This window comes from Lissotriton vulgaris, chromosome 12 (genome assembly GCF_964263255.1).
Source record: "Lissotriton vulgaris chromosome 12, aLisVul1.2, whole genome shotgun sequence".
NCBI classification, from domain to species: domain Eukaryota; kingdom Metazoa; phylum Chordata; class Amphibia; order Caudata; family Salamandridae; genus Lissotriton; species Lissotriton vulgaris.
In genome coordinates this window covers 648312396-648384484 of record NC_141700.1, presented here as the reverse complement: position 1 = coordinate 648384484, position 72089 = coordinate 648312396, and positions in this window count along the sequence as shown.

Here is a 72089-nt window from a genome sequence, read left to right as displayed (position 1 = left end):
CAGTAGGAATATAATCAATTCTGCAATACATTTTTAACCTCACTTTCCACACAGGTATTGTTTCCTGTACCTTCCAAAATTAATATGTTTTGTTTTCTTCCTCCATATATTGTGTGCCATGGTACCTTTCTTTTCCAGAACCTCTGTTTATTATTTTCTACCTAAAAACAGACGCAATAATCATAAAGTTACATACTGATCAATAATTGATAACAGTGAAACATCACTATATTCTCTAAACATTTCTACATTTTTCACCCACAATCACATATTTATATGTGGTGCACCACTAACTTGCTATTCCTTTCGCCTGAAAAACTTTACACCCTCAACTAATGCATTTGTTTTTTCCCAATTAAAGTATAACATGACATCAACCCTGGTTCCATAAAAGTTTATAAAGTAACCCACTCCTCTTGACACACCTTTCCTAACAGTGAGCACACTGTTTCATACTTGAAATAGCAATATCACAACTCAAACACTAACACAGGGTTAAAGTATATGTACAGTGAGGTTCATAAAAACACTACGGCTTGTATGAATACATTCCACAATTCTTTGTTTTAAAGTTTGAGAAACACTGCTTCCTTTACTTACAAATACATACAGTTTGAACACTCCATTTTTTAACACAATCTGCAATATTTGCTGTTATCTCTCTACAGTCTAATGTCAACCTCTCAAAAACAATATTGAGAAATCTACACCTCTACAAACAGCTTTTCACTCAGTAAACCTTGTGTAGAATAAGGTTACCAACAGTAGTGCAATTATTGACACTTCTCTACAACCTGCATACAGTATACAATTAAATACCTGAACTTGGAGCTCTTAAATGCAGCTGAAGATACCAGTCCTTTTCGGTTCCAAAAAAAAGCACACCTACTGAGTCAAAGAGACTTCCTTCTCCCCCAAACCACCAAGCAAAACCTGAGCTATCTTTGGTTCTGCACCCAATCACATCACAGCATTTCCTCAACCATTTGATAAGAATGTTAACTAATGGTGGAATCTTGGCCCTTTTTTCTATTTCTCCTAATACGATCTTGTGAGATTCTCTGGCCTCTCATTTCAGACCTCTCTATCAGATGACAGATGTGTGTTATAGTGTGTGGGGATGGACTATAATCTCCTGTCAGACCTCTCTCTCAGATGACAGGTGTGCATAGTAGAGTTGTGGATGGACTGGCCTTTCCTTTCAGACCTCTGTCTCAGATGACAAGTGTGTGTAGTATGGTATATGGATGGACTGGCCTCTCCTTTCAGACCTCTCTCTCAGATGACAAGTGTGCATAATACGGTGTATGGGGAGTGACTAGCCTCTCCTTTCAGAGCCTTCTTTCAGATGATGGGTGGGTGTAGTAATGTGTGTGGAGGGGCTGGCCTCTCCTATCAGACCTGAATTTCAGATGACGGATGTGCACAGTAAGGTGTATGGTGAGAAACATACTTCTCCTGTCTGACCTCTTTCTCAGGGGACAGGTGTGTGCATAGTAGGGCTTCTGCATAGACAGACCTCTCCTTTCAGACCTCTCTGTCAGATGACGGGTGAGCATAGTAGTGAGTGGGGAAGGTCTGGCCTCTCCTTTCAGACCTCTCTCTCAGATGACAGTTATGCGTATTTGGGTGTGTAGATGGATCGGCCTCTCCTTTCAGACCTCTCTCTCAGAATGAGTGTGCATAGTAGCATGTGTGAATGGACTGGTCTATCCTTTCAGATCTCTCTCGCAGATGACAGCTGTGCATGGTAAGGGGAGCAACAGACCTCTCCTAACAGACCTCAATCAATCAATCAGGGTTGGTAAAGCACAGCTGCTCATCCTTGAGGGTCTCAAGGTGTACGGCTCCATTGAGTGCTGGGGTCATCCGAATACAGTACAATAATAGCCGAATAGCCAGATCTTGAGGGCCTTCCTGAACTGGGGCAATGTGGGAACTTGCTGGAGGGGGAGGTAGTTCCAGGCCTTGGCTGTGAGGTAGGAGAAGGACTTTCTTCCCATTCTGGTTTTGTAGGTGCTTGGGGCGGTGGCCAGAGTGAGATCAACTGATCGGAGTGGTCTTTTGGGTGCGTGGAAGGAGAGGCGGTTGTTCAGGTATGTGGGTCCAGTGTTGTGAATGGCCTTGTATGCATGGGTGCGGAGTTTGAAGGTTATTCTCCTTTTGACTGGGAGCCAGTGGAGATCGCTGAGGTGTTGGGTGATGTGACTGTGTCAGGGGATGTCGAGAATCAATCTGGCTGAGCCTTTTGGACGGTCTGGAGTTTGCAAAGGAGTTTCTTGTTGATTCCGGCATAGAGAGCGTTGCCGTAGTCCAGTCTGCTGCTGATCAGAGCATGCATGACAGTTTTCCTGGATTCAGATGGGATCCATCTGAATGTCTTTTGAAGCATGTGGACGGTGTTGAAGCAGGTCAAGGATACAGCGTTAATCTGGCGGTTCATTGTGAGCGATGAGTCAAGTATGATGATGAGGTTTCATGCATGGTCCGTCGAGATGGGGGGATTACTGAGGGCGGAGGGCCACCAAGAGTCGTTCCATGCAGAGGGGTGGAGCCAAGGATGAGGAGTTCTGTTTTCTCAGAGTTGAATTTCAGGCAGTTGTTCTTCATCCAGTTGGCAATGGCTTTCATCCCTTCCTGGTTGCTGTGGTTGGTGGTGTTGGGTGCATTGTTGAGGAAGAGGATAAGCTGGGTGTCATCGGCGTGGAAGACGATGTTGAGCCCCTGGTTCCTGATGATGGTTGTGAGGGGGGCCATGTAGACGTTGAAGAGTGTGGGGCTGAGGGAGGTGCCCTGGAGCACTCCACAGTTGGTCTCTGTTAGTTCCAAGAGGTAGGGAGGGAGTCTGACCCACTGAGTTCTGCCGGTGAGGAAGGAGCATATCCAGTTGAAGGCCTTGCCGCAGACGCCGGTGTTGTGGAGTCTAGTTGCTAGGGTTCAGTGGGAGACGGTGTTGAAGGCACCAACATGTCCAGAAGGATGAAGGCTACCATTTTGCCCTGGTCGAGGAAGGAGAGGATGTCGTAGGTGGCAGCGCTTAGGGTGGTCTCGGTGCTGTGGTTGCTGCGGAATCCGGATTGGGGGATGTCCAGGACGGTGTTAGCTTCGACGAAGTTTGCTAGCTGGGTGTTAGCAGCCTTTTCGATGACCTTGGCTGCGAATGGAAGCAGGGAGATAGGCCTTACATTTTTGAGGTCCGTCGTGTCTGCGGAGGGTTCCTTCAGGAGTGGATTGACTTCATCATGTTTCCGCACAAAAGAAGGGGGTTCCCCGTGGGTTACTTAATGATATAGGCAGGCCAAGGGGGGGGGGAGAAACAACTGTAAATAGAATAAGAGAAAGCACCCTGCCTAGGGATATAATGGCCCTAGCTAGAGGGTCCCAAAATTATATAAGAAGGGGTGATTAACCTGGGAGTTGACACTGCACACAACAAACACAAGGTCAAATCAAATGGACTCAACAGAGCATATTCAGAATATATATTTTTTTATTTCCTTTGAATATATTTTTTTCTTTTTAGAATAAAGATATCAAAAAAGTATAAAAAGTGAACAGTACTTTCAATCTACATGATACAGTGGGAACATCAAAAAGACAGACACTGATATGGGGACAACAGCGAAAAAGGAGAATTATGCTACATTCAAACCTACCCAGTACCAGCCATACTTCAGACACACTATCAGACTAACTTATATACATTCTCTCACTCTACCTTGTATTCTATCATTCAACTTTCATTCTTCCATTCATTCTTCCAAGGAAGGATTGGAAGAATGAATGGAAGAATGAAAGTTGAATGATAGAATACAAGGTAGAGTGAGAGAATGTATATAAGTTAGTCTGATAGTGTGTCTGAAGTATGTCTGGTACTGGGTAGGTTTGAATGTAGCATAATTCTCCTTTTTCGCTGTTGTCCCCATATCAGTGTCTGTCTTTTTGATGTTCCCACTGTATCATGTAGATTGAAAGTACTGTTCACTTTTTATACTTTTTTGATATCTTTATTCTAAAAAGAAAAAAATATATTCAAAGGAAATAAAAAAATATATATTCTGAATATGCTCTGTTGAGTCCATTTGATCTGTTTGTTGTGTGCAGTGTCAACTCCCAGGTTAATCACCCCTTCTTATATAATTTTGGGACCCTCTAGCTAGGGCCATTATATCCCTAGGCAGGGTGCTTTCTCTTATTCTATTTACAGCAGTTTCATCATGTTTCCGGACATCAGGGAAGGTGGCGGTCTCAAAGGAGCAATTGATCATTCAATGTAGTTTGGGTGCGATGGCCGAGGCGGCTTTGTGGAAGCTGTAGGGTGGGCATGGGTCTGAAGGTGCTCCGGAGTGGATGCTTTCCATGGTCTTCAGGGTGTCTTCTGTTGTGAGTGGGGTCCATTTGAGCAGGGAGTGTTGGGCTGTATCGCATGGAGGGGGGCTGGAGCAGTAAGGAGGTCTTGGCTGTCAAAGTTGTCGTAGATCACCTTAATCTTTAGGTGGAAGAAGTTGCTGAGTCTGTTATTGAGGTCTTGGGAGGGTGGGATGTCTGTTGTTTCACTGCAGGGTTTGACAAATCCCTTGATTGTGATGACCAGGACAGATGACGATAGACGCTGGACACTAGGACCCTGTGGGTCACAGGGTGGTGACCAGGTCACCGGACACCACTTCCTGTTGGGGGACAGGAAAGGACATTATGCAGCAGGACGAGGACGAGGACAGACGTGCCATGACAGACTGATGAGCAACCGAAATAAAGAAGCATCTGTGCACCTACCCAAACTGTGTCCCCAGTGATTACTGACCGTCGTGGATACGACATCTGGCGACGAGGGTGGGATCCGGTCCCTGCGTGCAGGAATCCAGAAATCGCGATTTTAAAACCAGGAGCCCACCCTGGATCGCGTTGCGGCCAAGAAGAAGAGGGAAGAGTGAAGCGCCGTCCAGCCATCAGCAGCGACGTGGGAGCCCACCCCGACCGCCGCAAAAGAAAAGAACAGTAAAGCCGGTAAGCGCTAAGCGCTAGCGCGAAGAGCGCGAAGTTTGAAGAGCCCAAAGCCAGCGCGAGCTCTCGCGAGAGTCTCGGCGGCCATATTGGGGCCAGGCGTGGGAGCCAATCAAAACGAAGAATAAGCGCGGCGGCCATCTTGAAGTCAGGCAGCGCCCGGATTGGCCAAGAAGTCTCGCGAGAGTCTCGGCGGCCATCTTAAAGTCAGGCGCGAGAGCCAATAAGGAAGCAGGAAAGGTGGGCGGCCATCTTAAAGTCAGGAAAAGATCGAAAAACGAAGGAAAAGCGCCGATTACAAGGAAAAAGGAAATAAAAGCGCAGACAAAGACAAAGCACAGAAAATAAAGAGTAAACAAAGAGAGAGAATAAAAGAAAGACTGTAAGAAATCAAAAAAAGGGGGACAAAAGTATCACCACACAAAGAAGAATAATAAAGAAAGAATAAAGGAGATATCAAAAGAAATAACCAGAAACAAAAGAGTCTAAAGAAATGCCAGACACAAAATCGCAGAGTGCACAATTCCGCAGACCAGTGCCTTTCGTCGTATCGGAGCCACAAGTGGGCATCCGGTGGGAAAAGTGGACTGAACTAGCGGCAGACTTCTATGGGCCACTGGAGACTGGAAAATACCTGCTGGTAGTCATTGACGAATTTTCAAGATTTCCAGTAGTGAGGGAAGTGGCATCGACATCGGCAAACGCCACCTTACCAGTGCTGGACGACATATTTGCTGCCTGGGGCTCACCACAGACACTGAAAACAGACAACGGCCCTCCATTTTCAGGAGAAGAGTTCCGCAGGTTCATGGACTACCTGGGGATCAAACACAGGAAAATAACCCCACTGTGGCCACAAGCCAACGGAATGGCAGAAAGATTTATGGGGACCATCAAAAGGGCCATCCAGCGAGCAAAATTGACACAGATCTCCATTGGACAAGCGCTGTGTCAAGTACTACGAGACTATAGGAACACCCCTCACAGCACCACGGGCAAATGCCCAGCAGAACTGGTGTTAGGAAGAACAAGCAAGACGAGGCTACCACAGAGAGAAGCCACAGCAGACACCAACAGACAAGAGATCGCAGAAAGAGACAACAAAGAGAAAAAGAAAATGAAAGAATATGCTGACAAAAAGAGACATGCAGCTGAACACCAACTAAAAGAAGGAGACATAGTAATAGTGAAGCAAACACAGCAAAGAAAATCCGACAGCCCTTTTTCAAAGGAGCCACTGGTAGTAACTGGAGTAAAAGGGTCAATGGTGACCGCGGCCTCAGACAATCGGAAGATAACAAGAAACAGCTCACATTTCAAGGAGCTCAAAATGGAAGAAGAAGAAAGAGCAATAACAACAGCGGAAGTGGAGGAAAGAGAGCAAGGAACAAACGGAGAAGTGACAACACACAAAGAAGAAGGTAGAGGACCAGAGCAGAGCGGAGAACAAATACCAAGAAGAGAATGCAAAAAGACAAAGAGACTGCTAGAAGAAATGTAGAGACTCTCTCTCTCTCTCTCTCTCTCTCTCTCTCTCTCTCTCTCTCTCTCTCTCTCTCTCTCTCTCTCTCTCTCTCTCTCTCTCTCTCTCTCTCTCTCTCTCTCTCTCTCTCTCCCTCTCTCTCTCTCTCCCGCACCGCCTCACAGGCGTTCCACAGTGTGGGCAAGGACTTGTGCATGGGGAAAGCATTTGTTGTAACAAGGGGGGAGATGTGATGACCAGGACAGATGACGATAGACGCTGGACACTAGGACCCTGTGGGTCACAGGGTGGTGACCAGGTCACCGGACACCACTTCCTGTCGGGGGACAGGAAAGGACATTATGCAGCAGGACGAGGACGAGGACAGACGTGCCATGACAGACCGATGAGCAACCGAAATAAAGAAGCATCTGTGCACCTACCCAAACTGTGTCCCGAGTGATTACTGACCGTCGTGGATACGACATTGATGATGGAGAATATTTTTTGGGAATTGTGAGCATTGGGGAGGATTCTGTCTTGAAGAGATTCCTTCCTTGTGGATTTGATGAGATGGCGGTGTGCAGTAGAGGCTGCTTTGTAGGCGGCACGTGTTTCCGGGGTTTTGTTATTCCTTCATGTCTTTTTGAAGCGTCTGCAGGAAGAGTCTGGATTCTTGGAGTGCAGGGGTGAACCAGCTTGCTGTGTTGGTGCGTCTTCCTGTGGCTTTCTTGAGGGGACAAGTGTGTTGGTGCAGTTCATGATCCAGCAGAGGAGGTTGCGTGCTTTAGTGATTGCTTTGGCATAGTCGGTGGTGGGGTGCTGACGAGGGTGAAGGTGAGCTGGTCTTCGGTGACTTTGTTCCAGCTTTGCAAACTTTCTGCCTGCCTGCCTGCCTACCCCCTTAGCTGCCCCCTCGTTGCACCTCACAGGGACTGAAGACTTTATTCACCCACACTCTACTGCGATCTGTAGACCTCGCTGTCATTATTGCATTGACTTTGTCTTTCGCTCGTTCCACGGTTCCACCCATGTCTGCCTCTCTCTTTCTGTTCATATCTCGATTTATCTACTGTCTCCCTGTTCCAGCCTTAGATTTACCTATGCCTCTCTTCTCTCTGTTCCCTCCACTTCTCTCCTCTCTATGTTCCATCCACTGTCCCTCGTTCTCACTACCGGCCTCCTCCTATGCCATGCTTTTGTTTACCCCTCCCTTGGTGCTCCCACTCACTTAGCATGCCTCACAAATACATCCACTCACAATGGCTGAAAGAAACCTGTTGCACTGCAGTGCAGGGGGCATCACATGGGAGAGCACACACACTTACTGAAAATGATGGACTTCTGAGGGAGAGAGAGTCTGGGCGTGCTGATAACCAAGAGGCACAAAGCGGAACGAGGAACATTTTCCGTTGAATGGAGATAAGAGTTCTTGCTGCAGTGCTGACAAGAGAAGTGTTTGCTGCAATGCACAAGCATTCTCCTAGTTGCTTGACCTGACTCTTCTACTTTACCACATTACAGTAGTACAGTCTCAAAAATAATTGTTACTCTTTAAACCAGCCTATCTACTTCTCAATGTGCACTCACTTCCCAATCATAAAAGAACAAGTTTTTGCAATGCAATTAGTCTTGCATTAGTGAAAGTTTGGGGTGTTGGCATTACAAATGATAATGTTTGTTAGATTTATTTTTTGGTCAAAACATATCCCAGCAATAGCATAAGTAATTTTATTTATTTATTTATTTATATTTATTTATTTATTTTGATATTTGTAGAGCGCATGCAATGGCCCGTGGGCGTCTCGGCGCTGAGTATCTGAATATTTACCCTGAGGAAACTATGGATGATTTATTGATTAAAGAGCCAGGTCTTAAGTTGTTTATGAAAAGACCATAAAGATGGACTAGCTTTAATCATTGGGGGCAGAGTGTTCCACAACTTGGGGGCTGATACCAGGAATCTTCTATCGCCCCATGAGACCGTTTTTGTACGGGGTATAACAAGATCTCCTGATCAAGATGAACGTAGTGTTCTGGGCGGACGATAAGGGGTCAGGTTGCGGATGAGATGTGCTGGTCCTTGGTTGTGCAACGCTTTATACACAATGCACAGGGTCTTGAACTTTATCCTGTTTTTGATGGATAACCAATGCAGCTCTTTGATGGTTTTAGAGGTAGAGTGATGTTTAGGAATATTTCCCAAGAGCCTCGCAGCAGAGTTTTGTATTGTTTGCAATTTATTCAAGACTCCTTCCTGTGCATTGAGGAACAGGGCATTGCAATAGTCCAAGGTGGACAGCACAAGGGAGGTGACAAGAGTTTTGCCGGCTTTATCAGGCAGAAAAGGGAGTTTTTTTTTGATAAGCTTCAGCTTGTAAAAGGCTGAAGAGGTAATCTGGTTGGCATGTGGGTGGAATGTGAGGCGGTCATCAAAGATGACTCCCAGATTCCTCACTTTACTGACAGGCTCGGGAGGAGAGCCTAAGGAGGAAGGCCACCAGTTGGATGACCACTCGGGTGTTAGTTGTCCAAAGATGACTACCTCTGTTTTATCCGAGTTTAACTTTAAGCAGTTGGAGGTCATCCAACTCCCTATTGCCATCATGCCAGCCCTGAGGTCATCTGCCACTTTATAGCCATTGTTCTTGATGGCTAGAACCAGCTGGGTGTCATCTGCATAGGACGTGAGGCTCATCCCATAAGCCCGAATGACATTGGCTAAGCCCGACACGTAGATGTTAAAAAGTGTCGGGCTTAGGGATGAGCCTTGAGGTACTCCACATGGCAGTGACATGGTGGACGAATGAAATGGTCCCGTTGTAACTACCTGAGTTCTGTCAGCCAAAAAGGAGGCCAGAAGTTTGCTGGCAGTCCCTTGTACACCCAGGCCCTCGACACGGTCAATCAAGGTGGTATGATCGACCGTGTCGAAGGCTGCAGATAGATCAAGTAGTATCAGAACTGCTGTACCCCCAGTGTCACGGATGAGTCTGATGTCATCAGCTGCTTTAATCAGAGCTGTCTCCGTCCCATGACACTGGCGGAACCCAAACTGAGTTTCATCAAGTAGCTGGTGTTGTTCCAAAAAAGCGGAGAGTTGTTTATTCATGGCTTTTTCGGCTATTTTGGCCAGGACCGGTAAGTTGGCTATAGGTCGGTAGCTTTTGGGTTCATCCTTATCCAAATGTGATTTCTTTAACAGAGGTTTTATAATGTTTTTTTTTAAACTTTCAGGGTAGATACCTGTTTTAAACATGGCATTGCATATGGAGGTTATGGCCGGGGTAATCTCATCTAAGACTGGCAATAGGACTTTGAAAGGACAAGGATCAAGTGCTGAACCTGATCTGATGGTAGTAATTATGTCCATAGCTTGAGCTTCTGAAATTTCAGCAAATTGAGTGAGTGTGGGACCAGCAAGTGTATTAAGTATGCTCTCGGAAGAGTTTTTAATTTTGGTGGCAAATGCGGAATATATATCATTAACTTTGCTAAAGAAAAAAATTGGCCAATGTGTCACATAGACGTTGCGATGGGGGTGGGGTCAGGTTGGGGGAGTGACCGGCTAACTGTTTTGCAGTCTCATACAAGATTTTATGAGAGTTTTTTGCAGTTTCTATTTTATGACTAAAAAATGATTTCTTGGCTTCATCAATCATTTGTTTGTATTTGGCTACCGTTTCCTTATATTTGGTTTTAGCCTCTTCGGCATAATCTTTCCGCCAAAGTCTTTCTTTATGCCTGCATTGTTGTTTCTGCTGTCTTAAGGCAGCTGAGTACCAGGGGGCTGAGGGAGTAGATCTATTGCGGGATATTTGCTTAGTGGGAACCAGCGAGGATGCAGCTGCATCAACCCAGTCATAGAATTGAGAGGTAGCTGTGTTTGGGTCTTGAGAAAAAGAAGGCATGGAGGCTACTAAAGAGGTTTTAAAGTTGAAGCTGTCTATATCGTTCCATGCCTTGAAAGTTTGATTTGTATTGATGGGTTTCGGGGGGACAGCCGATTGGTGGGGGTTAAGTGATGCCATGATAACATAATGGTCTGACCAAGTAACCGGAAAGGTTTGTGTTACATGGAGGTCATTGGAATTGGAAAAGATGCCATCCAGAGTATGGCCCCTATCATGCGTAGGAGATTTGACCATAAGAGATAGACCAAAAGTAGTCATATCCCCAAGGAACATAGCAGTATCCTTATCTTCTGGTTTATCAAAATGGAAATTCAAATCTCCAAGGACAGTAAAAGAGCTGTCAAGAGCGCATGATTCCAAGATGGATCTTAGCTCAGTAATGAATCCTGTTCTTGACCCCGGGGGACGGTACACAAGGATCCCTTTGAAATTATCAGAGGGGGTCAATTTGACAGAGAATTGCAGAGCTTCACATGATGGCAAGGGGATAGTATTGGTTCTAACCGTGAAAGAGTCACGTACAACAAAAGCAATCCCCCCACCTCTCCCTTGTGGTCTATCCAATCTGTGGATAGAGAATCCCTTAGGGACCGCAATGACAATATCTGGGTCGGATGAATTGTCATCCATGTTTCTGTCATGAACAGCATGTCTAGGTTGTTATCTTCTATTAGGTCGGATATGTCCTGGCGATGTTTTCCCAGCGAGCGGACATTTATAAGTGCAAATTGAAAAGGTTTGAAGGGACGAGTCTTGGGTTTGTTTGGATAGGATTTGTGAGGGATAGGTATCTGCAGTTGGCAGCATGGGCAGACTTGGGGTGAGGCCACTTCAAGGTGTAACAGGTCTAATATAATACAAGACTGCTGTATTGGAGGTCGTAGACCCCTAAGCATACTGGGCGTGTATGGACCTGGGCGATCTGGGTCACATGGGTCGGAGAGACCAGGGGGACTGGCCCTCGGCCCGGGCCAGGCGCGGACGGGCGCAGACGGGCCCGCCTTTTTTTTTTGCCGCCTCAAGGGTGAAAATTCGGTAAACAGACAAATACCTCGAGGGTAGAGGCAAGCACCCTTTTATATCCGGGGAGGGCGGGACCAGCGAGCAGCTAGACCGCCAGCCTTCCCCAGTCCAAGATGGCGCCTGAAATGCGCCTGGAATCGGCGTCGCGATGTCCAGAAGGCGATGGTAAAGGAGCCTTGGGCGACGCTAATCTCGCGCCAAGGTGGGGGCCAGAGTTCGCTAATTTAGGCTTTAAAAATACTGATTTGTAAAAAGTTCGTTATATTCAACTTCAATAACGAACAGCTCTGCTAAATGATTTAAAAAGCGCGCAGGTAGCGCAGAGAACCCCCGGCTTCCGCCTCAAGGGTGAAAATTCGGTAAACAAACGGTAAAAGAAATTCCACAAATCAAAGAAAGGGTGCAGTACCACAAACTGTTACTGGGCGTCCCTGTGGAGTTGTAAAGGGACCTTCATTAGCTATATAAGGTATTGCACCCTTAGTGCAATATAATGTGCAATGCCAATATTTCAAACTTTCACTAATGCAAGACCTATAGCATTACAAATGCTTGTTTGCTTCATGTCCTCAACACCTTCAATCTTTCACAGTAAACAGTAATGGTGGCCATTTCATTGCTCAAATTCCAACAGCCAGCCAATCAGAGCGCTCACTCTCTTGGGACCTCCTCAAGAGCGTGAAGGCTCACACAGGAATAGAGTCCTCTCAACCAATCACAGAAGCCCATTTTTTATTTTGAGCTCTATCTGGATGCTCATGAGACTCTTGTGAACCCAAATGCTTAAATATACAATTATTTTTTTACTCTTAATATCTCAAAAACTACTGAACAGATTTAACCAAATCACAAAAAGCAGAACCTACAGACCAAGATCTAACTTCCTGCCGAACTTGGTGTAATACTGTTCAGCAGATTTTGCTATAATCTGTTTTAACCACATGGCTGCTGGGCGTTTCCCCCCCCTGTGCTGGAAATTGCCATTTTAGTGGCACCATGACGAGCTCAGCTCGTCATCAGCACACGACACCCGTGGGTGATGACGAGCTGAGCTCGTCATCAGCATCGAAAGGGTTAAAGAATTCTATGGAAAATGCATGGGGGGTTTACATTTTGGGGCCCCCTTTTTTCTCAACCCCTGCTTGACATATCACCCAGAAACTTTCCAGGAAGGAGCTGAGGTGGATGAACCTTTGGTTTGGGAAACTTGTCACGAAGATTCATCAAACAGGACCAAAGTTATTAGCTAACAAAATATATGCTCCATCTATAGAAAAGCAGGCTTGACTATAACTACCTAGTTGTATATATATATATATATATATATATATATATATATATATATATATATATATATATATATATATATATATATATATATATATATATATATATTGTCGTTCTCCACCCAGACCTTTCTCATGCAGTTAGAAAAAGGATGAACACGCGGACCCAAAGTTCTTTGTGACGTTTATTTCAAACACCCTGCATCAAAGCCGCCATGACGCGTTTCGGTCCCACCTGGACCTTGATCACATCAAAGGAGCTGAGGTGGATGAACCTTTGGTTTGGGAAACTTTCACGAAGCTTCATCAAACAGGACCAAAGTTATTAGCGAACAAAATATACGCTCATCTATAGAAAAGCAGGCTTGACTATAACTACCTAGTTGTATATATATATGTATATATTACCTACTGGCGGTCGCCAGTAGGTATATATAGTTAGGATTTATTCCCTATGGGATTTTTGAAAATTCTATGTCTAATAACTTTGGCGTTTGTGGACGGAATCGGCTGAAATTTTCAGGAAAATGGCACATTTTGTTTCTGAGCAGCCCTTGAAAATTTGGGGGGGTTTCGTCGAGGGGGGGCAGAGAAAAAAGGGGGGTCCCAAAACGCGTTTTTCCCATGTTAATTTCCATAGGGCGGTTTTAGCTCGAACGGCTGAATGGATTTGCACGAAACTTGGCAAAATTGTAGGGACTGTTAGCCCGATGTGCCTTTGCTAGGTCTCAAAATATGTGCTCCAGTAGTTTTTGAGAAATTAACGTTCAAAACAAGATATATATCTGTAACAGCGCTCCGGGCTGCGGTCCGGTTCGCTTACTTTTCGCGAAACTGAACTTTGCGCGCAGAAAGCTGATTGGCTCTCCGGTGTCTGTCAACATTCTAAACAGTCCGGAGCGGCCGCCATCTTATCTCTCGGTAGGATCGAGAGAGAAGAAGAGGTGAAAAACGAAGGGGGAATTTAATGAAAGGGGGCAAGGTATACCCCTCTTGACCCCCTAGGAATGTTGTTGGGGTTATTAAAGGGTCCCGTGGGGAAAATAAAAAAAAATGATTTTTCACGGTAGAAGCGCTTCACGGGCCGCGAACTGGGCCGCAAACTGGTAGCGAAACGGGAATTCGCCATTTTGTGCTTCGTTTTAATTGTTTAGAGACAAAAATTATCGCCGCACATCGGCCACAATGCATGAATATCGCTGAAAAGTCAGCGATATTCATGCATTATCCAGCAAATGCTCTTAGCCATGTTATCCACCTTCCATTGGATAAAATGTCTAAAAACTGCTCTGTGCGTGAGCTTTTTTTTTTTTTTTGCTGCGTGACGTTTGTTAACGTTCGATTCGATGGAAATCAGGAAGTGTTGACCACCATTTTGTCACTGCGAGTAAATATTTTGTTATAAATGAATCCTTATTGATAAACATTGTCTGCGCCATCTTGCGTTTTTGTCCAATGCCACAATTTTGTCGTGCACGGCAGCCATTTTAGATGCCTTGACCAGGCCCACTCTCTGCACGCCGCCGATCCTCAGCATGGCTCCCCACCCTCGCAAGCATCTCCCCCACGCACTGGTCACCCCCGCTCTCTCTCTCATGCATGGGCCATATACTTCCCCCCATCTGCGCAAGCTCTTCTCTGAGAATCACACCCTGTGCCCGCCCGACACCTCCCTTTCACCCTATTCACTAACGCACCCTCTGACACTCCTCTTCCTCTGTGTCCGATTGTCCAGGCCGGACCTAGGCTATCACCTAGCCCTGCGGATGTAGTTTATGGCCCCAGCTGTAGAGTATCCAGACATGCCAACCCTCCCGATTCAGGCGTGAGACTACTGATTTCAGTGCTAGTCTTTCGCTTCCCGATTCCTGCAAGGAAAAATCCGGGGGCATATTACCAACAACTAGCGATAATTTTTGTCTCTAACTTGTTTAGAGACAAAAATTATCGCCGCACATCGGCGAATTTTATCGCACATAAACCTTGCTATTAGCAAGGTTTATCGCAAATGCGATAAAAAACGGCCGCAATGCATGAATATCGTTGAAAAGTCAGCGATATTCATGCATTATCCAGCAAATGCTCTTAGCCATGTTATCCACTTCCCATTGGATAACATGGCTAAAAACTGCTCAGGGCAGGTGTTAGGTTTTGGAGATATTCGCGCTTAGCGCGAATATCTCCAAAAGTTGGTAATAGGAGATAGCGATGGTTAGGGACTGTTTCCAGTCGCTAAAATCTTGGCACGCCCACTTTGCATGTCATTAGTGATAAATATCACTGATATGCAAAGCGGGGCCCAAGATGGTCGCTATCTCCTTTTAGCTGTCACTAACTGGTGTTAGCGACAGCTTGGTAATAGGGAGATAATTTTATCTCTTTTTTTTTGGCTTTTAAAGCCAAAAAAGCGGAAATAAACCCCCTTGATAATATGCCCCATGATTTCTCGGGGGTTTCAGCTGACAGGGCTTGGTATTGTGTTACGTGCTAATTCTTCCAGGAAACGTCAGAGGGTCGATGCAGGGGTTCTAGAAGGGGTGATAACCATTTAAGCCTCATGAACAAGCGCATGGTCTTTTAAAGATTTGTGAAGTACTCGGGGCGGCGGTGTGTGTGTGCCCTCTTTCAGGAGCGGGCGGGGGGGCACTGCCAGCAACTTGCCAGGCCAGGCAGTGTTCAACACGTGCATCACCCTTTCTCTGCCTGCTATTGCGCTCCATGCTTCGGAAAGGTAAGAAAAAGAACGTGCATTTGAGTTTGAAATGTCCGATCTTGTAGCAGTACACTTGCAAAGCCCACACATGACAATAACCCGATTCAAGGCCCCATTCACCCGATTTTTTAAACATATATAGCACTCCAACAAAGTTAGATTTTAAAACTTTATTAACTTTTAAATATAACGAACGCAACAAAAACTGTAAATATATTTAACCATTTTTTGAAATTAACCAGAACTATAACGATAACAACAACAACAACAATAATATAACTTTTATACCTAAATTACGCAAACATTTAGCTAATCTGCTAAAGGGGGGAGTCGCCATTTCTTTACAATAATCAATAATGAAAAATCCACATCAATAGGGTTGTCCGTTTTCTCGATGCAGCACTATAGTGCAACATACACAGCACCTGGGGTGTCAAGAGTGAACAGGTCTTTCTTTGTTCCTTAAGATGTTATCTGTGTCAACCTCTTCCGAGAATGCTGATGCGTTAGGATTTCCTTGTGTTTCTTAATAGCATTGGTGTCTGCACACTTCTTTGTCAATTCTGTGAAGATGATAACTGCTTCATAAACAGACGATATCTTTGTTTAGTCATTAGTGTTAAGTGTGTCTGAAACTACAGTGCCCTTCTGTTTTTTTTTCTTCAGGCTCTACAGAGTTTTGAGCGACAATTATTCCAGAGGTTTCAGGTTTACTTGTTTTGTCCTGCAGTGAGTTAACAGCTTTAGAGAGTTCATGTTTATTTGCTATGTTCTGCTGTTTGTCAACTGCTTCAGAGACGTCAGCCGCATTTGTTATGTTTCAGTAGATCCTGGACCTGCCCGGCCGCGCCCAAAATGGTGCCGGTGTAAATGGGACTCGTAACTGCTTGTTGTGTACTGGTTGCCCAACCTTGATATCACGAGATACATATGCAGTTTTGAAGCACATGGCGGAGGCTCGTCTGCTGTAGTGGGGCGCCCCTTTATCGTTTCAGTCGCCATTCCGCCCGCTTTTGCTACACTGTGCCTTTTCCGCCATTCAGCTGTTTAGCGCCCGCTCTTACGGCTACAGCGTCTCGCTCACCATGTAGTTGAGTTGCTCCCACTCTTGCGGTGCAGCGATAGGCGGCTTCCACAGGACTCTTAAAATGGCGGCCGGCTCTTCGGATTTGGGCCTGGTCCAGTAAAATGGCCCTGGGACACCTTGGAACTTGGACGCTTGTCTGCCAGGGCTTGAGTTCCATTCTCGAAAGCGTCCCCATAGCCTTGAAGATTGTACAAAAGTCTTGGGGGCCGTCGACTCCCGCAGGCTTCCGGTGGGGAGCGGCTGCCATGATTGCTTGCGGAATGGCCACGACGGAGCTACGAGATGATGGTGCTCTCATGGTGACGCCAGCTTCAGTCTGAAACATCCAGAAACAAGGTGGGGCTTTCATCGTTTGGGAAAAAAAATGTTTTAATCCAATGAAAAGTGTTATTTTTAGGTCACATGACCTAGTCTTACATCATTAGGAAAAGAAAAGTAAAATGAACCAATGAAAAGTTTTATTAACAAGTCACATGACCTGTTATGCTTACGTTACGCGCTGCGCGGCGCGCTCTGGATCGTTTCCGGGAAGCTGCGCCTTGCGCACCGGAGCACTTCCGGGTGCGCTAACGCGTCGCGTCATATGACGCATTACGCGACAATGCAGGTCCAGAATATAGTCAAAATGTCTCCACCAACCAGCGGTCGGAATACAACCGCTTTCAGCAGTCCAAAAAGTTCGGTTAAATCTTAAGAGCGGGAGCAACTCAACTACATGGTGAGCGAGACGTTGTAGTCGCAAGAGCGGGCGGTAAACAGCTGAATGGCGGAAGAGGCACAGAGTACCAAAAGCGGGCGGAATGGCAACTAAAACGGTATAGGGGCGCCCCACGACAGCGTGTCTTCAGGTCAAACGGATTGTGGGACAAGGTCCAGAATGGAAGAGTCATCAAAAGGGAAAAAATTCCGCCGGACCCCGGGAGCCGGCCGCCTATGCCGGGGGCGATCTCAGGCCACACCAGGGCAACACGACTTGGGGAGGGGGCAGGAGCCAAGCGCCCCCTCTCAGTCCGCGCCATCTCACCGCCCCTCGGGGGCCTCCGTCAAGCGGTTTAGGGAGGCACCGTATCACATTGTTTTCCAATGCAGTCAGGTCCACAAATGGACCCCACTTACTTTGAATAGTGAAGCTGCAGCAGGTGCAAATAAGGTTTAAACAGTGTTACAAGAGCTGCTTAGAACTCTGAAGTATGGCACTCAACAACCAGGACTTATGCCATTTGTGTAAGGCAGTGACATGGAAGCAACTCAGGGACAAAAAGCATGAACGAACATTCACGTATGAAAATCTTATTTGGGGAAGGGGTAGAATCCAAACGCCCCGTGCCAGTTCGCGCCACTACACCGTATGTGGAAAATCTGAAGCCATCGTTCTACAAACTCTCAACGCTTGCTATCAGTGCATGAGTTTCATGCTCGATCGATTGAGCTAGCCGGATCGGGCAATAAAAAGTATAAAATAGTTATGTAAATAGTTATTTAATAAAATGTTTTACCCTGTTTCTTTGCTGGTGTGTTGTGTATATTTATAATATTTGCATAGGGTTTGTCGTTATTTTGGGCGGGGTGGGTGGCGGAGTCGAGCTGTCTTGCAGCCCTCATGGTGTGGAGCTCAGTTCATTTCACTATTTTCGTATTTCTCATGAAGGGTTGTTCCTAATGTTTGTATTTTACCGAGGTCAAAAAGAGATCGAATTAGTGGTCTACTGATTTTGCTCGATTACTTTTATTTTTTTACACGATTTTTCACTATCTGCAAAGACTAAACAGAGTATTGCGACTTTGTGCTTGTTTGTAAATAGAGAATGATCCAAAGAGAACCAATTCTAAAACAGTAAATGCTTGGATAATAATCAATCAAATGGAGAGACAAGCAGGTACGACGGATTACAACAGGGGTAAAGGTCTGCGTTAACTACCGTTCACTATCTGCAAAGAGAGAGTACTACTAAGAGAAAAGAGGGGAGTGGGGGGGGGGGGCAGCGTTCAAAGCACATCAGCGTGCATAAACACGAAAACGTTTTTACCTATCACGTACTTGACATTTGACAGCTTTTGATATTTGCTATTAAAAAACCATTGAAATTCACAGAAAAAACCATAGGTTATAGTCGATATATAGTTAGGAATTTGCATTTACAAAACCTTGAAAATTCAATGAAAAAACCATTGGTTTTAGGCCATATATAGTTAGGGATTTGCATTTAGAAAACCTTATTTTACTCGCATAAAACCATTGAAATTCCATATATAGTTAGATGCGCTAACTATATATCGCGCACCCGCAATCCACTGCTGATGATGTCACATATTACATCATTCATGACATGGTTAGTGACATCACTGATGACATCACTGATGACATCTCAAATGACATCACTGATAATATCACTGATAACATCTCATTTGACATGACTGATCACATCACTGATGATATCATTCATGTGATAATACAATGAACCTCTTCAGACTCTAATATAACCTTAGATACAATCAGTGTAAACAGACATTCACAGACTGTCACTCATCCATGGAGTTACTCACACACCTAGTCAGTTATGCCAAAAATCAATCACACCTCCATTTTCTCAACTATACAGTTATACACACCTTACTTATTCAAACATATACTAACACATATTTACTTTACTCTCTTATACAATCCCTGATACATGTTCACAATGATCCATACAGTCACTCACACATTCACTGGGTCTTATGCACAGTTATTTATAGATGTCAACTCTCACATGTACTGTGTTTTACATATGTACTTACTTTGACATGTAGCACTGAGATATCCATTCACTCACTAATACACTCATGCACAGTCAACCGCCCATACAGCTGTTTCCACATGCACTTTTGAATCCATACATATAGTGAATCAACTACTCACACATCTATGTACAGAGTCACACACCTCCCAGCCACCCATACACACACACTCAGTTTCCCATACAAATACTTGGACAACCAATCAATAACCCATACAGTTACTCATATAGCTACTGATCAACATATGCAGCAGTTTGTAGAACAACAGATATAATGATGCACAAATTAAAACAGTTTAGTCACTAACCCATGCACTCAGTGAGACACATTTAATCACTCACTCAATCAGTCAGTCATGCACCTAGTAAATCCTTCATCCAGACACTTATATATCCACTCATTCTTCAATATGTAAAACATATTTTAACTTTACAGAAACATACAGTCACTGGATGTTGTCATCAGTGATGTCATCAGTGATGTCACTAACCATGTCATGAATGATGTAATATGTGACATCATCAGCAGTGGATTGCGGGTGCGCGATATATAGTTAGCGCATCTAACTATATATGGAATTTCAATGGTTTTATGCGAGTAAAATAAGGTTTTCTAAATGCAAATCCCTAACTATATATGGCCTAAAACCAATGGTTTTTTCATTGAATTTTCAAGGTTTTGTAAATGCAAATTTCTAACTATATATCGACTATAACCTATGGTTTTTTCTGTGAATATATATATATATATATTTGTTTCATCATGGTTAATTAGTTAAATTAAAATGTATTTATGCTTTTTGGATTACTTTTCAGGAAGGATTATATATGGCGCTAAGTTTAATTGTGCCTATATTTGAACACTTCTTTGGAACAAAGATTGTGGGTGCAGGCAGCTTGGTGCAAACAGTGCATCCCTGCATCCACCATCTTAGTTGCAAAGGATTATTGGTGTTACATTATATTTTTTCTATCTATCTATCTATCTATCTATCTATCTATCTATCTATCTATCTATCCATGTATATATATATATATATATATATATATATATATATATATATATATATATATATATATATATATATATATATATTTTACACAGCTCCCTCACAGGAAACAAATGGGTCGCACTCCACGGGTACTCTTTTGCAGTTTTTTTATTTTTTAGTTACATTCCACAGGCAGATGTTCCGATCTACGCGTTTCGGTATTACAAATACCTTGCTCACGATCAACCGTTCTCTGGGCTACCCCTTCAAGATATACCGCAGTACATTGTATTCAATACATCACTTCCTGTTAGGGGTAAGTCAGAGCCTCTAAGCTTTATGGGACATGTAGTTTTTTTTACCAAAGTGTTAACATTACTTCATATTGCCCAATTTTCTTACATTTTACATTTCATTGATTACAATTAAAGATGTTGTGACATGCTGGTCCTATAACACGATTCCCAAATATACAATGTCATCCCACTAGAGGGAAAATATCAGGAGTAGATAATGCAGCTGCTTATACATGAATAGAGTTAAATCTGTTACCACACTGCTAACTAATCCCACTAGAGGGATCCCAATATCACCAGCATGTCACAACATCTTTAATTGTAATCAATGAAATGTAAAATGTAAGAAAATTGGGCAATATGAAGTAATGTTAACACTTTGGTAAAAAAAACTACATGTCCCATAAAGCTTAGAGGCTCTGACTTACCCCTAACAGGAAGTGATGTATTGAATACAATGTACTGCGGTATATCTTGAAGGGGTAGCCCAGAGAACGGTTGATCGTGAGCAAGGTATTTGTAATACCGAAACGCGTAGATCGGAACATCTGCCTGTGGAATGTAACTAAAAAATAAAAAAACTGCAAAAGAGTACCCGTGGAGTGCGACCCATTTGTTTCCTGTGAGGGAGCTGTGTAAAATATAGCAGCAGCGTGGTTCAGCTGCAGGGCGCCGCACCCGTATCGAGCGCTGTCGGAGTGGCGAGAGGAACCAGTCATGGAGAATATATATATATATATATATATATATATAATATATATATTCTATTATTGTTTCTTCCGACTTTGGATTTGTAATTAGGAGTGCATGTGATTGGGAACATAGTCCAGAGAGTATAGTGGGGCATGTAAGGAGGGGACTGGACTTGACTTACCAGAATTGGGAGCGGATACCAACTGAGTCATACTGCCCAGTGTTTGGGTTGTTTGGTGTTCCATGGTGAGTGGAGGTCATTTACGAATGCATAATAAGCAGATGGCATGGGGCCAGGTAAGCTTTGGTTTAGGTTGATGGGCAGAAATGAAAGAGGACAATCCAATCGCAAAGGTGGTGGGTCTTCTTTGACTGATCTATTGCTGCAAGGCTCTTCCTCTGTGTGAAGTGCATTTCAAATTTGTTAAATACTAGTCAATAGGTTAATTGTGGCAGAAGCAAACTTACTATGTAGAGGAGCATAATTAATAGTAATTAATCATTTGTAGGACCGGGAACTATATAGGATGGAGGTTCAAAGGTAAATAGTATTGGTTAAAGAAGCTGTACATGTTTCTGTGTAAATAATTAAAGGTACTTTAATATAATACTTTCCACTCCTAGCCATTTTTCCCATTATAACAAATGAGCTTTTTACCATTGAACAGTTCGCTATTGATTTTTAAAATGTTAAAGTTAAACTTTAAAAATTACACTTTGGTGAGAAATGTTTTCAAATTCCTTAGGTGTTCGTTTTTGACTTCTGTGAATACTGTGGTTGGTTGTGTAATATTACTTAGTGTCCTGTTTTTTCCTAGCACCGTCACTGGAGGAGGGCCAGGAGCACCATCCCATCGTGGGGGCAACCCGGCATGAGGCTCCGGGAACACATGATGGTGTTAAGTACATTTCCATGCTCAATAACAGCTATGGTATTTGTTAAATTATTCCTTCCTTGCTTAAACCCGGTACCAAGTCTGTTTTAAATTATCCACCTTCTGATTTGTTTATTTTTCCCTTGGTGCCAATTACATTAATGGGTGGAAGAATAGTTGTATCACCAAAAGCGCACAGCCCGGTTCCTGTCTATATCAACACCACTTTTCAGCCCATATCCTCCTGGCTCCTGCCACGTTTCTCCCACAGCTGCTCCCTAAGTTTGTTTTTAGGTTGAGCCTGGGCAGCGCATGTACTGCTCTACGAGGCATTCTGTATTAGAATATGGGCTTGAAGCCCCATTCACTCTCCGCCCATATTTTTCATTGGCTTGTGTCATTGTCCTTCGTAAACGCTGAGTTTTGATTTGTTAATAGGCTTGTTATTCCCTCCTTAGTACCTCCTTGTCTTCATTTGTAACCTCCCATGAGGACACCCTGTTTTACATGTGTTGTTGCTCGGTAGGCTTTAATTACAACCTCTGAGTACTATTTTGTTTAATGGTTTTCTTCCGCCTGCAGCAAGCAGGAAGCGCTCTTGCAACGCTTTACTATTTTTTTTACATAGCACGACACGCTACGTTGATAGCGGCGGCCGTGCCTTTGTTTACTTGCTGTGCCAAACACGGCTGCATATTTTTTTTTTAAACAATTGAATTCTTTTTTTTTAATTGACCCATGCCATACTTAAACTTTAATGTTGGCCACGCCCCTTTCCTTAGACGAGCCATTGTAAAGAAAGGGGCATGGCCGCCATTAAAGTGAAAGCACGGTATGGGGTGCTTTTACAAAAAAAGCATTAGTTTGTCAACTTGCAAAGCAATTGTTCTCCTTTGCCATTCTTTACCCTGGTCTGTCTTCTACCTTCTATTAATGGTGATGTATGTGAGTCATGTTACGTGACCCAACATGTCCTTAGCCAAACCTAAAACTATCACAAGAACTGATGTTTTAAATAATCAGACCTTACCTCACAATCACTAGAGAGTAATAAGTTACTGAGTTACGCAGTTTAGGGAGCTGGTGTTGTGTGATGTTTATGAGATTCAGGACTGGACTCTGGAGTAGGGATAGTGGAATTCTTATTGACTGATTGAGTTATTTTACATTTAGGCACTGATGTAGGTCTGTGGTTCCTGTTATCAGCAAGTGGGATGCTTGAATTAATCAAAGACACTGGTAATTGTACAGAGTTTATTTTAATATAGCGTGAACTTGACCCGAATCGGGTATCAGAGCACTTTACATAACATCAGTTGAATTACATGAGGACATATTCATTTTTGTTAGACACAGGGAGATTGAGGGGCATATTTATGAGTTCTGGCGCATCTCTGCAAATCAGCAGGGATGCGTCAGAACAAATGCATCACGCAAAACTACCCTTGCGTCACGGCGGATGCGCCGCATTTATAATGCGGCGCGCCGTGGCGCAAGGGTAGGCAGATGCGTGACGCATCTCATGACATAAGGGCGGCGCATCGCTGGAGTCGCTTCGCAAGCGCGACGCGACTCCAGCAATGCCCGGTTGTGCCCTATACTTAAAGTGCTGCGTCAGTCCTAACGCCTGCTTCAAGCAGTCCTAAGGAATTGACGTAGCAGCGTCACACAAGTGCCTGCGTGAAATCTTGTAGATTTCACGCAGGCACTTTTGCGAGGTGCACCTGCCTCGGAACGCCCACCCTGCGCCGGAACGCCCACATGTGGCGCAGGGCTTTTCAACGTAACGCATCTGCCTAGATGCGTCACGTTGTAAATGGGTCATAGGGATGCGCCACCTTTACGCCGCCGTTGCGTCACGCAGCGGCGGCGTAAACGTGGCGCAAGTGCCTTGTAGATCTGCCTCCTAGTGATTTGCCCAGAATGACAGGATGTTCAGCGTCCTTGCCAAGACTCAAACCCAGTTCCCCAAATTCGAGGTCGACCGCCCTAGCCGTTAGGCTAACTCCTCTAATACGGGCCACATTCTAGTCTATTGTTCTTTTACCCACCCCTCATATAGAAACCAGCCATATGCAAATTAGTCTTACTCCTGCTCCAATAGGAGCAGTCAGGCCCAAATAATTAAGCAGGACTCCCTCTAAACAACACAAGTAACCCCAATTTAGTGAAGACCCAAAGACATGTCGACATGTCCTCTTTAAAGAACACAACATGATGACGCTGTCATCAGTCGATTTCTGCTCTCAAAGCGACAAGCTAACCCAACAATTGCTCACTGACTAATTTAGCTTTGACCCTGAGCAGCGCTGACTCCATCATGGTCAGGTTTTGTTACAAATTTCGCATAGATACGTACATACAGGAAAAGACTGAGTCAGGCTGTTGAGGACTGAGTGACCGGCTCTGACCTAGTCTTGCCAGTCTTTCAGCACCACTAAGCTATTGGAGAAGACAGCTGAGGCACGGAAGCTCTTCAAGCGCGAGGTACAGGAAAACGCAATGTCGAGGCACAGGAAGACGCAATGTCCAGGCAGGCAAGAGCGTCAGCAAGAGCACGTCACGCTTGTCCTATTGACGCTGTTTAAGCAAACATGACGCATCACAGGTTAGCATTTAGAAGACGCCCGGTGGGTAGGTAAAAGGCATGTGTGACTGGATTGGATTTAATAAATGCTTCTATCATGGAATAACTGAGATATAACGATGCTTTAATCTTCGAACGGAAAGATAACGCTCAGAACGAGTCATGGGCTCACGCGAAGGTGTTCAACGAACATGCGTGTGAGTCACATATGTTTGAACTATGAATAAAGCTGTGGCAATCTGGTTCATTTCTATTCTGCGAGCGTGAGTCAGGCCTCGGAAGCATCGCTTCTGAGCTGCCCACACGGTGATTAAAAGCACAGCACTGGGAGCTGGCGGCCATCTGAGAACAGAGGTCGGCTGCCCTTGTTTCCAACTCCGACACACGAAAACAGCAATTAACAATTCAACGGGTGAATTATCTTTTTTGTGCACTCTTGAGGCCTGCTGAGATAAACAAGGAACTGGAATAGCAAGGAATGTGATAACACGGTGATCGGGGAAACACGTTTAAAATACTTAATGCTACAAAATACGATAGCTTAACGCAGCACAACATAGCAGAAACATACATGATAGTATGGCGTAACATAACACAATACAACATAGCATAATGCAACATTCTATTAGCCTAAAACAACATAATATAGCACAATCAAGCACCGCATAACATAGCATAGAAAGTGCTTAATAAAAAAAAAAGTGTCCTCGCCAGGAGGCCACCGCCGTTTGCACCACTCATTGCCTCTGCCAGCGCTGCCAATGACAGTACTAGCACTATTACTAACCATCACACTGCTGCAAGTGTGATATTTAAGAATGTTCAAAGCCCCCAAAACTATAAGAATGGCTCGGGTGGCTAGTATTAATTTTTTTTGGTATATCTATATATATATATATATATATATATATATATATATATATATATATATCTTCACACTAGGATGCCTCTGACATGAAGACGCCACTCCGTGTGTGAACAGGTACAACCTTCTTTAATGCAAAACTGCGCCATGCGCCTGTTATTTTCAAGGGGTCCCAACGCGTTTCGAAGCGTCTCGCTTCTTCCTCAGGGGATGGCACTCATTGAGACCGGATGGTAACTGCAGCCCTATTTGTCCATTGCGCATGCGCCCTCCAATGGGTGCATGCTGGGAGCTGTAGTTCGTTAGTACTCCTTCGGTGGAGTCCGTATTCTCAAAACAATTCCGTGCTTTTAGTCCAAGTTTAGCTGCCCTCCAGTGGGCTACAGACACAGTGCCCAGTTCTAATTTGGCAGTTCACTCACGCTGCTTGTCGGCTGTCGGATGGCAGTCCCCGCAGACCCGCACTGACTTTCCAGCGGGCGGTGCATCTTCCGCGGTTGAGGCCACCGCGCACAAATCTTCACACTAGGATGCCTCTGACATGAAGACGCCACTCCGTGTGTGAACAGGTACAACCTTCTTTAATGCAAAACTGCGCCATGCGCCTGTTATTTTCAAGGGGTCCCAACGCGTTTCGAAGCGTCTCGCTTCTTCCTCAGGGGATGGCACTCATTGAGACCGGATGGTAACTGCAGCCCTATTTGTCCATTGCGCATGCGCCCTCCAATGGGTGCATGCTGGGAGCTGTAGTTCGTTAGTACTCCTTCGGTGGAGTCCGTATTCTCAAAACAATTCCGTGCTTTTAGTCCAAGTTTAGCTGCCCTCCAGTGGGCTACAGACACAGTGCCCAGTTCTAATTTGGCAGTTCACTCACGCTGCTTGTCGGCTGTCGGATGGCAGTCCCCGCAGACCCGCACTGACTTTCCAGCGGGCGGTGCATCTTCCGCGGTTGAGGCCACCGCGCACAAATCTTCACACTAGGATGCCTCTGACATGAAGACGCCACTCCGTGTGTGAACAGGTACAACCTTCTTTAATGCAAAACTGCGCCATGCGCCTGTTATTTTCAAGGGGTCCCAACGCGTTTCGAAGCGTCTCGCTTCTTCCTCAGGGGATGGCACTCATTGAGACCGGATGGTAACTGCAGCCCTATTTGTCCATTGCGCATGCGCCCTCCAATGGGTGCATGCTGGGAGCTGTAGTTCGTTAGTACTCCTTCGGTGGAGTCCGTATTCTCAAAACAATTCCGTGCTTTTAGTCCAAGTTTAGCTGCCCTCCAGTGGGCTACAGACACAGTGCCCAGTTCTAATTTGGCAGTTCACTCACGCTGCTTGTCGGCTGTCGGATGGCAGTCCCCGCAGACCCGCACTGACTTTCCAGCGGGCGGTGCATCTTCCGCGGTTGAGGCCACCGCGCACAAATCTTCACACTAGGATGCCTCTGACATGAAGACGCCACTCCGTTGTTTTGAGAATACGGACTCCACCGAAGGAGTACTAACGAACTACAGCTCCCAGCATGCACCCATTGGAGGGTGCATGCGCAATGGACAAATAGGGCTGCAGTTACCATCCGGTCTCAATGAGTGCCATCCCCTGAGGAAGAAGCGAGATGCTTCGAAACGCGTTGGGACCCCTTGAAAATAACAGGCGCATGGCGCAGTTTTGCATTAAAGAAGGTTGTACCTGTTCACACACGGAGTGGCGTCTTCATGTCAGAGGCATCCTAGTGTGAAGATTTGTGCGCGGTGGCCTCAACCGCGGAAGATGCACCGCCCGCTGGAAAGTCAGTGCGGGTCTGCGGGGGCTGCCATCCGACAGCCGACAAGCAGCGTGAGTGAACTGCCAAATTAGAACTGGGCACTGTGTCTGTAGCCCACTGGAGGGCAGCTAAACTTGGACTAAAAGCACGGAATTGTTTTGAGAATACGGACTCCACCGAAGGAGTACTAACGAACTACAGCTCCCAGCATGCACCCATTGGAGGGCGCATGCGCAATGGACAAATAGGGCTGCAGTTACCATCCGGTCTCAATGAGTGCCATCCCCTGAGGAAGAAGCGAGACGCTTCGAAACGCGTTGGGACCCCTTGAAAATAACAGGCGCATGGCGCAGTTTTGCATTAAAGAAGGTTGTACCTGTTCACACACGGAGTGGCGTCTTCATGTCAGAGGCATCCTAGTGTGAAGATTTGTGCGCGGTGGCCTCAACCGCGGAAGATGCACCGCCCGCTGGAAAGTCAGTGCGGGTCTGCGGGGACTGCCATCCGACAGCCGACAAGCAGCGTGAGTGAACTGCCAAATTAGAACTGGGCACTGTGTCTGTAGCCCACTGGAGGGCAGCTAAACTTGGACTAAAAGCACGGAATTGTTTTGAGAATACGGACTCCACCGAAGGAGTACTAACGAACTACAGCTCCCAGCATGCACCCATTGGAGGGCGCATGCGCAATGGACAAATAGGGCTGCAGTTACCATCCGGTCTCAATGAGTGCCATCCCCTGAGGAAGAAGCGAGACGCTTCGAAACGCGTTGGGACCCCTTGAAAATAACAGGCGCATGGCGCAGTTTTGCATTAAAGAAGGTTGTACCTGTTCACACACGGAGTGGCGTCTTCATGTCAGAGGCATCCTAGTGTGAAGATATATATATATATATATATATATATATATATATATATATATATATATATTATTTTAGAGTTTTATATAGTGCGAACTTGACCCAAAGGTATCGGGTGTCAGAGCGCTTTACAAGAGCACCAGTTGCGTTACATGAGAACATATTCATTTTTGTTAGGCACGGGGAGAATAAGTGATTTGCCAAGGATCACAGGATGTTGCACGTCCCTGCCGAGACTCGAACCTGGTTCCCCCGCTCCACGGTCGACCACCCTAGCCGTTAGACCAACTCTTCTCCCCAAGGAAATAATAAACAACTGCTCTGCTCATCTTTTAATTGCAAAAACAGCACCACCATGTGGCACCATCATAAGTGCAGGTGTTTACAATAAGGTGCTGGTGCTGAGCACCGGAAACTACCGGCTCAAATTAAGCACTGGTTACAAAATGACACAGAATGGCATGCTAAAAAGATAACCCAACACAAAACATAACACATGCCATCACATAATAAAATATAATATTATACAATATAACATAACATTTTAGTGCATTTAACTAACCACATAATATACAGCATGATATATATATAATATATTAAATCTAATCCTAAAGTTGCTTATTTATCTATTTAATTAATTTTTTAATTATCAAAGTGCTTTACAAGAACACATTTACAAATGAATCACAGTGCATTAGAGATACAAACTCCCATGGGGAGTAAGTGGAGGAAAGGTTGCGCAGGAGTGCAGATCAAAGCAAGGAGAGCAGGAGTGCAATTGAGACCTAACTTTGGTAACATTAAAGCATACATTCAAGAATGAAAAGAAGCAAAAACCTTTTACCCTAAGAATCTTTCAAGGAGAAGAACGTTGAGATAATTTTTTAGGGTAGCATTGCATGTGATCCTACCAGTGCTCAATTTGAGCCGATGGTTTCTGGTGCTAGGCACTGGCACTTACTTGTAAACACAGGTGAATATGGCAGCCTGCCACATGGTGGCACAGTTTTTCAAATTCATAGATGAGCAAAGCAGCAGTTCTTTATTAATACAATATACATTAAAAATGAAAAATATCTGCCGCCCAAGCCATTCATATAGCTTTGGGGGTCTGTAATAGTCTGAATTGTCACACTTGTAGGAGTGTGATGGTTAGTAGTTGCGTTGGTACTGCCAGTGACGTAGCTAGGCACTTTGCCACCCGTGGGGGTCCCTACCTTTAAGTCACGTGGTAGGGGTTAACAAAGAATTATAAATGCGAGAAGCCGAATGAGAAGAATACAAAAGTGGGGAAAGTGTATTACAAAGGGGAGGTAGATCATGAGAGGGAGGAAGAGATTGGAGATAAAGAAGAAGAGCAGGAAGCAAAAGATCATATTGTTTTTTAGTAGAATTAGGAAGATGAAATTGGGATTGAAGATCAGTAAATGTTAGGGGAACACCATCATGAAGAAGTTGGGAGATCCACATTAAACCTCTCAGCGCCACAACTGGCAGCATGATCTCATTTCACTTTCTCTTAACAAAATCTAGTTCCCTTTCCCTGCTGCTCGGGCCGTTTTTAAAGAAGGAGCTCACAATACACTCCCCTGTTGGAAGTATCTTTATATTGTTTTTTTCACATGTTGGAGGATCCAGGGGGGTGGATTTGTTTTGTTTTTTTGTGATAACAGGGGAGTGTATTGTGGGATTTATAGTGTATTGTATAGGGACATGCCACGGGGGTGTAGTAAATCATGGTTTGATTGGTTACAGGTGGGAGAGCTCCTTCTTTAAAAACGGCCCGAGGGGCAGGGAAAGGGAACTAGATTTTGTGAAGAGAAAGTGAAATGAGGTCATGCTGCCGGTTGTGGCACTGAGAAGGTAAATGGGAGATAAGGAGGGTGGTTTGGAGTTTTGGGGAATTCGTTAGATGGTAGGGAGTTGAGATTCACTATATATGTTGGTAAAACTGGGGATGTTCACTTTGTGAGCTGGAAAGGTTGTGAGCATGATGGGGGTTGCGCTTTTAGTGTTAACAACGGATGGTTTGTAGTGTAATTTGGGTGTGGGTGGAGGCAGAGCAACGAGTGAGGCTTTTTACACATTAGTATTGGTTGAGCAGCGAGTTGAATAGTTTTTTTATTTCATTTTAGTTAACCCCTGACGAAGAATTGTAAAGATTCAAAATGCATTGGGAGAATGCTATTGAAATAGGACCACTTTCAAAACATGTTTGACCTCACATGCCCACGTAAAAGCCTGGATTGGCAACGTTTGGCACTTGAAAATGTTGAATAAAACATCAAAGCGCAAACATGCTGTCTCCGTGGTGGTGAAATATTAAGAAATAAGCGTGACATAAGGTTTTGGACTACGATTGATGAATTGATAAAAATGATGTAAATTTAGAGGAAGTGTCTCATTCAGGAAGGATTTCCTTTTCAACAGTGCGACAGTTGGGTGCAGGAGAAATGTGCCCTTTTTGCATATTTTTTCAAATTGAGCTGTGATTAGGGGCATTTTCACGGCTTCTGTTCGCACGCATTTCATTCAGTGAGTTGGATTACTAGTGCAATGATTAAAGGGAAGGAGTGCAGTCGCTCAATAATGACTCATTTACTTTCTAAAAGTGGCATTTTCAAACACACAATTTAAAAAACATTTTTAGTAAAAGATGTGTTATTCAATTCTGAGTTCAGAGTGCCTAAACGTTACTTTTAGATCTTATCCCTGTGGGAAGATATGCTTGTAAAATGTTACAAAGCATTCCCCATTCTGCCCTATCGGGCAAGATAGCCGTTCAATAGTGAAAAATGAAATTGGCAGTATTTCACTATCAGGACATGTTACACACCTCAGTACAATGTCCTACCTTTCACATACACTGCACCCTGCCCAGGGAGGTACCTTGAGCCTACCATAGGGGTGTCCTATTTGTAAAAAAAGGGAAGATCAGGGCCTTGCAAGTAGGTGCACTTGCCAAGTTGACATGGCAGTTACCAAACTACGTACAGGCACTGCAATGGCAGGCCTGAGACATCCTTTCAGGGAAACTCATGTGGGTGACACAAACCTTTCAATTAAATAGCACTAGTGGGCCACCGGCACTGATTGTGATACCCACTTAAGTAGGCCTTTAAACATATCTCAGGCTTGCTATTGGAAAGCCAGTGTGTGCAGTTTTAAATTACCTTTCCACCTAGCAAGTTAAACCTCTTGCCAGGTCCAAACATTCCTTTTTAAATCATATAAGTCTCCCCTAAGGTAGGCCCTGGACAGTCCAAGGGCAGAGTGCAGTGTATTTAAAAAGTTTGACACTGAAAAAGTTTTATATTTCCTAGTCGTGAAAAACTCTCAAATTATTACATTTTATAAGTATAATTTCCAATTGGGAGGAGATAAGACCGCAAGTTTTGTGTCTCTGGAATCAAAATTTAAAATCACAACTTATGGTGAAGACGGATTTTTAACTGTAATTCTGAAAATACCAGTTTTTGAAAGTTGGCCATTTCTTGCGTTAGCCATTTGGTGCCTGCTGCCTGTCTCTGATCACTTTTCTGAGGTGGATCACAGGTGGGCTTTATGTATTACCCCTAGACAGCCACACACAATGGGAGCTTAGGTGTGACCTGATGGGCGTTCTGGCAGGATGGTAGGGAGGAGCTGGACCCAGCCTAATACCTGAATAGGCTATGTCCTGTCCCAACACAAATCCCTGCGTACCGCCTGTAGTGAATCTGACGCCAGGGCTAAAAGGGCAGGATATCTGTTAAGTTCAAAGGCAACTCTTTGAAGTCTCCCCACTTCAAAAGCACCGCTGGTTATAAAAACGGGACCTTAGACACCACCACTTCAGTACACAGTTTTTAGGAGAAAGAGAGTATGTTTTCCAGTTTTGTATACATGTTGTTTTAAGGTTGAATCCTGTAATAATTGATTCAGATTGCCACTCAAATGATGAGGTCGCTCCAGTTTTTAGAAAAAATAGAATTTTATTGGTGCAGAATTGAACATTGACAGCCGACACGTGTTTCAGGATTTAACCTTAAAACAACACGTATACAAAACTGGAAAACATACTCTCTTGCTCCTAAAAACTGTTCAATTTCAAAACTCTAAAAGGTCCAGAGTTTTGAGTATGTTTCCTCCGCCTTCATAAAAAAACCTTTGTGAAAACAGATATAGCTCTGGAATCCTTGGACCTTCTATCCTTAGCTGTTACCACTTCAGTACATGTCTGGACCTGTGGATACACTGCCAGGAAGAAGGGCTGCTTTGCTGCTGAAAGGACTGCCACTCTGCTGGATTGCTACTGTGCTGGAGTCCTACCTTGCTGTGCCGACTTGCTGCTTGCTGCCTGCTGCCCGCTTGCCTGAGAGTGAGAAAGACTGGACCAGCATCTCTCCAACCCAGAGTGACTCCAAGGGCATGCTGGCTGGCCTCTTGATTTGAAGTCTCAGGGACATAAAAGATGTCCAACTTACCTATTTCTGCATCTGGACTCTGCCAACTGTAAGTCTTCCCTGCCAAGTGGTACCACCCCAGTCCTGGACCCTTGAACTAAAGCCTCAGGTACTTGCTTCAGCAAACCCCATGCATCGTTTCTCACACTGACTCATCAGTGCCGTTGTGTGGATCAGAACCTGTGCAACACTATTGTTGCATGACTAGCACCTGCACATCACCTCTGCTGCTTGGATCAGACCTGACCCATCACCTTCAGAACCACCACTGCATGATGCTCTTCCTGGCACAAGGTTTTTGCAGCTGCATCAACAGTAGCCTCGATGACAATGCTAAGAACTCCACATCGCAGCCCCTGCACTCATTGAAACCAACACATCACTGCTGCTGCCCGGTTTAGGACCCAAGCATCACCGCCATTGTGTGGATCGACACAGACGCATCGCTTCGACTGCACCACACATCCCTCAATGTCGACACATCCAGGATCAAGGTACTTTTGTTGAGCAGGTCTACCCTTTTGTTGAGCAGGCCAACCCTGGTCTCTGTAGCTGGCTTGTGTTCCATCACTCCATCACAGGAGGCAAATACATTGCAGTATTAGAAGTATTGCTTCTAAGTGGTATTTTACAGTTTAATCTTTAAAAATCAATATCTCACTTTCTTCTTATTGGATTTTTGTCATTGTGGTCTTGTTGTGTGCATTAAAATATTCTCCATTTTCTTTAACTAGTATGGGATCTTTTTGTCTGGTGTTTACAGTGTATCGACTGTTTGAAGTGTTGCACAAATACACATTGCTGTCAAGTTAAGCCTGATTGCCTTGTGCCAAGCTACAAGGGGGTGGGCACAGGTTAGTATGGAATTGCTGGTGCCTTACCCTTACTAAGATTGTGGTTTCAGCTTGATCAGGGCTCTCACCACAGTCAACTAGGAACCCAATTTCTAACAGTAAGTATAACATGAAATGCAAACATGAACAACCTTGCTGGTTCCAGGCAAACAGGGAAGTGCCTGTTTTGCTGGAAATGACTGCCGTCTTAGGTAGGGCACAACGGGACCAGGACATTTACAGGTGGAGCACCCTGTGGTAAATAAAATTATTACCCTGTCGGAATTTCTATACATTAACAAGGATCACGCATATAATGAGAGGCAGAGTCCGTGGTGTCCGATTCAGAAGGGCTTTATTCAGTAACTCGAGTTAAGGGAGAATCGGGTTCCATCACCTCTAAGGATCAGGAAGGATCGTCATCTGAACTTTATTCACAGAGTACATTATTTATACTTTAAACATACATTAACTTGCATAGAGAAGGCGGAGCAAACGAAGGAGAGTGATAAGAGCACATGGGCGTGCAAAAGGGCGTGTAAGAAGGCGTACACGTGGGCGTTCACTTGAGGAGTCATAGGTGTGTCATAGGTGGGTGGATACATGGAGGGGGTCTGCATGGGTAGCCGGAACCTTTACCCTACTTGTGTGCGCAACTTGGTCATGACGTGGAATTGACGCGGAACTGGGGGAAGCTGGGGGGAGCTGACTTTCGTGCTAGTAGAGAAGCCTTGAATGTCAGGACGACCTGCGCTTCTGGTATTATCTGATATCTTGAGTTTGGAGGATGTATTATCTGACTTAAAGGTCGCTCGAGCAAAGGCTGCTCATCACTAAATGCTAGTGTGTGCATATATTTCTTTGTGCATTGCGTGGGGCCATGGGCCTTCTATGGATGCGAGTTCAGTAAAACACTTGAATGGAGACAGAAAGGCTAGGCCCTATCTTCTGCAGGCGGATTATGTTTACCTTTTTCATTAAGCAGGAATGTGTTTCTGTGGAGCAGAGCAGATAACCGTAAGCAAAATACTGTCTTGGCAGGCCGGGCACCTCTCGGCTGAGCAGGAAGTATGTGAGAGGTCAGGGATACATAGCTAAACTGCAGCTTTCAGAGTGTCAGGAGGCATGGAGCCTGAATTCGGGTCCTGGCTCGGCTGAGCCACAAAACGGGTTCATCTCGACTTTTAAACGTGCATCATGTAAATACATTGGCAACATAGGCCTCAGTGCAGAATTAACGTTTCTTTCATGGAGGGCTTGGTAACTGACATGCTAACATTGGACGGAAATGCAGAGGCATTAATATTACAGGCATGATAGAGGAAGTGCATGGTGACATGGACATACATAGGGTACATGTAGGGGACACATTGGCCACATAAAATTTCTATTTCCTCATTCCCTCCTTGTCCCTTACTGTGCCCTTTAGGACACATCTATATTCATGATACCATATATCTGATCATACAGCATCATTTGTTTGTCTTTTTTCTTTTGTATACGTGGATGGGGAATACAGGCAGTGGCACACAAGCCGCAAATCGCTGGGCCACATTGCAGACAGAGACAGCAACTAAATATAACAAGCAGTATCATTCCTAGGAAAGACAGCACTTTCCATCCCCATGCTGATATTACACTCCAGTGCCAATGTGCCTGGGTTTTGATGTATCTCGTGAGCTATCTTGTGGAGTCTTGTTATTGCTGCATACACGGATGGCGCGTTATTAGGAATAAACACGCAACAACTGGAGCGATCACTCTACAAGCTCCGCCCCTATCTGCCAGGATGACGTCAAGAACAAGGCGGTTCTGAAGAACAACAAGTCTCATGGCAGACTGCTCCTCCGTCAAGTTTGCCAGAGCAGATGCAGTCTCATTTACTACTGCTTCTAGAGTTCTTGTTAACCTGCGTATTAGTTTACTGTTTTGGATGGGACCTATGAAGAAAAAGAATCCTCTATTGAAATCTGTATATTGCTCCCAAGCTGTCTCAGTCTGATCAATCACTGGGGAATCGGTCTCCCTCTTGTTTCTAACATGCACTAATCGGGAATCTCGATGATAATGGGATGGGGCTAGAAAGACGGGTGGCAGCAGGAACGCTATATAACACGTCCCACCCCAGTCTAAGGGCAGACGTGCATAGGCTGTCTGACCGCAAATGAAATAGGAATGGCGGGAAGCTTTGAAAGTAGACTTTCCTTTATCATTGAACTCGACCACAGTATTACAATCACTGTGTCCTAAATACACTGATCCTTTCTTTCTAACGCACAATTCACCTTTTACAGGTAAGACTGATATGAACGGTGGACCTGTATTTTTCTCGGACTGGACATTCAGAATCATAAAGTTAAGGGAAGCATTTCCTTGTTTGTACACTTCATTTTCTAGATCGGTCCCTTTTCTCTGGGGAAGACCGTCTTCGTCTGGGAAACATGCCTTATTCATTACTGTGTTCAAATCTCCCCAAATCCAATCTCCCTGGGAAACTGTGAACTTTCTGTCTTGTGATGACATTAAAGTAAACCATGCTCCGCACGAACCATTGTGCGAGAACGGGAAAGGAAAAAGGGGCAGAACTCCCTTCGTTTTCTGATAAGGTGGGAGTCGGCCACATACCCAGCAATTCGTTACATTGCTGGGCTGATGAGAATGGTGCAACATCCGAATAAAAGTATTGTTGCGCAGTGCTAGACAATATGATAGTTCATGGGGTGGCAGATCACTGAATGTGTGCTCTACAGTGTCATTAAAGGATGAGTGTATATGTGATGCAATAGGAGGAAAGAAAACATGTAGTGTCAAGCTGATATATATAATCGTTATACTTAGAAGAAACATAATAATCAGAGTTACTATACATCTAGGGCCCGATGTAGGTAAATCCCATTTACCGATTTTGAAATACCGAATTTTACCGATTCGGTATTTCAAAATCGGTAAATGGGATGTAGGTCCCAACATCTGGATTCTTTTCCGAATCCTTAAAATTCGGTATTTACCGATTCGGTAAATACCGAATCGGTATTTGCTATTGAATCCTATGGGCCTTTGAAGCCCATAGGATTCAATTCAAATACCGAATCGGTATTCAACGATTCGGTAAATACCGATTTTGTCAAGGGTGCAGGGGGTGTCACTTTGACACCCTCTAGCACCCCCAAAACGGGCATGTGTGCAATGTGGCACACAGACATGCCCTAAGGGCACGTCTGTCTGTCACATGGCACATGTGTACATGCACAGATGTGCATGTACACAGGAATCGGTATTTTACCATGGATTTGTATTCCATGGTAAAATACCGATTCTGTAAGCCATTTGCCAATGTAAAATTGGCTACCCACATAGCATATTCGGTAATTTTACCGAATCGGTAAATATTACCGAATCGGTAATAATTATACCGATTCGTTAAATATTACCGAATCGGTAAATTTACCGATTCGGTAATATTAACGATTCGGTAAAATTACCGAATATGTGCACCTACATCTCCCTAGCCCTTTACCGATCGGAAACGGCCGAAAATCGGTATTTTCGGCCGTTTCCGATCGGTAAAGGGCTACCTACATCTGGCCCCTACTGTGTAAAATCTTGCAGTATTTCTCTCTCATCTTGCTCTTTTTGCTATTCTGATCTACGATCTTATACATGTCAGGAACCTGTCTAACCGATTCACCACAGAGTGGACTTAAACAATTAAACGCTGTCTGACTTACTAGACCGTAACTTAGACCTATACTCCTGTTGCGGAGTCTTTTCTAGCAAAGGGGGCTTTGAGTCATTATTGCCGGGGCAGTCTTTAGTTTTGATCAAAGTTTCGGAATTTCCGAGGAATTTTTTAATATGCTGGGCGTGGATCCAGCCTTTTCTTCCTTCGACCTTGACGGCAGTCCTCGTGGTAAGCAGTACCAGCTTCAGTGTTTTCCAGCGCGGCTCAAGAGGGCTTGAACGATCAAAGTTCCGGACCACTACCATATCCCCCGGAACCATGGTGTGTTCTTTGACTTGGGTGTTATCGGGGAAGGCGGCGGCAACCTGTGAACGACAAGAGAGTAGTGCAGACATCAAGGAAGCCAGGTAATCTGTCAGCATATTACTGTCAACATCAGTAATTTTCTTTGGCATAGGAGTACCCCACATATTCGGTGGTCTACCAAAAACCACTTCGTAAGGGGACAGGCCTGTTCTGGAATGAGCTACCAAACGCATGTAAAAGAGCGCAACCGGCAAGGCTACCATCCAATCCACGCCTTTTTCTGCACAGACTTTTGCTAATTTCGTCTTAAGTGTCTGGTTGTGACGCTCGACAAGTCCGGCTGCCTCTGGGTGTCGTACACAATGAAATTTCCACTGGTATCCTAACAGAAAGGACACTTGTTTAATTAATTCTGAGGAGAATGGCTGTCCATTATCTGAGTACACGACACGGGGCAATCCGTACCGTGGGAAAAACTCTCGTACCAATTGCCTGGCAGTGGTCACAGCAGTATAATCTGGGACTGGGTACGCTTCTGTCCATCTAGATAGTGCACATACAACTACTAGGACATATTTGTATCCTCTACATCTGTCCATCTGGATATAATCCATCTGAAGGACTTCAAAAGGATGGTCAGGGGGATGAAATCCACCTTGTTCCACCGGAATGCCTTTGCCTGGATTGAACTGGCAACAGATCATACAGGTGCGTACTTTCTGTTTCGCTGCTGCACGCAGGTGCTTGTTAAACCAGATATTCTGTAAACTGTCTAGCATTGCCTTTTCTCCTAAGTGTGTTGGACTATGTGCTGTGTTTATGATGACTTGTACCATAGAGTCTGGAAGAAACTATGTAGCTTTGCCTTTTGTCATCCAACCCTGGTCGGTCTGGACCCCTCCTTGTTCGGTCCATTTCTTTATTTCGTCTGGAGTGGCATGTGTCTGTATATCGAGTACATCTTGTGAGGGATCCCTGACTGTCATGCTGTTTGTCAGTGATGGTACCTTTGTCTTTGTCGTGTCTGTTGGTGTCTGGGCTGTAAGTTTAGCGGTTCGGTCTGCCAGGTCGTTGCCCTGGGAAATGGTGTCTGTAACTTTCGTGTGTGCTTTGCATTTCAGGATGGCTATGGCTGTAGGCAAGTGTATTGCTTCTAACAGGGCCTGAATAAGGGGACCATGCTGAATTTTGGCCCCATGAGAGGTCAGGAAACCTCTGTCCTTCCATAACACTCCGAAGTCATGAACAACTCTGAATGCATATTGTGAATCTGTATATATGTTCACTTTCAAGTTCTTGGCTCGTATGCAGGCTTGTGTCAGAGCGATGAGCTCTGCTGCTTGTGCTGACAGTGTGTCTATTCTTTGGGTCTCTATGATTTCAGTAACAGTGGTCACGGCATATGCGGCCACTAACTCTCCTGTGCTTGTTCTCATGCATGAACCATCTACATAAAGTGTCAGGTCAGGGTCTGGCAGTGCATTGTCTGTCAGGTCTTGTCTTGGTTTCGTCACTGTATTAATTACCTCCACACAGTCATGTGGTGCAGTGTCCACTGTGCTTGAGGGCAAGAGTGTAGCAGGGTTGAGAATATTGCATCGTCTGATCTCTATGTGTGGCTGGAATAACGTCAGTTCATATCCTGTCAGTCTTGCTACAGCCAGATGCTGCGTCTGTGTCCTGTTCAAGAGAACTTCCACTGCATGTGGAACTTGTATTGTCAGGGGGTGTCCTAACACTATGGAATCACTCTGTCTTATAGCTAGGGCTGTTGCTGCAACTGATTTCAGGCACGCAGGCAGAGCCTGGGCTACTGGATCCAATGTACTAGAAAAATAAGCACAAGGCTTGTGTTTTCCTGCTTGATCTTGTGTAAGGACAGAAAATGCTGTTCCATCTCGTTCAGTGACAAAAAGCGTAAAAGGTTTGCTGTAACAAGGTGTCGCTAAAACTGGTGCTTGACATAAGGCTTTTTTCAATTCTTCAAATGCCAATGTATGTTCTTGTGTCCAAGGGAGGACAGTCGAAGACGTTGCCTCCTGTGTTGTCAGCTGTATGAGTGGTTTGGCTAGATAGGCATACTGGGGAATCCATTGTCTGCAGTAAGAAGTGAGGCCAATGAAGGCCCGTACTTCCTTTTGTGTCTTGGGTTGTGAAAGGTTAGCAATTAACTGAATACGGTCTTGTGTCAGCTGTCTACCCCTCTTGGACAGCAAGTGTCCAAGGTACACCACTTGCTGTGCACAGAATTGCAACTTTGAAGGGGACACCTTGTGCCCCTTGTCTGCCAAGAAATGTAAAACTGTCAGTGATGCATGTTCGCAGTCTGGTTCTGTACGTGCTGTGATCAGGATATCGTCTACATATTGGAGCAGTGCGGTGTTGGCAGGCATGTGAATACTGTCCAGTTGTCTCTTTAATGCTTGACTGTAAATACTAGGACTTTCTGTGAAACCTTGAGGAGCTCTCGTAAATTTAAAGCTGCGTCCATTTAAACTGAATCCGAAGAGGTATTGGCTCACTGGATGAATTGGAACACTGAAAAAGGCGTTCTTTAGGTCAATTACAGTAAAGAACGTCGCCTCGGAATCAATTGCAGTCAGTAATGAAGAAATGTCTGGGACCACTGGGTATTGAGGAATTATGCATTTGTTCAGTTCTCGAAGGTCAATCACTAGTCTGTAGACTGGTGGTGCATTAGGGTCTGTTCGTTTAAAAATAGATAGGGATGACAGGTGAATTACATACATTCGAGTCAGTTTCTACTACCACTCCTTGTGCAATGAGTTCGTCAACAATTTTCAGTAAGGCTACTACGGCATCAGGTGGTAACTTGTATTGTCGGATGCGTGGCAGTACTACTCCTGGTTTGAGAGTGACACAGTGTGGCGTAATGTGCATGTAACCTACGTCAGTCGGACCTTGTGCCCATAAATGCTGTGGTACATTCTGGAGTCTGTGGTCAACATCTTTCAACACATAATGTCCTTTAAAATCACGTAAAAACAATCGTACTCCTTCCGGAGAACAACATATAACTGCTCCTAGTTCTTTCAGTGTCTTTATACCAAGCAAATTTTCTGGACATGACTTAGTAAGTAACAAGTCTGTGGTACGGGACAATGGACCGACTCCTAGGGAAACTGGCTTTGACGCTTCATTAACAATAGGCTTTCCTGAAAATCCCAGGGAAACATTCTGTGAGCCTGAGAGGGGTGCCCCTGGAACCTCATCATGACTGATGGTAGTTCTGCTCGCCCCTGTGTCAATCAGAAATTTTCTGTCTTTTCCCAAGACACGACTATGTACATAGGGACCTTCTTGATCTACAGGAATCTCAATAAGGGGCAAGCCAACCTCCCTCTCAAGGCTATTTCATGAGAACTGTTGGAATTCTGGATAGTCCGACGGTGTGTACTGGTACATTTGTTGTGTGGCTTGTTGTGTGGTAGTTGGTGGTGGGGGTGGAAAAGTCGCTACTGTCTGTTGCGTGTTCTGTGGGGTGCTATTCTGTCTAGGAGGATGCGGTCGTTCTTTTGTCTTGCCTGTAGCTATATTGTGTTTCAGGATAGCACATTCATTTACATAGTGACCTGGTTGCCTGCAATAATTACAGTTCCCTTTAACAGGTGTCGTGCCCTTTTTATTCGCATTAGCTGGTACCGATTGTGCAACCAGCACTTTCATTTTCGTATCTTTCATGCGTCTCTTTTCATGATCCTGTTCCTCTCTAATTCTGTTCTGGTGATATTGTAACATTTGCAACATTTGGGAAGGGCTATTTGCTTGCCAGGTACTCTCAACCTTCAGTACTCTATTCTTGATCGGGGGTAAGGAATTCTCTACCAATTTGCTCACAAAAAGATGTGGATATGATTCACTACTTGGCTTAAGGCCACTATTAATAGAAAAACATTTCTCGAATCTAGAATAAAAATCACTGGTGTCCTCGTCTGGTTTCTGTTTACAGGCTGAAATAGCATCCCAATCTTCCTTTCTAGTAGTCAATAGTCTCGGCAGGACCTGTATCAGGAGTTCAGGTAGTTCTTTAGCTTTGTCCCCAAGACCAACACCAGGGTGCCGGCCTTTATCCTCTGTTTCCAATTCTGCCCAACTTAACTTTTTCTCTCCCACCTCCCAGTCTTTTTCTTTAAGTTTTCGTAAATACCAGCAGGTTTTAGTACTTTCAATAATTTTATAATGTCAGTGTATGTGTAATCCCCCATGCGGAGGATGTCTTTTAATTCACGGTGGAACCCCCCCGGGTCTTTATCATGGCAGGGCAGCATCTTTTTCATTTCCAGTATTTCTAATTTCGTCAAGGGTGTGTAAACATACACTCGCTGAAGGTTACCCGCTGAATTTTTGACGGGATGTACCTCTCGTAGGGGGTTCTGCCTGTCTATGTGTAAGCTCTTTCTGTCGTGGTGTGGGGCAGGAATCATGCACGTGGTCAGAGAAGTCAAGTACTTGTGTCGTTGGTCCAGAATGACATTAATTAATTCAGTACCTAGGTCTTTCCATCTATCTAGAAGTATATCGTCCAGTAATTTATACAAGGGACCGGGATCAGAATATTGACTCTCGTACAACGTTATCAAATGTTGAACCATGTAAACACCAGCCAAACGCTGTTCGTTCGGCGGAAGGCTCAAAAAGGTCTGGGCAACTACATCACTGTTATATATGTTAGAATTAGACACCCATTGAACGGCCGACCGGGCCAATTCCTGTTCATGTGGGGTCTATCGCACTCTACTCGTCTTTTCAGTGCGTTCTTAGTAGCTTGGAATAGATTTTCGATGGAATATCTTTCTTTTATAGGAGGTCTCTGTTTGCGGTAGTCGAGACATATGGGCCTGTCAAACGGTTGTGCTTTGCCTACATAATTCATTTTATCTATTTCTTCTGTTTCGTGCTCAGCATCTTCTGATGCTGAATCATTTTTCCTGTCTGACTCTTTCCTGTGTAAGTTTAAGATCTCTTTTCGTATTTTCCTGTACATACATTCTGTCTGTCCCTCTTTATCATGCCGACCGGCAGCTATGTTGTCACTCCAATCAGTCAGACCTTTGCTTACTCCTTTGTCTGGTTGGTCTTGTTCCCTGATCAGACAGTTAATCAAAAAACGTAAAATCATTCTTTTAACCTCCATCTTTCTTTGTTCCATGGCCTCTTCTATACTCTCGGGTCCCTCCCCCGTTCTAATGAAATGGTATATTTTGTCTAAATTTTCCTTCATGCCTGGTAATGTGATCAAATAGTCTACAGTGTGTCTTAATCTTAGTGAGTACACAAGCATTGCACCCTCACCTGGTACTGGATCGTATATACAACGTGAAATAGTTACATTATGCTTAAAGGGTGATGCTGTCATTTGTGGCGTTCGTGGTAGTCCTAACCCTAGCGGTGCTCGTGTTGCTGGCGGTGTTTGTGGCGTGTTTGGTGGCCCCCCTCCCACTGCCCCTTGTCCTACGTCGTCTTTCACGGCCGCCTGCGGAAGCCGCATTTTTAGCAGCAGATCCTGTGATGGGGGCGGAGGGAAGGGAGGGATTTCTGCGTTTACATAATCCGGAGCGGGCTCTTCTAGATAGGAGGAAATAAAAGCCTCAGCTTCTGTCTGCTTCTGTCTACGTACTCTAAAGGTTACTAGTGGTGGTGGCAACTTACTGGGTACTTCTGAGGGAGTCTCTTTAGCTAGTTCTTGTGTGTGGACGGGATAAATACCTGTAATGAGGGCATTTCTTTCTCTATCTGCTTGTTCTGCCTTGACCCATTCCCCCTCTTCCTGTAGTTCTTTTTCTCTGGCTTTTTCCGCTGCCTGCTTACTTCTCTCTGCTTTGTGGAATTCTTTCTCTGCTCTCCTGTGCGCTTCTTTACGCCATAACTCAATGGCATCTTTCTGGGACGGTCTCACTTTCTTTTTCCATAGTGCTTCCTCTACTTTCATAATACATTCAGCATCCCATGTTCCTGAGGCAGGCCATCTATACTTCTCTTCTAGATCCTTCGTGTAATCTACCCATAAGTCTAAAAACAGTATGGCATCTAGCCCGTGTTTCTGATACACAAAATGACCAGGTGTATCTCTAGGCGGGACGGGAACTGACTCTTCAAGTATCCCTTTCCTGGTCCCTATCTGACGTAATTTCGAGAACAGTGGCATGTTGGAACTAACTCAACGAAAACACAATATACAAAAAAATAGACTGAAAACAATCATTCGCACTATAACACTAAAACATTAAAAACAGATACATTCTGACTAGTACATGGGGAGAAAAACATGAACTTGAAAAACTGTTAACTTTATGCACTGTAAGACAGTACAACCATACCGGTCTCATAAAGAGACACGTCTCTACCGCGCCTGTGTACCCAGACACGTCTTTACCGGGCTCAAATAAATGAACCCGTCTCTATGCGTTCCCAATAACGGTACTCACCGGGAAGCAGAACTTGAAGGCCTCGGAAACTCGATACTGCTACTGCTGCGCATGCGCCTCGGAACAGGTGGGCCTCGGGATACCTCGGACCTTGCTCTCTCACGGCTTGGGCTCTGGTTGGGATGGTCCGCAATCCTCACCGCCTCGTATGGATGCCTGGTCGCAGTCTCCGTCTCCTCCGTGGGCCTGAGGGAGTAGGCAGGAAGTCCCGCTGTCGTGTACACTTGAAGTCCGTCACGGCTGCAGAAAGGGTCAGGGGCTGGACCTACATCACCGGCGCGTGGGGAAGGGGACTTGTCCCTATTCAGGCGCCAGATTATGTGGTAAATAAAATTATTACCCTGTCGGAATTTCTATACATTAACAAGGATCACGCATATAATGAGAGGCAGAGTCCGTGGTGTCCGATTCAGAAGGGCTTTATTCAGTAACTCGAGTTAAGGGAGAATCGGGTTCCATCACCACTAAGGATCAGGAAGGATCGTCATCAATCAATCAATCAAAGACATTTATAGAGCGCACTACTTACCCGTAGGGTCTCAAGGCGCTGGGGGGGGGGGGGGGGGGGTGGGTGCCGTTACTGCTCGAACAGCCAGGTCTTCAACTTCTTCCTGAAGGAGAGGTGGTCGCAGGTCGGGAGGGAGGGAGTTCCAGGTCTTGGCGGCCAGGTAGGAGAAGGACCTTCCTCCTGTTGTCGCTCTTCGGATGCGGGGGACGGCGGCGAGGGCGTGGTTGGCTGATCGGAGGTGGCGTTTGGGAGCGTAGAAGTTAACTCGGTTGTTGAGGTAGCTCGGGCCTTGGTCGTGTAGGGCTTTGTGTGCGTGGGTGAGGAGGCGGAAGGTGATTCTTTTGTTGACGGGGAGCCAATGCAGGTCTCTCAGATGTCCGGAGATGTGGCTGGTTCGTGGGATGTCGAGGATGAGTCTGGCTGAGGCGTTCTGGATCCGCTGGAGTCTCTTCTGGAGCTTGGCGGTGGTACCGGCGTAGAGGGCGTTGCCGTAGTCCAGTCGGCTGGTGACGAGGGCCTGGGTGACCGTCTTCCTGGTCTCGGTGGGGATCCACCAGAAGATCTTCCGTAGCATGCGCAGGATGTTGAAGCACGCCGAGGAGACGGTGTTGACTTGCCTGGTCATGGAGAGGGAGGAGTCCAGGATGAAGCCCAGGTTGCGTGCGTGGTCTGTCGGTTTGGGTGCGGTGCCCAGGGCGGGGGGCCACCAGGAGTCGTCCCAGGCGGAGGGCGAGGAGCCCAGGATGAGGTCCTCCGTCTTGTCTGAGTTCAGTTTCAGGCGGCTGGTCGTCATCCACTCGGCTACCTCTTTCATCCCTTCGTGCAGATTGGCTCTGGCGGCCGCGGGGTCGTTGGTCAGGGAGAGGATCAGCTGGGTGTCGTCGGCGTAGGAGATTATGTTGAGGTTGTGTTGGCGTGCGATGGCCGCGAGGGGGCTCATGTAGACGTTGAAGAGGGTGGGGCTCAGCGAGGATCCTTGTGGGACGCCGCAGATGACTTCGGTGGCCTCTGACTTGTACGGTGGTAGGCGGACTCTCTGTGTTCTTCCGTTGAGGAAGGAGATGATCCATTCCAGAGCCTTCTCCTGGATTCCGACGTTGCTGAGGCGCTGCACTAGGGTGCGGTGGCAGACAGTGTCGAATGCCGCGGAGAGGTCTAGAAGGATGAGGGCCGCTGTTTCACCGTTGTCCATCAGGGCTCGGATGTCATCGGTGGCGGCGATGAGGGCGGTCTCGGTGCTGTTGTTGGCTCGGAAGCCAGACTGTGAGGGGTCAAGGGATTCATTCATCTCAAGCAAGGCGGCCAGCTGCTTGTTGACGGTCTTCTCGATGACTTTGGCTGGAAACGGGAGGAGCGAGATGGGGGCGGTAATTCTTGAGTTCGGTGGGGTCCGCTGTGGGTTTCTTGAGTAGAGCGCTGAGTTCGGCGTGTTTCCAGCTCTCAGGGAAGGTGGCGGTGTCGAAGGATGTGTTGATGATGTCTCGCAGGTGGGGTGCGATGACGACGTCGGCCTTGTTGAAGACGTGGTGAGGGCAGGGGTCGGTCGGAGATCCAGAGTGGACGAAGTTCATCGTGCGGACGGTGTCTTCGGTGTTGATCGGAGTCCAGGCGCGGAGGGTGGTGGTGGGGGGTGGTGGTTCGGTCGTGGTGTGCGTTGGATGGTTGTTGAAGCTGTTGTGTATGTCCGCGATCTTGTTGTGGAAGTATGAGGCGAGGGAGTTGCAGAGGTCTTGCGATGGGGTGATGTCGTTGTTTCCTGCGCTGGGGTTGGATAGCTCTTTCACGATGTTGAAGAGTTCCTTGCAGTTGTGTGCGTTGTTGTCCAGCCGGTCCTTGAATGCAGTTTTCTTGGCGGCGCGGATCAGTTGGTGGTGCTTCCGGGTGGCAAGCTTGAAGGTGGTCATGTTGTCCGGTGTTGGTTCCCTTCTCCAGACTTTCTCGAGGGCTCGGCAGTTCTTCTTGGAGCTCTTGAGTTCGTCGGTGAACCATGGGGCTTTCTTGCTGCCGGGTCTGCTGGGCGGGGTCCTCAGCGGGGCGAGCTCGTCCGTGCAGTTGCTGATCCACTTTGTGAGGTTGTCGGCGGCCTGGCTGGGGTTCGCTGAGCTAGCAGGAGGGTGCTGGCTCAAGGAGGTGGCGAGCTGGTCGGCTGTGATCTTGTTCCAGCTTCTGCGGGCAGCCTGTTGCTGGTGGTGGTGGGTCGTCGTTCTTTTGAAGGTGAAGTGGACACAGCTGTGGTCCGTCCATTGAAGTTCTGTGGCGTGGCTGAAGGCGATGTCTGTGCTGGATGAGAAGACTGCGTCGAGTGTGTGTCCGGCGAGGTGTGTGGGGGTGGACACCAGCTGCTTGAGTCCAAGGTTGGCGAGGTTGTCGAGCAGGGTGCTGGTGTTGCGGTCGTTGTTGTTCTCCAGGTGGAAGTTGAGGTCCCCCAGGAGGATGTAGTCAGCGGAGGGGAGGGCATGCGGGCTGACGAAGTCGGCGATGTCCTCGCTGAATTGGGTGCGTGGGCCCGGAGGTCGGTAGATCAGGGTGCCTCTGAGGGTGGTCTTCGGGTCGGTGTGGATCTGGAAATGCAGGTGTTCGGCGGTGGTAAGGGTGTTGTCGGTGCTGGTCGTGATACGGATGGTGTTCCTGTGGATGATGGCGATCTGAACTTTATTCACAGAGTACATTATTTATACTTTAAACATACATTAACTTGCATAGAGAAGGCGGAGCAAACGAAGGAGAGAGATAAGAGCACATGGGCGTGCAAAAGGGCGTGTAAGAAGGCGTACACGTGGGCGTTCACTTGAGGAGTCATAGGTGTGTCATAGGTGGGTGGATACATGGAGGGGGTCTGCATGGGTAGCCGGAACCTTTACCCTACTTGTGTGCGCAACTTGGTCATGACGTGGAATTGACGCAGAACTGGGGGAAGCTGGGGGGAGCTGACTTTCGTGCTAGTAGAGAAGCCTTGAATGTCAGGACGACCTGCTCTTCTGGTATTATCTGATATCTTGAGTTTGGAGGATGTATTATCTGACTTAAAGGTCGCTCGAGCAAAGGCTGCTCATCACTAAATGCTAGTGTGTGCATATATTTCTTTGTGCATTGCGTGGGGCCATGGGCCTTCTATGGATGCGAGTTCAGTAAAACGCTTGAATGGAGACAGAAAGGCTAGGCCCTATCTTCTGCAGGCGGATTATGTTTACCTTTTTCATTAAGCAGGAATGTGTTTCTGTGGAGCAGAGCAGATAACCGTAAGCAAAATACTGTCTTGGCAGGCCGGGCTGGGCACCTCTCGGCTGAGCAGGAAGTATGTGAGAGGTCAGGGATACATAGCTAAACTGCAGCTTTCAGAGTGTCAGGAGGCATGGAGCCTGAATTCGGGTCCTGGCTCGGCTGAGCCACAAAACGGGTTCATCTCGACTTTTAAACGTGCATCATGTAAATACATTGGCAACATAGGCCTCAGTGCAGAATTAACGTTTCTTTCATGGAGGGCTTGGTAACTGACATGCTAACATTGGACGGAAATGCAGAGGCATTATTATTACAGGCATGATAGAGGAAGTGCATGGTGACATGGACATACATAGGGTACATGTAGGGGACACATTGGCCACAAAAAATTTCTATTTTCTCAACCCACCCGACCAGGCCCCTCACTAGCTACATCACTATCTGAGTATGTTTCACCAGGGGTGATGTGACGCCCATTGAAAAACAGAGTTTGCTAGTTTATTGGACCAATATACATTGTGTTAGTGCCTAGAAGGTAATGCATATTATAGGCACTGGAATAGGGTGCTGCAGCACCACCAAAATACCCATGTTAGAGTCAATAAAATTCTTCTTTAAACTAAAAAATAAATAGTTCAGAAGGTGAATAAGTGATAAAGATGCCTTTACATTTTATTTTAAACTTGTCACATTTAGTGTCCCTTCAAAGAGAAGTCAAATGTCAGGCTATGTCTTCTGACAAATTGCTGATTATTCTTTTAAAACAGAGACTGATTTTTAGCTTAAATGCTACTAGTGGGCCTGCAGCACTCATGGCGCCATCCACTAAGATAAGTAAGGCATGTGCCAGTCCTGCCACTGCAGCCTGTAATGCAGTTTTAAACTGCCATTATGACCTGGGAAAATAAACGTTTTGCCAGGCCTAACCCTTACTTTTTAATATATATGTCACCCCTAAAGTAGGCCCTAAAGGCTCATAGTGCAGGGTGCAATGTATTTAAAAACGTAACACATGTGGGTTTACGTTTTACATGTGCTAACAGGGGAAAACTCCTAAAGTCGTTTTTCACAGTGGTAAGGCCTATCTCTGCCAGTGACTAACACTGGGTTCCTTACTGCATCTAATAAGTGATAACTTTGGATTGGAAGCAGATAGAGATATGGTGTTTACACTCAAAAGAGTTGTAATTAGAAATCTTTATTGGTAAAGTTAGATTTTAAGTCACAATTCTGAAAATGCCACTTTAAGTGAGTTGTCAGTTTCTTGCCCTCACCATTTTTGCCTTCTGCCAGTGTTCTGGGTAACATGATGGCTCTGCTTTTGGGTCTTGTGGGTTCCCATTCAGACAGTGACACAAAGGGAGCTTAGGAGGGGCTTAATTTGAGCTGGTGGTTGTCGATGGGGGCCACTGGTACTTATTTTTAGGGACCGGCACTTATTTGTCCACTCCATATATTTAAAGAAAGCGCCCATTACAAAAACACACAATGGGGAAAGAGGGAGGAAGAAAAAAATGGAAAAAACTGTCACAAAGGGATAAAACAGGAACCTGCAAAAATGAAATAAAGGTGCAGGGAGTGTATGCTAGTGTATGGAAGAAGCCTGGATGCTTTTAAGTCTGTCAGCCTTGGTTTTCAGCACACCAATGTTTAATTGCAACAACCATGGCCTTCTGAGGAGAGCTTCGGACACCGGCACCCATTTTTAGGTTGAGCATTCAAGGCCTCTTGTATATACTTTTGTAAATACTTATATACTTTAGTAGATACTTATATGTGTATGTACTTTGTGTGCTCTGGAGATCAGCCCTATGACTTTTCTGCTTCCATTTAGGGACTTTTCTTTCTGTTCAACTGCCTCTTTTTAACTGTCTTGATAGAAAACAACCAGTGGAGGTTAGTAAAATCCCAGAATTGCTTTCTGCTGATGGACTTTCTATTTTTAATTTTTGTGGCAACTGCCTCTATTTAACTTTTGTGATAGAAAATGACCAGCAAAGGTCAGTAAAATACCAGAGTCACTTTAGCATTCTCTAGATTTCAGTCCATAGAAATTGTCTTTCACGAGCACCGGTGGAGACAATAATATTTTTTTCAAATTCTATTTTTTCGGTGATATGACCACTGAAGACCCTGATTTTATATTAAAAACAGAGCTTTGGACTATACCATTTCCCGCTGAAAGGCAATATTTCTCTCCAAGTGTTTCCATATGTCACTCATTTTTGTGCTTACTCTCCCTCGTTGTTAAAGAACAGTAGATTTTTCAGGACCCAGGCTTATATTCTGCATAGCTAAATACTTATAAGGTCCCAAAGGCGAGACTGATTGCATTGCAAATGCTTGTTTTACAAACTAAGCACTGGGCTTTGGTGTGGACAGGATCGGCCACCCTGGCAGGATAACTGCCCCACTTGCACTTCCAAGTACTTACACACACACATGTACACACACACACATGTAAACATACACAAGGTGGGGAAAGTATAGGGAATCCCAGTACTTTAAAGGTTAGTACCAGTTATAAACATTGGCCCTTCAGAGCCACCCATCAGAAGAACTCCTGGACCTGTGGACATTACAGAAGATGGACTGCCCTGCTGCTACACACTTGCCCTGCTGTTGCTAGAGACCTGCCCTGCTGCTTGAGGACTGACTTTCTCTCTGAGAAGGAAGATTGGACCTACTTACCTTCATCCCAGACTAATCTCAGTGACTCCAAGGGTCAGTTGACTGACCTCCTTTTTGAGCGACTGGCTCATAACAAGCTCCAGAGGACCCTCAGACCTGATGCATTGGACTTGCATTGACCTGCAAGTGGACCTGTCTTAGCTCTGCTGGACTCTCCTGGAGTGAGCTCCTGATCCCCAAGAGGTGCCTTCTCGGGTTGTGGACTCTTGGCTGGCATCAGCTGTGCTCCTCCTAAGAAGGAAGGTGAACTCCTGAAATGTTAAGCTGTTTGTGAATGCAAATATGCCTGTTTATGCCTAGTCTCTACTGCTTGCGATGACTGCCAACGTGAAAATCTGATGAACCAGAGTCTTGATGCTAAAGCAAATGCCAGTTCAACTGGCAACACAAGATCTGCACTGCGCTTTAGAGCAAAAACAGCCCACATTGACCACCAACATGAAGTTGCAGAAATGACCGTCTGTGACGCCTGACCAAATCTTTGCGCTACAGTGACAACCAGCACCACTGATGAAATTGAGACTGAAACTGAAAAAGAAACCATAACTTGGTGCACACAATAGAGGAGATGTGATTAAATTTTTTATACATTCCACCAGTTGTGCAGTTGTATTAGACAGTAATCTTAAAAAAGTGACCACACAAAATTCAGAGTGAAGACAAAATATGGTTGATCTGACAAAGTAAATGCCTTGGAAAGTGACAGAATTGAGCCAACTTTGAAAGTGGAGCTTTTAAAGACAGTGGAGAGTCCAAAACAAATTAATAGGAATGTCAGGGATGGTCAGGGTGCAAAGAACTGATACTGAAGCTTGAACAGATCATAAAGCAGAGGCTGAAAAAAAAGATGTTCCAGTTGTGGAGGTTTTTATTTTTTACAGAAAAAAAGCATCTGCGTTAAGCGGTGAACATCAGTCAGTGAGGACAACTCAAAAAGGATCTGAATATCATCAGAACACTGATGGATGGAGCTCCTGAGGTGGTATTATAGAAAGTACACTAATCAGTGCAACAGACCTGCGTGCTCAATTCTTAACCTCATCACTGCGGCGCGAATTCCGCCGCAGTGCTGAACATTCCGATCGCGGGCGTGGTCATGACAGCTCCTGGCCGTCATCAGCACACGCCCACCATGACTCATGACGGCCAGGAGCCGTCATGAGCATCGAAGAGGTTAAGCCCCCCTGAGGGCACTTTGGCACTAAGGGGATGCAGACACTTGCACTGCCACCTTCTGTAATAGAGATCACGCTGGTGCTACCTGTGCACCAGTGTAATCTCAAGGGGATGTCCTGTTATTTTCACTGAGCTGTGCGCCACGCAAATAAGGGAATCCATACCTCTGTGCCAGTGCCATATACAGCTGCGGGCGCAGAGACAAAGAGGGTGTCAGGAGATTCTCTGACTGTGTGCCATATTCAAGCGGAAGGTATAAAAGATGGTCCATGGACCCCGCAGCTCCACAGATATGCCTTGGGAGGTGGCTGCAGTCACTCACAGCATGCACCTGGTAGGAGATTTCTACCCCCTTCGAAAGTTAGGCCAGTTTCTGCCTGCACAGTGGAAGGAGGACCAGTGGCTTCAAACAGCTGGTCCATTTTTCACCAATGTGTTCTTCCTAGTGCATGTGAGGATTCACCTCTGCATTGGGAACAGCACATTTGCAGTGATATGGTGCACTGTTCTAGTCTGTGCCAGGCATACAAGTTTAATTGTCCATGATAGTGTAGGTTTGGACAGTGCCCTATATACATAATAAGGACCAAGGTATCCCATGTTATATGTGGTCCACATCTATTATCATATAGCATAACGAAAACACACAAAAGAGATATAGCACATAATGGATCAACATTATCTGCACAACACTATGTACTTATTCTATTTATTTATTTGAGTTTTATATAGTGCGAACTTGACCCAAAGGTATCGGAGAGCTTTACATGGGCACCAGTTGCGTTACATAAGGACACAGTCATTTTTATTAGGCAAGGGGAGATTAAATGATTTGCCGAGGAACTCAGGATGTTGAGCGTCATTGCCGAGAATCGAACCCGGGTCCCCAGATTTGAGGTTGACTGCCCTAGCCGTTTGGCCACATCCTCACCTCAAACTTACAAAAACCACACCTTTCCAACAATAGTGTCCACAAAGAGAGAATTCTTTTTAACTCCTTCCATGCTCGTGACGGAACCGCTCCGTCACGAGCATCGGTTGAGCTGTGCTCATGACGGAGCGGTTCCGTCATGGCCCGCTTGGTGCGCCTGCGCGGCGCGAATTCCGCGCCTGCGCTGGACGTTCCATTGAGTGGGCGGGGCCATGACGGAACCGCTCCGTATCTGAGCACAGCTCAACCGAGGCTCGTGACGGAGCGGTTCCGTCACGAGCATGTGAGCGCCGCTCGACCCCCCCTCCCCCCTAGCGCTGCGGCGGAATTGCCGCTTCAGTGAAGGGGTTAAGCATTCAGCACTTATTAAATATGCAACTAATGTCTTACTAAGTCACCCAGCCTCAAATGCCCCCGCGAGCTACTTATTTCAAGATGATTCTGTCTCGCAATTGGGATGTGCACTAAAGATACATACATTGCTTTGGTATCAAACAGGCCCTGACCACATAGACTGGGTTTAAACATGGGCACACGTGGGCCAGTTTTTGAAGAGGCTACCTATTGCATTGGACCTCTATAGAGGTGGATTCTGTGATGACTGACAGCATCCTGTGGGTTCCTCAGAGGACTCTTTATGCCCACTATTAAATGGACTCCTGGGCACGCTAATGGTTTACTCCTTCATAGGTGGTAGCGCATCCTTTGTGACCCTGTTTGTCCTGCGTCTTTAATGGAAGCTGGCACAGGTGATGATTTGTAACAGGCCCAAACTCTTTCAGATGAGGTAACATTACTCTTAGGTTACATGAGCACTTGACCTATTCCTGCATATTTCATATTCTATAATGGACTATATACAAGCACACTTGCATAGACATTTGAGTTAATATGAATATGTGAGCCTTGCGGGAAAAACAATACAAAGTGCCATTTGTGTAAGGATCACATATTTTGTATTATGGTCCCATATAGCTTGACCTGTAAAATCACATCTTTAGTTCACTACTTAACAACTCATAGTATTCTATACCATATGCCATAACCCACGCTACTGGAACTATGCGATTTTCAGGACGTGGCTTTTTTCGCATATAACCCAGCATCTGCTAAATAATCTGCAGATTTTAACAAAGAAAAACTGCTTCTAGCTCAATTGGATCAAACGTTAGTAAAAACCGTTCACTCCTACTGGAAGATCCTTTATAAAGGTTAACTGGTCCTCATTCAGTTGCCTATTTCTGTATTGCCAGTGGGCCTGGCCATGACATAACTTTTTGCATATACAACAATATATAAAAAAACACCTGACTCATGAAGCATGAAATCACCAGGGGGATGTGACAGGCTGCTCCTTCATAGGAGGATGTGCTCGTTTTGAGTTCATATGTTTTTTCAGAATCTTTGTCTGTACCATGAATGCTCTGTGCAAACTTGCTGATTTCCGGGGACTGTGACTGAGCATCTTTGCTGGGTCTAACTCTGGCTGGAATTTCTGCTGCTTTGAGATGTCTACTTGTTATCTCCCATGCACTGACTCTCTGGAGGAGCTTCACTTTTGCATGCATTAAACGGTCGTTCACCACAAACTGACAGCGGACATGTGGGTGGTCCCTCTGGAATTACAGGAAAAACTGCTTTGAAGGAATCACCATAATAGCTGAAGCCCCGCTGACTTATCTATCGCCATCTTGCTTTTTAGGGCTCGTCCTATTAATTCCGCAAGGAATAATAGGACAACAGTATAGTGAGTAAACCAGAGCTCAGAGCTAAACCATCGGGCAGATCGGATTTCGGGCAGTGCACGTGAAAAGCGCATCCACAAGCCACCAGCCTCCCTCCCACATGCATCTGAAGCTTCCCCCAGCGTGCGCTCGGCCGGCCTCTGGCATTTCTCCTTCCCTAATTATTCACTTCACTTTTCATGGCCGCCAAATTGCTAGTTTGCATGGTGACTACTGCTATATTCTCAGCTATTACCAGAGGATGTAATTTTTTTATTCCATGTTTGGAAAGGGGGGGAATCTGCTCAACTCTTTGGGCATTCTTGACAACGGCTTTAAATTGCACTTGCATGTGAAAACTACTCTTTATTGGCATCCACAGACTGCCCACTTCAGGGACCAAAATGAAGTTTTGATTCAGTGCTAGGTGTGGACTAACCGAGCGGAAGATAAAGATTTTCCTAATATGGCCATCTTGTGCTATCTCTGCCTATTTTGTTCCTGCAATCCACATTGCCCGGGCCAGCTGAAAATTCTAAACTGCACACGTCTATATATAAAGTATTTAGGTCTCCTCCGTAACCCTCTTGTTTACTCTTTCAATTGTTTCATGTAAGCATGGGTGAATTTTGCGAATCTGGCGTTCGCGAATTTTGCGAATTTGCAAACTCGCAATCCGCAAAATCCGCGAATTCTCGCGAATTTGCGGATTTTTTTTTGTGTTCGCAAGGATTTCTGCCAGTTCGCAAGGATTTCTGACAGTTCGCGAGGGTTTTGTAACAGTTCGCAATCACGAACTTACATGTCGGCTCGCAACGGTCACGATTATGTTGTTTCTACGTCTGGTTCATCATCATAGGTTCCCAGCACCCCCTGTTTCACCCCTGCCACCCTCTGTTTTACCCATGCCACCCTCTGGTACATCAATGCCTTATGCCACCCTCTGGTTCATCATCACTGTAGATTATGGGGGGAAAAAGCAAGCACACCTGCCTGCTTCAACTGACATGAATTAATTTGGGGTTGATCTATTAATGTGTCACTGTTTTAAAATTCCAGTCTGGCACCTGCATCCTTATCTGTAATTTGCTTTCTGTTGCAGTGCAATTTTTTTTTCCAGGACCTTTGTGGCCTACTTGTAGCTATTCTATGAGCCTGCTGTGAGGGTCAGAGCAGGGTCATACAATTGTTGCAACTAGCAACTGAACTCTGGAGGGGCCCTTGTCAGGAAGCACTACAGGGAACGGTTACTAATGATGAGTTTGAACTTTTGAACCTGCTTTCACTTTTGCAAATCTCGTTTTTCTGCAGAGCAGCATTACAGCAACTTTAATGCCCCACCAAGCTTATATGAGAAAGTTGATTTCTAATCCAAAAGTTATCCAAAGAAAATCAAAAGGCCTCAAATCTAAAAAAGTGCAGGCAAATGTCAACCTGAGGAGTTATTCTGATAAAAATAATCATTTTCAGAAGGTCTATGCTGCTTGCTAGTAGATTTCTTGTGCGGAATTGCAATTTTTGTAATTTTGCGAGTGCGAGATTGTTGCTGCCCGCAGCACCTACATGTTCGCAATTGCGAACTTACACTGCAAAGAAAAAAAATCCGCTGCGTGCGAATTCGTGGATTTTGCAGGAAATTCGCGAATCTCGCGGATTGCGAATTTACCGAAAATCCGCAAAATCCGCTAGCGTAACGGATTTTCCGCCCATGCTTAGTTTCATGGATGACCGTTGCAAAATATAAGGTCTTAAGATTTGACTTGTGATTTGGATGTTCTCTGTAAATAGCTGTTCTTAGCTGTTTCTTATCCGTGCCGCATCAGTCAGGAGTAGCACATCCTCAAAATTGTCAGCACCCTCTTTAATGTTGCAAGCCCTACATTTACCCATTCTACGCACCACTGACGTGAACGAGTTCCTTCTCATCTTTCCTTCCTTCCGATTTTCTGATTTTGAGGTAAAGGCTGTACAAAATGCAGCAGCTGTGTGCTTGTTGTATTGTGTGTTTATTATACATAACCTATTCTGGACCCTCACTCCTGACATTTCATCCTCACTCTTGTGCTTGGCACTGTCAAACGAGAACTCTGAAATGACCAGCTGAGCGCCTTGATGTTTGCATTTCTTTTGTCTTTTTCATGGTCCTTTTTAAAAAAAAAAATACAGTAAAAGTCATGAGATTTGCAGAGAGTTTAGTATTAGATGGTCACTACGCTTCACGGAGAAATATTATTTTGTTTTGCGAAGCATTGGTGCATTTTTGCTTGTTTCGCTGAATACACTTGCGCAGACTTTCTCCAACACCTCATAATCCTGTGCGCCTCCCTCTCACCAGGAATGCTAGGCCTTCTGCCTGGTACAATTTCAAATTTCAGGATATGATATTTAATTTCCACCATGACCTCAGTGTGGTACTCCAGAAATTAATGTAATCCATTCCGGATTACCAAATAGGCAAAGTAGGCACCGGCCTATGGACCCAACTCCTTTTAGCGGCCAGAGGACAACGAAACAAAATAAGATTGATTTGATCTTGAAAGAAAATTACATTAAAGCTTATATAATTGTTTCCAATCAATTTTTGCCTAATAGCATTTATAATTGTTAATGTTTAGTTTTGTGTAATAAAAATCAGTTTATTAAAATTGTTGCTTGGTTAAATTAAAAGCGTATTAGGGGATAATTTGAGAGGGGGAAATTTAGACTGCCTAGGGGCTTACACATGGTTTAATTCGGTACTGAATGGGATCAATGTTTGGATTGCTTAAAGTAATCCTAATGACTCATCTCCTCTTCATTCCATTAATTTCAAAATTAGACATTTTGCAATTTGTTTGAAGCTCCTGACTTTCTACACTGACGTCTTCTGTGTTACTCCGCTACGTGGTGTGGGTCCACCCCTACAACTCATAATATCCAGGGAACAGAGAGACTCTTCCTGCAACACAACCAGGAACCTGTCACAATTGGCAAAGGCAATCAGAAGGCAAGGCCAGGATGGACTGAGGAAGACTATATGAGGTATAGAGAGGATTATCCTGGAGTGAGATATGACAAGGAGCACATGCCCTGAGTTCAGGCCTTTGAGAAGTTAGTGCGAAGTCTTGGGGTAAAACTTAATGCGGGCCCTCTGGCTGCTTCTTCCGTTTGGGCTACATGAGTTAAGCAGCTCTCTCTCCTGAAACCCCTCTTGCTGCCACTTTGCGCCAACCGACCCCTTCATGTCTTTGTCAAAAGAGAAATGTAAGTTCAAATGCTGCATTGCCTTAGAAAACAATAAACAGACTGTTTCTTTACTGTTTTTTTACACTTCTGGGATATTTGGGCTTATATTTTTCCTTTGATAAGGAAAGGGAACAGCTGGCAATAAGTACCAGCTGGAGAAGGTTCTGTAGAGACAGCTGTTGCTGGGATGGCAGAGGAGCAGTTGTCCATCCCCTCCACGGTAAGGTGAACTCAACATGTGGGGGAAAGGTGGATGGAAATTGCCTTACCCTAGAGGGCAATAATGACCAGTACGGGCAATAACACTTAAATATTGACTAACACTTATATCAGCTCCACAATATCAAATACCAGCATATTCTCAAGGTAAGTGATGAGAAGCTAAGAATAGTAAATATAAGATTCTCTATGTCTACATACCTTAACAACATGCATATAGTTCATTCTGCGGTTTCGATATACGTGAAGGGTCAATATTCTTGACGTCGATATTGTCACGAACAACCCATGCCATCCTTTGTACATCAAGATCATTCTGGATAGTTGCAGGTGGCAGCTCCGCCCTAAACTTGAAACAAAGTAAAAAGTAAAGCAAAGGCAGCGGGCCAAAAAGGCTGTACCTGACCTGTTGTTCCAAATAGTATTTGTTGGACCTGGCCCTTTTGACAGGTTCACCCGGAAACTTTTTGCTTTTTCCTAGCCTATTTCTGTAACCTGTTGTTGGTGATTTTAGGCCTCTGCGCACTTTTTCACTGTGGTCCAGTATAAAGTGCGTGCGCTCTCTGTGCATGTGTGGTGAGTGTGACCTGCCCTCCCATAGGAATGCATGGGGAATATGTGTGACCATGGTAGTTTCTGATGTGTGGGGTGTGCAGGGTCGAGTTTGGTATGTGCGAACTCGTGAGATTGAATGCTGCGCGATGACGTGTGCGGCTTTATTGTACCTGGTGTGAAAGTGCCACTTTTAGAAGTTGGCATGTCTGTGCAGTGAATGTAAATTGGCTGTCTGGCTTGTGATTGGCTGGAGCTGGCTGGTGTGCCTTGCTCCAGGAGTCAGGATGGGTCTGCCTCAGTGGTGAATAGAGAAATATGCAAGTTGATGGCAGGGAGGAGTTACACCTGGGACCTGAATAGGGCTGGGCCTTCCCTCCACAATGCTGGCTCCACCCCCTGTGGTGCGTCTGATGTCCCTAGCCTGGCCAGTGAATGGGAGAGAGGGGCAGAGCAAAACAAAGTGCTCAGGAGTTCTCCTGAACCAGTTGTAGCTGGTTTTCCCATTGCCTGCACCCTGTTAGACAAAGGAAAAGGTGGTATAAGAAGGGGCTGTGACCCCATGAAAATGTCTTGCCTTTGGATCCTGATTACTGCAGGGCGTGCTGCTGCTGGGGCCCAGGAGGACCTGCCAGGAGGGCTGCCTCTCTGGGCCCAGCTATGCCCTGGAACCCTTTTGCTTATGTCCCTATTTAAAGACTTTGGGGACTATGTACTGTATTCCTGGCCTCTGGATCTTGGCTTCCTCTAGCGCTGTTGGATGCTCTATCCTTTAATGGCCCGGTACAAAAGGGGGTGGTACAAAAGGGGGTGGTGATGGACGGAGCATCTGAATCAATCAAACACTCACACCCAGTCAAAAGATCTGGGTTTAATCCATCACCGTTCTTTAGCCCACTCTGCCACCCCAGTTCAGACATGGCTATATGCAAATCAGTCTGACCCTGTGCCTCATGGGAACAGTCCAGCCCGAACTGCCAAGCCATGTCTTCCCTGGACCGGAAACAAGCTTCCGAGGACCGGTTTCTGGCATTCCATCCGTCTTCAGCCCGGCTTGCTTGAATCCAGTGGCAAAGTAAGCAAGGGACTCATGTCTGAGCATACCCTGCCACACTTGTGGCGGCCAAAAGCGGTACAAAAGGGGGTGGGGAAGGACAGAGCATCTGAATCAATCAAACACTCACACCCAGTCAAAAGATCTGGGTTTAATCCATCACCGTTCTTTAGCCCACTCTTTTGTACATCTTTTAATGGCCCAGCTGAGGAGGAGCGTGGGCCCCGCCGTGCGTTGCTGCACTTTGTACTGAGGAGAGGCTCCCACCCCGGGATGCCCCTGGGATGCCGCTATCGGGCCGGTGCCCACCCCGCTTATTTTTATACTTTAGTGCGTGGGTGCCTACCCCGCGACTTTGACCATATTTATTATTTAAATCATTGCGGGTGCCCACCCCGCGTCTCACCGCCGCAGCCCGGGCCGCTTTCTACATGTTGCTGGGCCGCTGCAAACGCGACCCGGAAGTCAGGCACCCTCGGTGGGACATGGGCATGGCCTCGTGAGGCCAGAGGAGAGTCCTGAGAAAGCCGTGCCTGGTTGGGCTCCCATGCAGGGAGAGAAGGAGCATGGCGGTGAAGCCCGGGTCCCAGGAGGGGGCCCGGGTAGAGAAAGGAGAAGCGTCTGCAGGGCTCCCGTGTGCCGAAGGGAGCCCCGCCTGCGTATGAACCTGAAGCCCCGGGCCCAAGAAGGGGCCCGGGTAAAGAAAAGTCCCGGGACCGGTGTAGTTTCCCAGGAGATCGAGACGGCGCCTGCAGCAGGACACGCACAGAGAGCCCGGTAAGAGGGGGGCTGAAGAGTTCCTTATTTGTTCCCTTAGGCGGACCCGCCGTTGTGGGCCGCTCCAACGAGGGGGGATAGTGTGCATCTGGTAATGGGCCCCCGTGGGGCTTGGGGACACGTTCTTACCCTGATGGCAGTCCAGAGCGGCTCCGGAGGGCAGTGGGCCGCTCCAACGATCGGGCATATGATTATTTCCAGAGCCTACAGGCTCCAGTGTTCGGCCCCTATAGTTTAGAGCCGAGAGGGCTCCTGTCTGGCCGCATTGCTTCCGTTTGCCCCTCGTGGGCATGGTTATCGCCCATACTCCTTTTTCCCCGAGGTCCCCGTGTCTGGGGCCATAATGAGGCGCATAGTCGGCACCTGGGCGGCCCCGCTGGCGAGAGGACTGATTCCAACAACAGGGGGCATGATTCGTTGATAGAGTCTGTGTGGCTCTAACCTGGCCTCATTTTTAAGCACTAGTGTGTGGCAGCCTTAATGACTCTAGAGCCTAGAGGGCTCCAACGTTTGACCATACGTGCTTACCCGGGCCCAGAGGGGCCCATGCTTCCTTGTTGGGGGACAAGTTTGTGTCCTGGAGTGGCCTTATTCTTGAAGGAGCTAGTGTGCTCAATGGGCCATGTTTCTTTCTAGAGCCAGAGGGCTCCATCGTTCTACGCAGTATTGTTCCAGAGCCAGAGGCTCCAACGTTTTGGCGCAGTCTTTTGCTCCAGGGCTAGTGTGAGCCCATGCAGCAGTTTTTGATTCTACAGCTGCCCAGCAAATAGTGGGCAGCTGCACCGTTTAGACGCAATTGAGAAAGAGTCCCTGAGAGGGACAGAAGTGGCACAGAGGTGCCAGGCCTTCTACAGCTGCGCAGCACTTATTGGGCAGCTGCAACGTTTAGGTTTGCGCCGGTTGCGCACCCCTGACTGGCGCTGCTTTGGCAGCGCGCCCTGACATTCTGGACACAGGGCATTTGAGCCCCTTCTTGAGATGGCCAATTGGCCAGGGGGCTGGTATATGGATAGGGCGCAAAGCCCTAATGTGAGTGATATGTGCTTTAAATGTGGTGCTAGGAAATGTAATGCATCTAGTATGTTTTACGCAGCCTGTGTTGATACCTCTAGAGATGGTTTTACCTATGGAGGTTTATGTTAGTGAGATTATGTTTCACTGTGTGATTTCTGCCCCTAAATGTGAGTTATGCTTAGTGGGTAGGGTCTAATGTGTTTAGACTAAGTGAGGAGATTGCTTACTGTATTTATACTAGTTAGGCCTAATGTGAATTATGCGTAATGCGCAATGCCTTTATGCCTGTGATACCTCTAAATGTTTTCATGCTTAAGAGGTTGTTTTGCCTAGTATAGTTTATACTAGTGAGTTTATGTGTCCCTGCATGATCTATGCCTATGGTTATTAGTATTGCATAGTGTGTACCTACCTTTTACCAGTGGTTACTGGCTGTGGTCTATAATTGTTATTTGGTGTTACAGTTCTTCTAAGTGCTAGTTCTAATAATTCCTGATTCTGACAGTGGCCCACGTGGCCTTGTCCTGGTGTAAATAATCCCCTGTAAATACTTCCCAGTGCCAGTTGGCACAGTGTAACTGTGTGATTATGATCTAATGTGTTTATGGTAATACAAAGGCTATTTTTATATATAACCTTGTGTGGAGTTCCTTTTGTGGTGTGCCTAGGATGTTGTTGCTGTTGTGTGCGTGCACAAATGCTTTACACATTGCCTCCGGGATAAGCCTGTCTGCTTGTGCCAAGCTACCAAGGGGGGGAGCAGGGGTTATCTTGGCGTGTGACTCCCTTGCCCTGACTAGAATGGTGGTTTCTGCGTGGCTTTGGCGCAAGTCTAAGCCAACCAGAAATCCCAGTTCTAACAGTATTGCTAAGCATGCATATGTATAAATGTGTGCACACACTACAAGTACCTGCTGCAAGGTGCATGAAACATGAGATGGTTACAAATTGCAATAAGAAACGTAGAGATGCATCACAACAATAACCAACAATCAAAATTGTGATTCTTGTCTTTATTTTCTTTTTTTCTCTTTCTTTTTTTAAATAACATTTCACGTATAAGCAGTGAAGACAGCCGACGCATTTCATCCCTGAAATGAACTTCTTCAGGGCGAATGTGAACACAGAAGAGTGTTAGCCTATTAGCGACATCACGGTGCGGATTAAAAATAGACCCCACAGTGGTATACATCGTATTCAAGATTTTAAGTCACAGCCACTATTCAAACATTGTCGTCCACAACATGGCCTTGTATGTGCTGCTGCTGCAATGATAACAACCCAAGTGGAGTCGTGCCAACAAGAGAATGAAGAGGGGGGCCAGTTGAAGCCACTCTGATTGGGGGATTGGGCCGCCAACGTCAATCACGTTGGCTGTCTTCACTGCGTATACGTGAAACTTTATTAAAAAAAGAAAGAGAAAAAGGAATATAAAGACAAGAATCACAATTTTAATTGTTGGTAATTATTGTGGTGCCTCTCTACGTTTCATATCTAAACTTGAAACATATCTGCTCTATTAACCCAGGATTGAAATACCCCACTGTGAAAAAACACTAGATTGCATGAATAAGGAGTATGTGCACAAAGTGCTTTTAATGTTTGTCCTGGGCCATTACTAACTTAAAATGGATTATTATTTTTAAATCCAGTCCCCAAGGATCTGCATAAATGCGTTTTCTTCTGTATTTCTACCCGCCCCTGCACAAAACCTTGGTGCAGAGCCACTGGCTTCTTTGCTTCTACCACGGTAAAAACAGGGTGCTTAGGACTGTGATACTACTCTCTGCAGCTGGCATAGCCCTGTTTGCCCAAAGCCCTGACTGCAACATGCTCCTTTTAATCCTGATATTTGTGAGCCCCGGGAGTTATCACACCTCAATATCAACTGGGGGGAGTCTGAGCTTTTTCTGCTACCTGGAAAAGGTGCGTGACTAATAGTGCCACCCAATATTATACTTACACTTACCTCAATAAATAGGTGTTACCATTGTAATAATCTCCTGATCATTTATTTTATTTTATTTATTTATTTTATAACAGCATTTGTAAAGCGCGAACGGAGGCCCGCGGGCATCTCGGCGCTAAGTAACTGCAATGTTTAGCCAACAAGGGGAGCTGAAGTTCATTGATTAAAAAGCCAGGTTTTGAGGTTTTTGCGAAAAGACCAGAGGGAAGTACTAGTCTTGATTGAGTGAGGCAGTGTGTTCCACAGTTTCGGTGCGGCTACGAGAAATCTTCTGTCACCCCAGTGGACAGATTTGGTTCGGGGGACCACCAGTTCCAAGGAACTGGAGGAGCGCAGTGTTCTGGAAGGGCAGTAGGGGGTTAGGTTCTGAGTGAAGAACACTGGTCCGGCATTGTGTAAAGCCTTATATACCAAACACAGGGACTTGAACTTATTGCTCATCTTCACCGGTAGCCAGTGAAGTTGTCTTATGGTGGGTGACACCGGTTGGTATTTGGGGATTCGCCCTAGGAGCCTGGCGGCCGCATTCTGAATAGCCTGCATTTTCGATAGCACTCTCTCCTGGGCACCTAGAAACAAAGCGTTACAGTAGTCTAGGGTGGAGAGTACCAGGGAGCTCACCAATGTTTTGGCGGTATTTTCGGGTAGAAAGGGCAGAATTTTCTTGATGAGCCTTATTCTATGAAAGGCTGAGGAGGATATCTGGTTAGCATGTGGTAAGAAGTTCAGACGATTGTCGAACAGGACTCCCAGGTTCCTCACCTTGTTAACCGGGTCTGGGGGCTGGCCCATAGGTGAAGGCCACCAAAGGGGGGACCACTCCGGGGAAAGATTGCCAAAAATTACAACTTCCGATTTATCGGAGTTTCATTTCAAGCAGTTGTGTGCCATCCAGTTCCCAATTGCCAGCATGCCCTGGTTGAACAAGTTGGCTTTCTGAGGCCCGTCATTCTTGACGGCGAGGACCAATTGAGTGTCATCTGCTTAGGACGTGAGGCTCATCCCATGTGCCCTGATGACATTGGCAAGGTCCGACACATAAATGTTGAATAGTGTCGGACTGAGGGATGAGCCTTGGGGAACTCCACATGGTAGTGACAGGGGGGAGGATTCAAAAGGTCCTACAGTGACGACCTGGGTCCTATTAGCCAGGAAGGAGGCAAGAAGATTTTTAGAGTTGCCTCGGATGCCTATGCTCTTGACACGGTCGACCAAGGTGGTATGGTCGACCGTGTCGAAGGCCGCCGATAGATCCAACAATATCAGGACAGCAGTGCCTCCCGCATCCCGGATGGATCTGATGTTGTCCGCCGCTTTGACCAAGGCCGTCTCAGTTCCATGGAAATGGCGGAAGCCAAACTGCGATTCGTCCAGGCATTTGTTTTCCTCGATAAAGAAAGAGAGTTGGGCATTCATGATTTTTTCCACTATTTTCGCTAGTAGTGGGAGACTGGCGATGGGGCGGTAACTTTTGAGTTCTTCTTTATCAAGGGTAGGTTTTTTGAGGAGCGGTTTTATAAGTGTTTTCTTTATGATGGCACATGATCAAAGATCTCAAGAGGATGCTTGAAAGAATGATCTGATTCCTGGTGCCCTTGGTTGGTAGGGATCATGTGTAAAATGATAAGCCTCCTGACATTTTCAGACCTATTTCAACTGCTACCAATATTTATCTGTGGAACCTTCTTCTGAAGGATGTGTAGCGTCCTTGACAGCCTGGTTGAGTTGCATTGGTTTCAAATAAGGATTTACGCTACAGGTTCCATTCCCATCCCTGTTCTGAAACTTTATCCCATGAGACAGAGGGGCCTTCTTGCAATGGATCTGTCTCCTTATTAGGAGGGGTGGGCAGAACTCGTGGAATTTGACTCAGTGGAATGCCGCAGAGTTACATAAAAACTCTGCAAAATTCCGCTGAGTTAAAACAATGGGCAGAAATTAGTACATTGCGCTACTCGTGCTGTGATTTAGTGTCCTGGGAGCATGCTCTGCTCAGAAAATCAGTGTAAACTGCACCATGTGGACTGCGGGAGGGGACACTACTTGAGTTTTTTTTGGTGCCGCTCAAACAGATTTTCGACTCAAGTGGCAGCCTTGAGTCTGCGAACTTTCGCGACCGGATGCATCAGAAAGATCTTGCTGGCTGTCCTCCTAGCAAACTGAAATTGCTCTATGGGATGCCAAATCTCCATCACCGACTCACCTTCCCAGAGCTGCATGCAAGAAAAAATTACGCCACCTGACAATTGGCAGAATTTCCTCGGAGTGCCACGATACAGGAGTAACGCTCAGTCACCAAAATTCTGCCAATTCTGCAAGCACAACGGAATATTTCACCCATCCCTACTTTTTTTTCAATATCTTTATTTGCATTTTGTCAAACAAATTGGTTACCATTGAATGAGAAAGTGGAAGAAAAGGGGGAGGAAGGGGAAGGAAGAGGTGAGGCGGTAGGGGGGAAAGAACTCGGGTGAGATGGAGAACAATTAGTCATTACAAATGCAATAAAGGGTTCGATAAGTACTGTCGGGATATTTGCAAACTGTGATAAACATTCATTCTGTACAGCAGGTAACTGACCACAGATTATATTCTTGTTGTATTACATGCGTATTGGTTATCAAAAGGCATTTTACTGGACACTAACATGGTAGTTTCTGCTTTCAAGCACAGTGTGCCATTTGCATTACCACATTCAGTGGCGGCTGACAACTCTGAGGGAGGTGGATTTGGCAAATTGGTGGGGGGTGGGAGCATTCACGAGCACTAGATGAAAGGTGCCTAGGAAATAACATACAAATAGCTCACCTTGCTTGCTGCAGCCTGAACAATGACACATGCTCCTGCTCCGGTCCTCATCTTCTCTCCTCGAGGCTCCTGTCAACTTCCTTAACCAATCCTGGTGCTGCTCTCATGATGTTAACCAGCATAAGACCAGCATCAGGATTGGATAGAGCGGGCTCTCTCAGCACTCCTAAGAGCACAGGAGGCATGTGCTTTCTCTAACCCAGCTGTCTAAGACAGCTGGATAGAGAGGTTTAAAATGTGCATGTCTGGCTGGCCGTCGCAAGACGTCCGGCCAAAGAGACATGCACACTTTAAACCTAACGTGCCCTGCCCATCACTGCTCTCTGCTGCTGCCAGTCAGCAGTGACCCCGCCCCTGTTCTGATGCTAGGCTTGGGACGGGGCTATTGAAAAATAAAATGGTAAGAAATGAACTTTATTACCATTTTATTTTTCATCTCTGGGGGTTATTTAGTTAGTGGGGCGAAGGTCCTCCTCTCTAATGGAGGAGCCGCCCCATGCATTACAAAATGCAATCAATAAGTGTGACCTTTCTCGACCCTCCCTACAAAGCAAAGACGTACCCATTTTGATTTCAGAGGGAACGTATGCTGGACCTGTATGTTAGTGTGCACATGTCATGTATGCACCCTTGCACAACCAATCCGTTCTTCTCTGAGGCTTTTGATGGAGAGAGGTGCCACTGGACGTGCAGTATGTGCATGATGTTGTTTATGATTATCAGGCCCCCCCTCTAAGCCCAGGAAAGATGGTTTTGAAGAGAGGATCGAGTCAGCATGTAAACAATCATATACATGCTGCAGAAACACCTGGTACTCTCTCCTAGTCACCCCTGGTTTAGCATGATGCCTGTCTAGCAAAGGTATGTATAGACACACAAATGTACACAACCAGGGCCGGACTGGCAGTAGTGGGCATCGGACATTTCCCCGGGAGGCTGGACGGGTGGGGGCCAGATTTGGAGCGGTGGGTGCCAGTTTTGTTACTGGGGGCTGGTTTTGCAGTGGTGCTGCGATATAGACCCCCAGTAACAAAAGCGGCGGTGCTTCACACTTGCACCCTCTGCCCACACTCACCCTGCCCGGTTGGGGGGGTGGTTCAACAAAATTGCCAGGGCTGCTTTGAGTTCCCCGTCTGGCCCTGTACACAACACACACAGATAGACAGACACACACACATGGTATGTGCGTGCTCCACTCAGGAGTTGGATTTATAGCTATAATCATGCTTTTGCGGTAGAGAGAAGTGTAGAAGCAGCAAAAAGTGGGCAAACTAATTACAGGTGAAGCGGAGGTAGTTCCATAGCTGGACTGGGGAACCATACGCAGCCCCGGCAAGAATGCTCAAACAAGCCCAGCTCCATTCTTTTTCTAGCGCAATCTCGCTCTTTCCATCCACCCTTTCTTTCTCTCCCTTCTCCCTCTCTGACCCTTTCTCCCAATCCCCCTCCCCCTCTTACTCCCTCTCTTTCTCTTGAAAGACCCCGTGCCTGTTTTTTTTAATTTATTTTTTTTAAATATTTTTATTGAATTTTGTAGACACAATATACACATAAAAACAAACACTTATAGCATTTCTTGCGCATAGACCGCCGCACCAGTATATTGCATAACGTCGTTAGGTGAGTGTCCTATGCGTAGTTCTCCTTCATTGGGCGGTTAGTACATGTTTGCTGAACCTACTTGTATACATTACGGTGGACTGACTTTGTTGGCGCAATACTTGTTATACAAATATAACATGAAACATGTAACATATAGGTGTTGGCAAGTGGTTATAGATCGGCGTACTACATCCTGGTTCTGTCTCGTCGTTTATGTTGCCTATAACCATGTGGAGCTCCCCCACGCTAAATATAATTTCACCTGTACTCGCACAGACCAAATTTTGGTTACTGCACCAAGCACACTGGACCCCAACTAAAGTGGCGAAACTTGGCCTGAGAGAAAACAGCCAGTGCTGGAACTGCAATAAGGCAACAGGGGACCTTGCCCATCTAATCTACTAATGTAGCAAGGTCAGGAAATTCTGGGACAAAGTGTTCGATTTCACCAACCAAACACTAGGCTGCAACCTTAATAGAGCATTCCACACGTTAGCAACAGCTCTCCTTAACACCGAAATCAACACACAACAAGACAGGTACCTTCTCGACTTTCTCTTAACTAGTGCCACCAAGATCATACTGTCCAAATGGAAGAACACCGCCAATGCCACCTTTAAGGGGTGGTTAAACTGGGTGACATTCCTGAGAGGGGCTGACAACACAGCACTAAGAAATACACCATGGAAGAGACCAACCAGACAGATGTGGTCATCACTAGACAAGGCGCTAGACCCATTCAAACTCAGGACAACTAGATCTGCCTTCCTTAAGCTAGATCAGAAACTAGAAGTAAGCATAAAAAACTCGAAGTGGATGACACTATGGAACAACCCGAAAATAAGATATAGAGGGTTCACCCCCGAGTTAGGTCTCCTGAGGAAAATCTGTAAAAAGAAAGAACGGGACTGGCGAAAAAACTGGGCAGTAAATACCAAAGAAGAGTACAGGGCAGCCATGAGAACTTATAAAGCGGCACGCAATTCCACCAAAGCGGCCTACCTTGAAGACAGGATAAAATCGTCAGCCAATTCCTCGAGTGAAACTTATAAAATTCTCAAAGAGCTGCTCAAAGTTCCAGTGCCCTCAGGACTCCCAGAGGGGAGCTTGGATCGCTGCAATCTTCTGGCCCAGTTTTTCGACCATAAAATCCAAAACATCATAGCCGGCCTCCCCAAGCCCCGACAGAGACTGGTCTCAGGGGAGATTTGCTTGGCCGCCGACAGAGCTGTGCTGGACAATTTTGTCCCGATTACCAGGGAAGCTTTTTGTAAAGAGCTGGCCGCACAAAAAAGTGGTTCACCGATGGACCCCATGCCTATGCACATCCTAAAGCATTTTACGGATGTTATAGCGGGACCGGCAGTAGATTTACTTAACGCTTCCTTCGCCTCTGGCCAGGTCCCCCCCAGTTGGAAGCGGGCCATAGTAAAAGCCCTGTTGAAAAAAGCTGGGCTTGACCCCGCCGATTTCTCCAACTTTCGGCCAATCTCCTTACTGCCAGGGATGGGAAAAATCGCAGAGAAATGGGTCAACCGGCAGCTCTCGTCCTTCTTGGAAACCAACGAGCTGTTGCGGCACTCCCAAACTGGCTTTCGGCCCGGTCAGGGCACTGACTCGGCGCTGATTGCTATGGTAGAAGAGGGCAGGTGCATCTTAGATTCAGGAGGATCAGCAGCTCTGGTCCTCCTGGATCTGAGTGCCGCATTTGACACGGTGGATCACAAGATCTTGATCCACCGGCTGGAAGAGCTGGGAGTAAGAGAGTTGGCGCTCACCTGGCTGATGTCATTCTTGAGTGAGCGAACGTATCAAGTGTGCGAGGGCAATAGAAGGTCAGTGCCCACCCCCCTTCAGTGTGGTGTCCCGCAGGGCTCATCGCTGAGCCCTACGCTTTTTAACGTCTATATGGCCCCACTGGAGGGGGAGGTCGCACCCTTTGGAGTGAAACTCGCAATGTATGCGGATGACACCCAATTGATTGTTTCGCTATCGCTCGCAGAGAGCCATGGAGAAAAGTTTGCCACCTGCCTTACCAACATCATGGCATGGATGGCAGACTCGAGACTCAAGCTTAATGGCTCTAAAACAGAGGTGATGCTTCTGGGAAATCTCTGTACCTCCCTCCCCAAATGTATGTGGCCTTCTTGTCTAGGGGAGACCCCGACCCCGAAAGAATCCATAAAAAGTCTTGGCGTCTGGTTAGAACCGGAGCTGTCAATGCACACTCAGGCGAAGAAAACTGCAGGGAGCTGTTACGGTCTGCTCCGTTTAATACGGAAAGCCATGCCCCTTCTTCCCCCAGACTCCAGAAAATTACTAGTACAGGGCCTTATTCTGTCAAGACTAGATTACAACAACGCCCTCTTCCTGGCAGCACCAGAGTACACCCTGAACGTGTTCCAGAGGGCACAGAATGCAGCCGCCAGACTGCTGACGAATACAGCCAGAAGAGCATCAGCTAAACCGGCCTTGAAAGCGCTCCATTGGCTGCCCATAAGAGCGAGAGTGAAATTCAAAGCGCTCTGTACCGTGTTCAGAGTCCTCCAAGGGACAGGTCCTCCGATCCTAAAAGACCTGATCCGCCCCTACAAATCATCAAGAACCGTCCGCTCTGGCGAGGAGAACCTGGTGGTAATCCCGAGAGCAAAAAGAGCAAGGACTGGGGGGCGTCGTTTTTCAATAAATGCTGGCCAGCTGTGGAACTCCCTCCCAACAGCAATGAGGAAAGAACCCAGCTTGGCCAGATTTTGAAAAACTCTGAAAACTTTTCTTTTCCCCCATAACGACTAACATCTCGGGGTGCTGATCAGAGGAGTTCTGTCTGAGTGTACATTTAGCGCTGGGACGCTCAAGGGCAGCCATGCGCTTTAGAAATCCATTTTCATTTCATTTCATTTCATTCAAAACCATAGAAATAAGCACATGGAGGGCTCTGGGCATCTCACAACCAGCTCACCTAGAAGAGGATGGCAACCCTCTCACTTTCAGCACCTTAAAGGGGCGGTTCGACCTCCCAGAAGCGGAACTATACAACTTCCTGACAATCAAAACACGATCACAAAAGCGAACCTAAGCAACCACACCCCATCAATTTTCAAATTCATAGAAAACCTAAACGAAACAGGGCACCACATTTCACCCCGTGCCTGTTGCAAATAATGTCGGGGAGCTGGGGAAAGTGACAGATGCATCCGGAGTGGCCCTGAGCTTTCACAATTAGCCTTTAAGGGCTCCAGTCCACCAGGAAAACAATGCACACACAGCACAGCTTTCTCGCAAACAGACACACAGCACAGCTTCCTTACACACAGCCCAGCTTACATACACACAGCACAGCTTCCTAACACACATGCACACACAGCACAGCTTCCTAACACGCAACCACACACAGCACAGCTTTCTCACAAACAGACACACAGCACAGCTTCCATACACACAGCACAGCTTCCATACACACAGCACAGCTTCCAAACACACATGCACACACAGCACAGCTTCCTAACACGCATGCACACACAGCACAGCTTTCTCACAAACAGACACAAAGCACAGCTTCCTAACACACGCTCACACAGCATCACTTTCTCACAGACACACAGCACAGCTTTGTCACAGACACACAGCACAGATTCCTCACATGCACGCACAGCTCCGCTTCCTAACAAAAACACAATTTCATAACACACACACACAGCACAGCTTCCTAACACACATTCACACACATCCCACCTTTCTCACAAACAGATGCACTGCACAGCTTCTTCACTAACACACAGAGCACCGCTTCCTAACACACACACACACACAGCACAGATTCCAAACACACATGTACACACCCCACACCTTTCCCACACACAGCACTGCTTCCTCACTAACACACAGCACCACTCCCTAACACACATACGCACCACAGCACAGCTTCCTAATACACATGCACACACAGCACAGCTTTCTCACAGACACACAGCACAGCTTCCTCACAAACATACACTAACATGCAGCTTCCAAACACACACAGCACAGCTTCTTAACACGCATGCACACACAGCACATCCTTCTTGCAAACAGTCAAACAGCACAGCCTCCTCACACACACACACAACACAACTTCCACACACACACAACACAACTTCCACACACACCACAGCTTCCCCACAAACAGGCACACACTGATCACTCCTGTAAAATAGACTGACTTTGTGCAGTGAGTGTGCAGGGAGATATGCATGTCAGTGGGTGAGAGGGAAGCAGACACTCATCAGCTTCCTTTTAAGTGCAGTCCTGAGCAGGGATGAAGGGACCGAGTGCCCTGGGAGGTAGACAGACCACAGCTTCCTGTAACGTGATTAGACTTTGTCTGACAGCAGAGCTATCCATGTGGTTACACAGATCTTACAGGCTGTGACAGCAAAGCTACTTCTAGGGTGCAGAGATCAGCCTGTGTCAGACCTCTGACAGAAGAGATGGCCTTCAAGTACTCTTCTGAGGAAATATCTGATCTCCGGGTTGAAAGAAGTGCCTTGTTGAAACAGATGCCTCGGGGATGGACTGTGGAATAGCGTTAAGAATGTCAAATTTGTAAAGGGAACAGCAACTGTGTCACAATGCAACAGATTAATTCCCAAGATATGCATGTTCCATACGTTTGAAGAAGCTCTTATAAGAGATGCGGGCATCAACTAGCACCTTAATGGGCATGTTGGACTCC